Consider the following 72,089-nt stretch of genomic DNA (forward strand, 5'->3'; position numbering starts at 1 on the left):
AAACTAGCTATAACAGAAAAAATAAAAAATCATTTAAAAATTAAAGTTAAAATTAAAAAAAAAGAAATTTATAGCATTCCAAAATCTCTTGAGTCTTATCAATCATCACAGAATAGGACTTGGAGGAAGCTTGAAAGTTTGCACTTGAGGAGCTCTTGTCTTGACTCAGCAGTTAACAAAACTGACTAGCATCCATGAGGATGCAGGTTCAATTCCTGGCCTCGCTCAGTGGGTTAAAGATCCAGCATTGCTGTGAGCTGGGGTGTAGGTCGCAGATGTGGTTCAGATCCTGTGTTGCAGTGGCTGTAGTGTAAGCTGGCAGCTATAGCTCCAATTAGACTCCTAGACTAGGAACCTCCATATGCCATGGGTGTGGCCCTAAAAAGCAAATAAGTAAATGCATAAATAAAGTTTGCAATAAATTGGAAAAAAATGAGTTTTTAGTTACCAGCCAGCCAGTTAGCATAGAATGTCTACCTTTTGCCCAAGCAGTCTCAGAATATTTTTCATAGTTTCGGAAAGACACCACCACTAACCTGGAACTTAGTGAGAAGGAACTCAGTGGTACCTTATTTTTTAAAATATTATTAAGAAGAAATTGATACACAATACAATTTCTTCTTATCATGAAAGACATGTATCCTGGGCAGACAGCCATCATTTACAGGCCACGTTAGCCGTCAGCAGACTTGATAAACCCCTTTCCAGTGATGTCCTCCATTAGGAACTTTGGATGGAGCCAGTATTTACGCCATGGTGCCACCTAAGTCAGTTGACAGGGTCTCTTCCACTTCGCAGTGTCATTCTCTGATTCAACTTACCTGTATTTCATAATAGTTAACACACGACTTTTTTAAAGAGCCAGAATGTTTTCCATTTTAAGAACCAGAATGTTTGAGTAGTCACAGAAGGACAGCTACAATTTGCATAGACCTGTCCATTAATATTATATGTAGGAAGAGTATTAGTTTTCTTTCCCTTTGATCTGAATCTTGTGTTAATTGTGCTGTAGCAAAGTATCCACCTTTTTATCCAGTACAAATACTGGCCAGACTATATGTCAGGTAATAATATCTTCGGTTTTCCACTAGTACCTGCCTGGAGATTCCAGGTGTATGTCAGGCATGTTGTCTGTTTTACTCAAAATAAATAATCAAATCTCTTAGCAGTTCTTTTGCTCTAGTCCATCCTTATAGAGAGATAAGTTTCTAACCTCAGAAAGTAAACTTACTACTAATTATTCTCAAGTAGGAGGTGCACATTTTTTCCCCATGAATTTTTGCGTTATAGCTTTTTCCTTTTTTACATTCAACCTACTTATATTGCTATAATTGAAATGAACTTCTTTTGGATGTTAAACAGTGGGTCATTACTTTATCCACCCAGCAGTTTAATCACAGATCTTCCTTGACTTTGGATGGGGTTATGTTCTGACAAGTGCATAATAAATTGAAAATATTGTACATCAAAAATGTATTTAAAACATCTAACTTATTGAACATCATAGCTTAGCCTAGCCTACCTTAAACGTGCTCAGAACACTCAGATTACCCTACAGTTGGGCAAAATCATCTAACACCCAGTCTATGTTATAACAAAAGTTGAATATCTTTTGTAATATATTGAGCACTATAATGAAAGTGGAAAACAGAATGACTGTATGGTATAGAATGGATGTAAATGTTTGTTTACCCTCATGTTTGGGTGGTTGATTGGGAGCTGGAGCTCACTGCCACTGCCCAGCATCTTAAAAGAGTATCACATTGCATATTGCTAACCCAGAAAAAGATCAAAATTCAATGTATGGTTTCTAGGAATGTTAGTCACTTTCACACCATTGTAAAGTCAAAAAATCATAAGTTGAACCATAGTAAGTCAAAAACCATCTCTCATGTGTTAGACATTTGTACTTTTTTTTTCTTTTTTTTTTTTGGTCTTTTTGCCTTTTCTTGAGCAGCTCCCATGGCATATGGAGGTTCCCAGACTAGGGGTCGAATCAGAGCTGTAGCCACCGGCCTACACCAGAGCCACAGCAACTTGGGATCCGAGCTGCGTCTGCGACCTACACCACAGCTCACAGCAACACCGGATCCTTAACCCACTGAGCAAGGCCAGGGATTGAACCCGCAACCTCATGGTTCCTAGTCGGATTCGTTAACCACTGCGCCACGACGGGAACTCTGACATTTGTACTTAATGTAATTATTATTGTGTTAAGGTTTAAATCTGCCATTTTATTTTTTTCTGTTTTTTCCTTCTATATTTTGTATGTTTTTTTCTTTTTTCTGCCTCCTATAAATTACTTACATTTTTTTAGAATTAGCATTTGATTTATTTATAGTGCTTTTGAGGGTCTCTCTTTGTGTAATTTTTTTAATTGTCTGCTCTAGGCATTGTTTTACATTCATTACTTATTACAGTCTACTAATGTCAGCATACTACCAATTTTACTGAAGAAAATTTATTTATTTATTTATTTTTATTGGCCTCACCCACAGCACATGGAAATTCCCGGGCCAAGGGTCAAACCCGTGCCACAGCAGCAACCCACCCAAGCCACTGCAGTGACAATACCAGATCCTTAACCTGCTTTGTCACAAGGGAACTTTTTTTTTTAATTCATCTCCCTTTATGTCCCTTTACCTTCCCATATTTATAATATAGTTTTCTTAAATATATACCTTGTAAACTTTGAGAATCAGATCAATGTTTTGATTTTTGCAACTGTCACACACAACTTATAAAACTCAAGAAAAGAAAGAACATCTTTTTTATTTTTTTTCCCACTGTACAGCATGGGGACCAAGTTACACATACATGTGTACATAATTTTTCCTCCCATTGTTGTGTTGTGATGTAAGAATCTAGACATAGTTCTCAATGCTACACAGCAGGATCTCACTGTAAATCCATTCCAAGAGCAAGAGTTTGCAGCCATTAACCCCAAGCTCCCAATCCCTCCTACTCCCTCCCTCTCCCCACCAGGCAGCAAGTCTATTCTCCAAGTCCATGATTTTCTTTTCTGAGGAGATGTTCATTTGTGCTGGATATTACATTCCAGTTATAAGTGATATCATAAGGTATTTGTCTTTCTCTTTCTGACTTATTTCACCCAGTATGAGAGTATCTAGTTCCATCCATGTTGCTGCAAATGGCATTATGTCATTCTTTTTGATGGCTGAGTAGTATTCCATTGTGTATATATACCAAATCTTCCTGATCCAATCATCTGTTGATGGACATTTGGGTTGTTTCCAGCTCTTGACTATTGTGAACAGAGCTGCAATGAACATGCGGGTGCATGTGCCTTTTTTAAGGAAAGTTTTGTCTGGATATATGCCCAAGAATGGGACCATTGGGTCATATGGTAGTTCTATGTATAGCTATCTAAGGTATCTCCATACTGTTCTTCATAGTGGCTGTACCAGCTTACATTCCCACCAAAAGTGCAGGAAGTTTCCCTTTTTTCTCCACACCCCCTCTAGCACTTATTTGTGGACTTATTAATGATGGCCATTTTTACTGGTGTGAGGTGGTATCTCATGGTAGTTTTGAATTACATTTCTCTTATAATCAGGGATGTTGAGCATTTTTTCATGTGCTTGTTGGCCATCTGTATATCTTCCTTGGAGAATGGTCTATTCAGGTCTTTTGCCCATTTTTCCATTGGGTGGTTGCCTTTTTTGCTACTGAGTTGTATAAATTGCTTGTATATTCCAGAGATTAAGCCCTTGTCCGTTGCATCATTTGAAACTATTTTCTCCCATTCTGTAAGTTGTCTTTTTGTTTTCTTTTTGGTTTCCTTTGCTGTGAAAAAGTTTGTCAGTTTGATTAGGTCCCATTGGTTTATTTTTGCTCTTATTTCTGTTGCCTTGGGAGACTGACCTGAGAAAATATTCATGAGGTTGATGACAGGCCTTCCTCAACATAGAAGAAAAATCTCAAATTTACAACTTAACCCACCACCTAAATGAATTAGAAAAAGAAGAACAAAAAGAAACCTAAAGTCAGCAGAAGGAAGGAAATCATAAAGATCAAAGAGGAAATCAATAAAATAGAGATTCAAAAAACAATAGAGAAAATTAATAAAACCAAGAGCTGGTTCTTTGAAAAGGTAAATAAAATTGGCAAACCTCCAGCTAGACTCACTAAGAAGAGGAGAGAAAGAACCCAATAAACAAAATTAGAAATGAAAAAGGAGAAATCACAACAGATAGTGCCGAAATACAAAAAACTGTAAGAGAATACTATGAACAATTACACGCCAATAAATTTGACAATCTGAAAGAAATGGACAACTTTATAGAATCTTACAGCCTGCCAAAACTGAATCAAGAAGAAATAGACCAACTGAGCAGACTGATCACTAGAAATGAAAAACATCTTTTTTATATTTATGCGAGTTTTTCTCTGTTTATTGTTTTTTTCTTTTTTTCCTGAGATATTTAAGATTCTTTCTTTTATCATTTCCTTACCATTTTAAGATAATTCTTTAGTTGTTCTTGAGGGGTAGGTGTGCTATCGACAAATTATCCTAGTTTTCCTTCATCTGAAAATGTGTGGCTTTTCCCCTTCACTTCTGAACAATAGTTTCTCTGGATGTTGAGTTCTGGTTTGACAGGTTTGTTTCATTTTTTTGTTTTGTTTTGTTTGCACTTGAAAAATATTCTGCTTCCTTCTAGACTCCATGGTTTCTGATGAGAAATATGTTGTCATTTGAGCTGTTTTTCCTTTAAGTAAGGTGTCATTTCCCTTTGGCTGCTTTCAAGATTTTTTTTCCTGTAGTTATCAGAGTTTGATTATGACACATCTTTGTGTGTGTTGTTTGGTTTTTCTCAACTTCTTGAATCTACAGTTTTATGTCATTTGACAAATTTGGGATATTTTCAGCCAACATTTCACTGAATACATTTACCAGTTCCATCATTGTTTTCTCTTGGAACTCCAATAACACAAATGTTAAATTTTTGTTACTGACCTCTATTTAATTTTTTTTTCAGTATATGGCCATACCACTCTGAATGCACCCAATCTTGTCTTTTTTTTTTTTTCCCGTTTTTCCAAGAGTTTAGCTATTTTCCATTTGTTAATTCCCCACAGAAGGTTGAGATCTCCTAGCCGGTGTTAGATTTCAAGTGTATTTTCCAACTAAACATGAACCCAGGGGCTGAATGTTAGATGAATTGGCTAAGATTTTTGCAAAGTCCCATTGCATTAGTTAAAGGACAGGACATGGAAATGGCAAACGGTGCCCAAGTGTGTTCTACCAGATAAAGGAGCCAGAACATGCCCTTAGAAGGAGGACATAAAGATTCTCCTTATCTGGTTTCTTTCTTGTGGATGGCACCAGACTTCCAAAACCTAACCAGCATGACTGGGGAGAAATGGCTCTTCACAAAGTCAAGTGGGTCCTGGGCCTGGCACCTCATACCTCTGTCAATACACACTTTTCTGGTACTGCACCTCAACCTCTGACCATATGGGATTTCTTGGGCTCTACCCTTGGCATGTGGTGGCGCAAGATCTAATAGCCTGATATAAATTATCTGAGCACCTGGTCCTAATGAAAACTAAAACATCTGAGGAACCTAGGAAGTACCTCACTAAATGCAAATTCCCATAGAAGTGGCCGGCTTACTACTCAGCACCTTGGTGTACCAACATGCCAATGTGCTGATTCTACAGCATAAGGATATGGCAAAGGAATTAAAATTATTACTATCTTAACATGACAAGAAAAATAACAGATAAACTCACAGATTAATAACTAACTTTAACAATTAACCTTAACAATATTTCTGGATACATAAAATCAATTATATTCTGCTTTACTAGAAACAAATTAAAATCAAAGTCAAAATAATGACACCATTCACAGTAGCATCCAAAAGTAGCCAGTATCTAGGAATAAATTTAACAAAACATAAACAAGACTTCTATATTGAAAACTAGGATACATTATTGAGAAAAATCAAAGGACTTGCATAAGTGATTAGACTTGCATAAGTGATTAGAATACGCAGTTGGAAATGGTAAAAGTAAATATTTTAAACCCTAGACAATCACGGATCTGACTTCCATAATTTTTTCTAGATATTTTATATAAGTGGAATCATATGACCTGTAGATTTTTGTGTCTTATTTCTTTCACTTAGTGCAATATTTTTGAAGTTTATCCATTTTGTAGTAGGTATCATCATTTCCTTTAAATGTTTTCATTTCACATAATTTATTCTATTTTATGGCTAAATTATTCCATTGCATGAATATAACACAATTTGTCTATCCTTTCACTAACTGATGGATAGTTGGACAGTTTATAGTTTTGACTATTTTGAATAATATTGCTATGAACTTTTACATATATCTGTCAGGACATATATATTTTATTTCTCTTGGCGAGAATCCGAGGACAGGAAATGCTTATCATATGGCAAAGGTAAGTTTAACTTTTTAAGAAACTACCCAAGTGTCTTTCAAAGTAGCTGTAAGATTATACATTCCCAGCAGCTAGGCATCAAGGATTATAAAGACTTTGTATTCTTAAACAAAATTACAATCATGATGATAGTAATGGAAACGATAATAACTTATTTTATTAATTTTTATTCTTATTAAGTTTCAAATTTTATTCATCAGGGATCCATTGTGTTGAAAGAAATGAGATGAATGAGCTTGGGACACACATTACCAAAACTTGAAACTCCCTGTTCTAAACTAAACCTCAGCTGGTCAGGGATGTCATTCTGGACTCTGTATTACTGGTATACATAACCAATAATGAAACAATGCAAAAGAAAGTATGTCTTAAAATAGATGTATGGCAAGTTTTAGCATCTCATAAAGCTAAAGCCACTCATTTCTCATTGTGCCTTTTTTCAAAAATTTCTCTAGAAAAATTTTTTTCCTCATAAAGATAGGAATCAGCACCTTAAGTTCTAAAACCAACAAATAATCTTCTTGCTTTTGGGGATGGGGATATGGCTAGAATTTAATACTCAATATTAAAAAATAGGAGTTCCCGTCGTGGCTCAGTGGTTAAGAATTTAATACTCAATATTAAAAAATAGGAGTTCCCGTCGTGGCTCAGTGGTTAACAAATCTGACTAGGAACCATGAGGTTGCGGGTTCGATCCCTGGCCTTGCTCAGTGGGTTAAAGATCCAGTGTTGCCGTGAGCTGTGGTGTAGGTTGCAGATGCGGCTCAGATCCTGTGTTGCTGTGGCTCTGGCGTAGGCCGGTGGCTACGGCTCCGATTAGACCCCTAGCCTGGGAATCTCCATATGCCGTGGGAGCGGCCCTAAAAAAGGCAAAAAGACAAAAATAAAATAAAATAAAATAAAATAAAATAAAATAAAATAAAATAAAATAAAATAAAATAAAATAAAATAATAAAATAAAATAAAATAATAAAATAAAATAAAATAAACAAAAAAAAAAACCTTTGAATTGATGCTGCCCATCAAGAATTTGTTGGCAATGTGTGTCCCAAGCTCATTTCTACTGTCTGTTCTAAGCAAACTAGATATGTCTCTAAAAGAGGATTAAAGAGCTTTACCTGTTGGCTGAAGTCCAGACTGACCTGGAAAGAGAAGGGAAGATATATACTTAAAATAAATGAAGGTAAATCCCCAGGCCCCCTGGCCCAGACCATCCTTCCAGGATTTCTCTAATACTGCAACCCACACAGCATCATAGCAGGTAGACATAAGAGCAGATTTTGAGAGCATGTGACCCATGAAATTTCTGTGACACAAATCCAGCCTAATTTCATCAGCCTTAGTGTCCATTTATCTCAGGACCTCCAGCCCAAATCCCCACGCATGTAAACCTTTTCCTTATCTGTAAAATCCATCACCTCTCATGTTACAGACATAAGTTTCCAAGTTTCCAAAGACTCTTAAGTCTTAGATTTTCAGGAAATTGAGGTCAATCGGGGAAAGAAACAGCTTTAGATGGGGCCATGGATATTCAGAGAACTGTATTTCTTCCTCCAAAAAGTCTGTGGGGCATCTCTGCCGCCAACAGGTCCCTCACCTTTCTGACTCCTGAAGTAGAAGAACAGCCCCACCGCCAGGAAGAGGATTCCCAGGACAAAGCCCCCAAGTCCACTCAGCATCTTGTTCTGTGCATTTTCAGACCATACCCCTGAGAAAACAGGCTAGTTTTAGTGGTTTTTTTAACCCAAATCTAATTTCCCTAATTGAGATTCTGAGATTGAGAGCTTTGAGAATGAGGGAAGAAAATGCCCTGAGAATGCCCTGAAAGAACTGGAAAAATTGGTGACTTGGTAGAAAAAAGAGATTCAAGAACCACATTGAGAAGCTACAAGGTTAAGGCATTGAACTCATTTAAATATCACAACCCTGACATAAGGCCTCAACTTCAACATCTGATGGATGAGAAGCTAGGGTCTCAGTGATGTAAGTAGCTGGTCTAGGGTGACAGAGTCAATCAAAGGCAGAGCTGAGGTTGGACTCCCGTCATGGCTGGAAGGTCCCTACATTGTGGAGGATGTGCCTCTTCTCAGGTCACAATGAACTCAGAGCCACAATGTCAGAAGTACAAGCCCAGCCCAACAAAGGGACATGGAGCCCAGGGCCATGTGGTGAACTGTGACCTCCATGAACTGTGATCCCATGGAGGTCAAAGCAGGGACACCTCTGCCCACCAGACAGAATTGTCTCACCAGCAGGTATAGGTATTTATAGAAATTATCAAAGCGTATTTATAAACTACTAGAGGACTAGAGAGAAGATATAGAATATCACCTCAGGAACTTGTGCTGAAAAAAAAGAAAAACATGGAGCAAATAAAAATATGGTGTGGGAAGAAGTGACACCTGATACTCAGGGGCAAGCACGTCCCCTCCTTGGTGCCTGAGGGACTAGAGAGTCAGAAAGCCTCTCACTCCATTCCACTGTGACAGGGCTCGTCAGGCTGGGGTGCTCCACTCGGCAGCTGTAGACCTCTCCACTCTGAGGAACCGTTTCAAGCATCACCATGGTCTGGAAGGTCCAGTCTCCATTAGGGATCAGGCCTGTGGAGACCACCCCCGCCGCCTCTTCCTGGCCATTCCGGAACCACCTGACCTCCACGTGGCCTGGGTAGAACCCGGTCACAGAGCAGACCAGGAGGTTGTGGTGCTGCAGGGGCTGGGTCTTTGCAGGATACACCGTCACTGTGGGCTCAGCTAGGAGACAAACAACAGACAGGAGTAGTGAGGAGGACAGAGCACGTCTCCTTGGTTGGCTGCCTCTCTGAATCCAGTCTCCTGGGCCAGCCTGAGGTCCCAGGCCGGCCTCCCTCACAGCGGGCCATGTGGCCCCAGGGAGTTAGTGCCATGAGCCTTGCATTTCCTCCTTACAGAATTCACCTCCTAGATTTCAGAGCTCTTGGGAAATGGTGCATGTGTTTCCCTTTTCATGGTATGAAACAGATACTTACTGTTGAATTGAAGTGTTTACAAATCTTTGCAAGGCACATAATGTATTCATTACAAGCATCATTTGTAAAGCCAGGCTGCCTGGGGTCAAATCTAACTACTGCCTCTTACTGATTGATCCTGAGAAGATACTCACATTCCTCTGTGCCTCAGTTTTCTCACCCATAAGAGGGGATAAAATGTGATTTATCTCCTAGTCTTATGTGAGGAATGAAGGACAGAAAGTTTATAAATTATAAGAGGCAATTAGACTTCAACATATGTCAGCTATTTATTATCCTCATTTGACTGGAGAGGAAATAGGACTCAAAGCTGTGTGTACAGATGGGGGAAGGGCAGTGGGGAGCTGTGGGGACAGAGGATGAAGTCCTGGGAATGCTGTCTCCACACACTCAGAACACCTGAGAAATGGTTCTACCCTGGAAAGGAAAGAGACACTGGTGCTTCTGAAACTCCCTGAGTTGAATCCCAAGAAAAGCATGGGCGCTGCCCTGAAGGAGAGGGAAATGAAGAAGGAACGTAATTGTTAAAAGTTCGTATAATTATGCTCCTTTGATCAATCTGTCTCTTTTGTAAAACGAGCATATCTCCTATTGGAATTAGTATCATTTTATATTTGTTTTTATGCTAACCTTTGAGTTCAAGGCAGAATTTAGGACTCACTAATATGTGCTTAATACTTGAGATAATTCTTGACACTAGCAGCCACAATAAATACATATTTTTAAAGGAGAAACCTGGAAAAAGTTTAATTTTCTAAATTCCAAAATAATGAACTGAATCAAAATATGAACCACAAACTGATAAATTGCTGAATCAGATGTCAGCAAATTGTTGATTTTATTGTACAGAGAGCTCATAAATTCATGAGAAAAACACCAGAACCCCAGAGGAATAGGCAACAGTTTTGAGCCCAGCAACAACAATTAGCCAATACATATGTGAAAAAAAAAAAAAAATGTTCATGAACCTTAGAAATCAAAGAAATATAAATTAAAATTAAAAAAAACATAAATTTTAAACTTAGTATTTGGCCATATTTGTTACACACAAAAAAAAGATCTAACCAAAGGGAAAGTGAGGCAAATGGTTACACTATAAAAAGAAACAATATGTCACTCCTCTAATATGATTAGCATTATAAAAATAGCACCATCAGCATTTTCAAGGACAAAATTATAATTCAAAAAGTTGGTCTCACAATCATTTCAAATCTGTAAAAATATATACACTCAATAAACAGAAAAACAAGCAATTTAGACCTCAAAGGAGCCTCTGAGAGGTCACAGGTGCCTCAGGGGGTCCCCTCCCCCACCTCTCAAAAATCAGCCTGACACCTTTTCTTTACTACAAACTCCTGCACCCAGATTTCAGGGGGTTCAGGAGAAGAGGGCGTGGCCAAGAGCAGGTGGTGGCTCTTGTCCTCCCAGGCTCCCAAGCCTCTCACATTCCTCCCCTCTCCTCCCCTAGACCCGCCCCCAACCACAGAGGCTAGAAGCCCCTTCCCTCATCTCTGCCCTCCCTCTCCCTCAGCAGTCCTCCCTCTCCCCCCCTCCACCTCGCCTCCCACAGGGACACCAAGGATGCCTGCAGCTACCCCCACCCCGTCCCCTCCCTCCTGGTCCTCTCAGACCCCAGGGCGCCCACCACCACCACCACCACCCACCCACCCACCCACCCACACACACACACACACACACACACACTCCCCTCTCAGGCACACACTGACAGAATCACACAGGGTCTCCCAGACAACACCCTCTCGCAGGAACCCTCCTACCCGGTCCTCACTCCTGGTCTGCACACGCACTAACGCAAGACTGAGTCCAATATGTCTGTGTCTCTGTCTTGCACACGCTCTGCCCTCCACCCCCCAGCCGCGCACTCCCCGCGCTCACTTTGCCTCGGCACCAGGAATGTATCCAAGACCCCATAGTTGAGTCTACACACCCTGTCCACCTCCACCCGCTTCTGCTCCAGGAAATCCTTCTGGTCGTTCAAGCCTCACAGACTCAGTCACCGCCCGGTACTCACCCAAGTCGCTGTCGAAGCGCACGAACTCCTCTCCGTTGTAGAAGAATCTGTCCAGCAACAGCACCCGCTGCGTCCAGTTGAACTAGTGATACTCGAGCTTCCCCAGAAACAAGAAATGCGCTGCGTGGACAGCAATGATCCATTCACCAGGCGGGCTCCTGAAAAGGCTGAAGGCACCGCCCCCCAGCAGAGGGGCACCTGGCCCCGGGGGAGGCCGCAGGCCCCCCTCACAGGCTCCACAGGCACCTCCCCACCCCCGGCACCCACGGGCTCTCCTTCATCTGCCTGCTGCAGAGGGAGGCTGCGGAGGGGAGGGCAGGATGGAGGACAAAGGACACTCCGCTGGTCCAGAGCCTTTGGGGACCCACTGCTTCCATGCTTGGCCAGTGACCTCCAGGCTAAGGCCTCATCACGGCCTCCTTCTAGAAGCCTCCACCAGAAAGGCAGGCTCTCCTCTCCCACAGCTCTTAACTCTTCCTTAACCGTGTTCACCTCAGTCCCTGAACACCTGGTCGGGGCTGACCTTGTGCCTGACCCACCTGGGCCCCTTCGAACCTAAAAAGGAGAAAACAGACTACCCTCCACTCTTGGAGCTTGAACTTTAAGGAAAGTGACAGGAACTGAGGGGAAAAGTAGGGTGTGTGTGTATTTATGTTTGGGGGAAAAGAGAGGCACATTTCAGGTAAAGGGACTGCCTTGGACAAAGCCTGAAAAGAGCTGATGAGCTTCTTCAAGAAACCAGAGAAAAGAGTTCACTCAAGCACAGAGAGTGAGAGGGAGGAGGGGGAAAGCCCAGACTAGTGAAATCAAGTGAAGCCAGGTCCTGAGAGATGAGGTTAGGATTTTGACTTTATACTTAGCTTAAAGAGAACTATTACAGAGTTTTAAGGAGATGAAAACCATAATCTCAACACAGGGACACAATTCCTTTTCTGTATTTCCAAGTCAAGAAAGCTCAGAAAACCAAAGGGAACTCACTGGCTTGTATGGTCAACACTGTTACTCTGGCTCATACACACAATTTAAAGTTGCCAATTTAGTAAGTGAAAAGATAGCCTTTCCAGCTAAATTTAGATTTCAGGTAAGTTATTGTTGTTCAGCTGAAATTCAAATTTAACTGGATCCTATGTTTTATTCGGCAACTCTAGCCCAGCTTGCTGATACAGTTTGAGAAGAAGGAATGCATTTCATACTTCTGTTTGTTCTTCCTCACATGACCATGACAGCCTGGGCACAGCGTGAACCCATATGGAACCTGACAGATAAGTGCAAAATGATGAAACGTTCTCTTAGTTGTTGACTCCAGCACTCTTCCTAGTGTGGATCACATAATAAGTACTCAATACGCATATTTTTAATTTTCATAACTCCTAGGAATGCAAGATCACAGAATCTTTCTATTCCTTAACTTTCCAAAGCACATAATAACTTCATCATCATTTGGCGAGAGTCATCAACGACTTTTATCACCAGTTACCCTTTTGAACACGTAAGAGTAGAACCACTGCTTTCTATGTAAGAAGGCAGCATATTTGAATCCAGTACAACAGGGGTATGCTGACATAGGAGAAGGGGAATTTCCATCAACTCAGATTTACATGACATCATCTGTGTCTTTGTTCCTGGATTGAGTGAGTGCCTTATGGAGAACCAATCGGCATCAGAGATGAATGACATCATCAGTTGCTGGTCAGAAATTCAGTACGAAGATCCTCTTCTGAAACCTCGAATTTCCTCCTTTAAAAGAATTGTTTTAATTTTGTACTTTAAAGGAAGGATACAGTCGCATCTGAAATATTTTATGTGGGTCCCTATTGTGAGCCAGCTCTGTGCTGATCAGAGACAAGTCACATATTTGAACCTAAAAAGGATTCACTTCTCTCACTTGAAGACAGGGCTATTTTGACAAATGTATGTGTGAGTGTGTTTAGGAGTTGAGATGGTGGAAGAAAATGATTGCAAGTTAGGAGATCTTTAACCTGGTCCTTATTGCACTATAACTTAATGTGGTAGATTTGGGGAAATTACTTAACCTGTACACTTAAATGAAGTACTGTGATCTTTCAAGTATTTCAATACTGTGATTCTGTGGACACCTCAGGGAACAACCTCCCCTGGTAACTGATGATGTGACAGAATTGTAGCTCTTGATTGGGCAATAGTCTGTACCCCCTGATAGGGTGCAATGTCTCTGAGAAACTGAAGAAAATTTGATGTTAACAATAATTTAACCCGAGTGAAAATTCTTTTCAGGTCTGTCTTCTGATGCTGTCCCTGACTTTAGTGGCATCTCCAAAACACATATAGAGAGAAAGGAGCTTAGAGGCTATGCTTTATGTGGAATGGAGCTTCTCAAAGGTACTTTTGTAGAGCGCTTAGAACAATGTGGGAATGCCAGCTGTCCAAATAACAATATATACGAGGCTGAGGAGTTGATAAAGAACTGAAAGTCAACCTTTAACACAATACTTCTCCTTTAAAATAATTAACATGTTATGTGAAAAATGAGTTCAGTCTGATTTCCTCATTTTACTGGAGCTATGTCCCCTTCTCTTGTTTTATTCTAAGGGAAGATAGAAAATATTTTGGTGAAGAATACATTATAGAGGGAGTTCCCATCGTGGCGCAGTGGAAACAACTCCGACTAGGAACCAAGAGGTTTTGGGTTTGACATCCCTGGCTTCATTCAGTGGGTTAAGGATCCGGCGTGGCTGTGAGTTGTGGCGTAGGTCACAGACGGGGCTCGGATTTGGCATTGCTATGGCTGTAGCATAGGCCGGGGGCTACAGCTCCAATTCGACCCCTACCCTGGGAACCTCCATATGCCGAGGATGTGGCCCTAAAAAGTGAAAAAAGACAAAACAAAAAAAAGAATACGTTATAGAGAGTGGAAGAAGTAGAACATGATGGAAAATACTATGAGTTACATCCTTTGACAGGGTCATATAATTTTAAACACATAATTCTTCTCTTAGATTGTTAACACCTTATATCAATACAAAAATAATATTTCATATTCAGAGTGAATTTTTTTTTCTTTTTAGGGCCACACCTGAGGCACATGGAAGTTCCCAGGCTAGGGGTATAATTGGAGCTATACCTGACAGCCTATACCATAGCCATAGCAATGCAGGATCCAAGCCCATCTGTGACCTATACCACAGTTCCACAGCAATGCCAGATCCTTAACCCACTGAGCAAGACCAGGGATCGAACCTGCAACCTCAGTTCCCAGTCAGATTCGTCTCCACTGCCCCACGAAGGGAACTCCCCAGAATGAACTTTAAAGTACAGCTATCTATCTAAGGTTCTGGTAAGCAATCCTTCTTTATGTGCCTTAACATGTCTAGTGACAGAGTACTCTCCATGCTGCAATTAAAAGGACTAACGTTTAGGAGTTCCCGACGTGGCTCAGTGGTTAACGAATCCGACTAGGAACCATGAGCTTGCAGGTTTGATCCCTGGCCTTCCTCAGTGGGTTAAGGATCCGGCATTGCCATGAGCTGTGGTTTAGGTTGCAGACCCGGCTCGGATCCCGCGTTGCTGTGGCTCTGGCGTTGGTCGGTGGCTACAGCTCCGATTTGACCCCTAGCCTGGGAACCTCCATATGCCGTGGGAGCGGCCCTAGAAATGGCAAAAAGACAATAAAAAATTTTTTTAAAGTAACGTTTATTGAGCAATTTTTGAGAATTTTATTTTGTATGCAGAATTATACAAGGACATTTTATACATTTTTAAAATTAATTCTCACATTGCCTCAGTGCACTTTGCAGTCCTATAGATGAGAAGAATAACATAACGGATGGAGGTTAAAGAGCTTTACAAGGGAATTCCCATCGCGTGGTTCAGCAGAAACGAATCTGACTAGGAACCATGAGGTTGGGGGTTCGATCCCTGACCTCGCTCAGTGGGTTAAGGATCCAGTGTTGCTAATATTGTCCAAATAACAATATGTACGAGGCTGAGGAGTTGATAAAGAACTGAAAGTCAACCTTTAACACAATACTTCTCCTTTAAAATAATTAACATGTTATGTGAAAAATGAGTTCAGCCTGATTTCCTCATTTTATTGGGGATATGTCCCCTTCTCTTGTTTTATTCTAAGGGAAGATAGAAAATATTTCGGTGAAGAATACATTATAGAGGGTATTGCCAGGCTGTGGTGTAGGCTGGCAGGGGTAGCTCCGATTGGACCCTTAGCCTGGGAACCTCCATATGCTGCGGGTGCGGCCCTAAAAAGGAAAAAAAAAAAAAAAAAGCTTTAAAAGGATACAAAGCTAGTAAATGGTACACCACAGATTGAGCCAAGCTATAGTGATCCCAGGCCCCACAAGCTCAGCCTTTACATCATACCACCCCACAGTGAATTTCTGAGGAAAATAGTGTCCCATGGATTGAAACTATTCTTGTCACTTTAATTCATGAATCCATGTATCAATCAGACTACTCTTTTTAATAAATACAATATTTTCTATACATTGGGAAAGCTCATTGGTAGCAATTCTAATTTCCTCAAAAAGATTCCCATGATCAGCGTTGTTACTCTTCTCTGGAAATGGCCAAAATTTGCTTTCTCTTAGGTGATCCCATCCTTAACTCTCCAGGAGTCTCCTTATTGAAGATAAGATGGCACTTCAAATTCCTATATCTAATCTTATTCTCAAATATTATTTAAGATTTACCAGCACACTGTAGTGCAACTATGAACACTTAGGAATAGAATAGAAATAGCATCTCATTTACTTTGGAACAATATATTTCTGCTAATGTGGAAAGATCACAATTTCTTGGAGAGGTGGGGTAAAAGTCACTAAGGGCCTGAATTTGAGAAAAATCTAAGACCCTTGACCCAGCAATAGTTCAGTACTATTGGAAGTTGTACCATTGCAATCAGGAGAATATCACATTTGACAAAGAGAAAAACCATAATTTACTCAGAATTAACTAGTTGTGACAAGTGTTAATCTGGGAGAGCTAAAATAAGGTTCACCGTAGATTATAGGATAACAGGAATGACAAAGTAATTCTATATCAAGACCATACTGAAACAGAGGTAAAGAGAACAGTATCAAAACCTGTTCATCTAAATCTGATAGATAATTTGCTAACAGTGCGATGTATTTTTAAAGAGAATGAACCAATTATGACCTAAATGCTGTATGGTCTATACATTTATGAATAACTAAAATGTGCTGCTCTAAATATTGTCTGTTTCAAATGTTCTGCAATATTAATTCCACAGAAGGAAAGCTCAGGTTCAACAATGTAGCAACTGTCACCAAACCCTCAATCCTGCAGGTAATCCCAAGCCTGAACTTCTTCACTGAAAGCAGGAGAAACAATCCTGCTCAACTCCTGCTGTGTCAGGGAAGCGTCAAGAAGGGATTCTATCCCAAGGAAAAGGTGGTTAATTTTGTTCCTGGAAGAAAGTAGTTATCACTACTGAAGTTCTAGTCTTTGCTCTTGATGCATGAGACACAAGTTTGTTTTTATGGAAAAATCATCACGTTCTCGAGAACAAACAAGCGACATCCGATGCACAGACTTTTGTTGAACAGCAAGTAGGTTGAAGTTTGTAGCACTAGAAGGTGTCTGAAGTCCTTTCAATCCTCACAGACTACGACTCACTTCTACGAAGGCTGAAAGGTCACATCTGTAAAAAAGAGCTCTTAGTTATCAGCAAGCCACAGTTATCACAGATTGTCCCTCTCTTCTCCAACTAGTCTCAGAATATTCTCTGCAGTTTTCAGAAGCTACCACCACTAATCTAGAACCTAAAGTGAAAAACAGACCAGTGGTCCCTTTATCTAAGAAAAAAAATATTAATACTAAGAAATGGATGAACATGTCCAATTTCTTCTTACGGGGAAATACATGTACCCTCAACAAAAGACTGTGCCATTCAAAGGCCATGTTCACCCTCAGCAAACCCGTTAGGACCCTTTTCAGGGAGAACTCAGGGATGTTCCATTTTTGAGGATGGAGCCAGTGTTTACACCACGGCACTGAGTCAGCTGACAGGACTTCTTCAGCTTCCAAATGCCATTCTTTGATTCCAGTTACCTGGGTTTTATAATGCTGAACACACTACCTTTTTTTAGAACTAGAAAGTCTGCCATTGAGGAGTCGTGGAAAGACACCTACACATGGGCCTGACCACTAATATGTTGTAGGAAGACTATTCATTTTCTTTCCCTTTGCTTCGAATCCTGTGTTAATAGTGCCGTGGCAAAGTGTCTACCACTTTACACAACACAGATACTAGCCAGATTATTTTTCTTTTTTTCTTTTATAGCCATCCAGTGTCGTATGGAGTTCCTGGGTTGAGGATCTGATCCAAGCTACAGTCGCAACCTACACCACAGCTCTGGGTCCTTTAATCCACTGTGCCAGGCGGGAAGCCAAACCTTCATCCTGGTGCTGCAGAGACGCTGCCGATCCCCTTGCCCAACAAAGGGAATTCCCAGATTCTTTTTCAAAATTCTTAGATTTTCCACTAGCCACTACCTAGTGATTCCAGGCATGTGTCTGGAATGTTGTCTATTTCATTCAAAATAAAGAATAATATCTTTTAGGAATAATATTTTTTATCAGGAGTTCCTGTCATGGCTCAGCAGTTAACAAATCTGACTAGCATCCATGAGGACTCAGGTTCCATCCCCTGGCCTCGCTCAGTGGGTTAAGGACCTGGAGTTGCCATGAGCTGTGGTATAGGTCACAGACACAGCTCAGATCTGGCGTTGCTGTGGCTGTGGTGTAGGCCAGCAGCTGTAGCTCCAATTAAACCCCTAGCCTGGGAACCTCCATATGCCGCGGGAGCAGCCCTAAAAAGCAAAATAATAATATCTTTTATTTCCTTTCTATAAATGTATATAAATAAGGAATTATATATATATATGTACACACACACTCATATATATATACTAATATATACACATATATGTATGTATATACATACATATACACAAGTTTCTACCTTCAGAAAATAAACTTACTAGTAATCATTTTCCCCAAGTGGGAGAAGGAGCTCCTCCCTTTGTCATGACATCGCTTCCTACATGATGTGCCTGTCAAACGAATCGTCTTTCAATGTTGTAGTGCCGTTCTGAGAATGTTGGAGCATACAGCCCTCACTACTCATTGCTAGCATCCATAATTTGGTCACATGTTTATTCCATAGGTTGCACAAGCGATATAAATGTGTGAAACCAAAATGTTTTAAACATCCATCTAGAGACGCTAAAGATCACCTGTGTGAAAAATACACCCGTCAGACTCTAGAGTTCAGAATTTGGAAACTGATTTTAAAGAAAAAACCTTTCAGAGGAATCTAGTCAGTCGCTAAAATAAGAATGAAGAGGCCACTCAATAAGAAGTTATCTAAACCATGGCTACATTATTTTTCTTTCTTTTTAGGGCCACACCTGCAGCATACAGAAGTTCCCAGGCTCGAGGTTGAATCAGAGCTGCAGCAGCCGGCCTACAGCACAGCCACAGCAATGTGAGACCCGAGCCCCACCTGTGACCTACGCCTTTACTGCTGAGCCATGACGGGAACTCCCCAAAATAGTTTTAATATTGTACATTCCCATCACTAATCCATCAGGGATTAGAAAGGCTTTTTATTCTCAAACATAATTCTCAAACATAATTCTCAAACATAATCAGTGATGATGACAGTAATGAAAATCATAATAAACCTGATTAATTAATTTGCACATTCTTTTAATGTTTAAATGTTTATTTACCAGTGATTCATTTTGTTAAAAGGAATGAGTTTGGGCAAAAACTAACAACTTGAAACTCTACATTAAACTAATCCTTAATTTTTCAGAAATCTGGACTCTGTTTTACTGGTGTTTATGAACTATGATGAATCAATGAACACCCAAAAAAGTACTTATTAAAATAGATGTATAACAGTTTTTACATGGTATAAGGCTAGTCATTCCTCATTATATATCTTTCTTTTCAAATATTTCCCTGAAAATTACATTTTTCCTCATAAAATTATGAATCAATATTTTAAGTTCTAAAAACAAAAAACTAAACCTCCTGCTTCTTTGCATGTTTGTCTGTTTTAGGGAGGGGGTGGTGATGGCTGGCACTGAATACTCAGTGTTAAAAAAAAAACTAAACATTGAATGGATGCTTCTCATCAAGAATCTATCATAATTTATGAGGCAATTATTCAAAATGCAAACAATCTAATAGTACCAGATACTATGATTTCCTTATCTTGAAATTGTTCTCTCCCATACTAACAATTCTTTCTAAAGAAAAAAAAATGATTTTGCTCCTTTTCTTCCCATGTACATCAGAGGAGGCAGGTTCACCTCACAAAGAGTGAAATCATGGTCTGTCTGAGCTACTGATGTAGTAACAGGGTCCTCCTAACTTGGGAAGGAAATGAGTCCAACAGGAACTTTCTGGGAAAGTCGAGTTGCTCTTCTGACAGCACAAGAAAAGAGAGAGTTCTCTCTCCCTGCCTTTATGATCACTGGTGATGCCGCTGGCCTGATCAACTAACCAACTCTGGAGGTTCGCTACCTTGGGTGGATCTGTTATGTGAGATAATAAGTTAAAAAAAAAAGTAAAGCAAATTAGGTTGGATTTTTCTGCTGCTATAACAGGAAGCACCTAAATTGAAATATGCATGCCCTTCATTTCATTCTACTTTATAATGTCAGACCACAGGTCGCAAATAAAAGGAGACAGCTCTTTTCTTCATCTCAGAGAACAAAGTGAGAGTAAAGTTACAAACTGGCATCAAACAGGGTTTATCCAAACTGTATGCCCATTAGAGATATGGCAATCAGCTTATCAAATTGCTATAAGAAGATAACTTGTTTCACATAAACAATGCATATTATAATTAACATATGCATGGCATCAGCTTTGAATTTGGTTGAAAAGAAAATAATAGTTGTTTTGGATTCTGGGGAAATTATGTTCAAATTACTATTACTTTGAAATAAACTTTTTAGATTTAATTTGCATTTAAAGCTGACTCTTCAGATGGAATCCAGTAGCAGGACCCACCACCTCCTTAACTAATTTAGTGACCTTTCTTTGAACTTACCCAACTCCTTTACCTTACTGAAGTCTATGGAATTTAGAACTAAACACTGATTTACAATGTTCCACAAAGTTTAATGCAAGGCTAAGAAAAGTTCCATTTACTTTTCTAGCTTGTTTCCCATCCTATAATTCTGTCAAGTTTGTTTCAATAATTAGAGTTGGTTTTTCGTTTTTGTGTCTCACCTTTGAAACTTTACATGTTTAATTGAGTTACATGTTTTGGTACGTGAATATGCCTCTAGCTAAAATTATTAAATAAGATATATTTGGAAAAGTCCTGCTTTTATTTCTGTCCTCTATAACCTATTTATAAAAAAAAAAATCCTTCATTGTTTCTATTTACAAATGCAAGGAAATGATACATAAATAGATTAAATTAGTAAGGAAAAATGCCATTTGCAGCAACATGGAGGGACTAGAGACTCTCATACTGAGTGAAGTCAGAAAGAGAAAGACAAATACCATATGATATCATTTATATCTGGAATCTAATACAAGGCACAAATGAACCTTTCCACAGAAAAGAAAATCATGGACTTGGAGAAGAGACTTGTGGTTGCCAAGGGGGAGAGGGAGGGAGGGGGTGGTTGGGGAACTTGGGGTTAATAGATACAAACTATTGCCTTTGGAATGGATTAGCAATGAGATCCTGCTGTGCAGCACTGGGAACTATGTCTGGTCACTTTTGATGGAGCACGATAATGTGAGAAAATAGAATGTGTACAGGTATGTACAGTAGAAAACAAATTGTATTAGGGAAATAACTATTAAAAAATAATCATAAAAAATAAATAAATGAGGCATTTAATAGCAAAAAAAATAATAAAATAATAAATTAGTAAGGATAGTTATATGTTCCTATTCTCCTCCTCTGCCTTATTAAACTAAATGTTGTGTACCGAATACACTCTCCTGTACCTACTAAAAGTGAATTTTAGAGATTTTTTTTCATAACTAGATATTCTCATTTTTTTTGCAGTGCAGAGTATCTCATTGTTTGGTTGTATATCACTGGATTCATATAATCTCTTTTGTTTCCAAGCATTGCTGCTGATTTCTGCTAAACCCACACAGGCTATTCCTGGGGCAGTAAGATTGTGGCAAAATAGAAGGCCTCAGAAATACATTTTATCAGCCTGAGTTATGGCTTTGTCTTGATGGCCTTCTGCGATGTATTTATGAGAAAAAAATTCATCTCAAGCCAAACAGTCAGCATGTCTGTTATGTTTATCTAAGGAACAGAAAAAGATTGAAGTGTTAGGGCCCACTGTCAGTCTAACAAAAAAAAAGAGATACCAAAGACAATGGTTACAAAAATTTTGAGGGCATCGCATCCTTTCAAGTTACCTGCGTTTCTTACATCTGTTGCCCCAATTCTCTGTCCCATGGGGGAAAGGATTGTCTTTGAAAATGCAAAGATGTAGGGAACCATCAGGAAATGGATTCACTGAGGGCTCTCTCCTACCTCAGGAAAACATGCCTAAGGACACAACGCAGAAAACCCGAGACAAAAACTGGAAAGGAAGAAAGGAAACTTTCTAGATCCTCATGTGACCAAAATTCAGGAAGATAAATAAAATCATCATTGTTTTCTGATGCAATCCTCCCTTTCTCTTTTCTTTTGACCTCTTTCTTTGAAGGTGTATGAGGCAGACCATTGTCACTCCATATTTATTGGAGAAAAACATAATAAGGTAATATGGGCAGTGGATGAGTTCAGATGCACAGGAGGCAGTAACGTCGAAAACAACAGGGACCAACCAGGAAAAAAACAACAGAGACCAACCAGGTACAGCCCTCAACACAAGGAACTTCCAGGTCAAAGGGGGGAGGCTGAGAAAGCCATCAAAAGACCTTTTCTGCAGGGTCCCTGAACCAGGAGCAAAGGAGAGTCTGAGGAAGAGCTCTCCTGGGGGAGGACGCAGAGCATAGCAGGAGCCTTCTCATGCTGTGAAGACGCTGGCACAGAGGATGCTTGCTTGGAGTGTCACCACCTGCACTTCAGCTCAGGAGGCCTGCAGGGCACAAAGGAGGGGACTGTTTCCAGAGGTAACCCTAAAAGTGGCTCCTTTTCACCCTCTCTCAGGACCTCATGCGAAAGCACTGAGGCAAGAAGGGGAAAAATTCTTAAGACTAATTTAGCCCACAGGCCTTTTGCTTAGTGGTGAGAAAAACTGTAGTGTAAATGCCTGGTCAGAAGGCTGGTCCAAGTCTTTCCTTATTTCTGTCTCTGTCTCGTCACTCCACCAGCTGTTCCAGGGAAACAAAATAACCCCAAAAGAGAGGTAAAGAGCATTACCTGTTGGCTGAAGGGCAGGGCGTCCTGGGAAAGAACAGAGAAGACATACACTTAGAAGCTAAGGAGGTAAATCTGTCCCCAAAACACAATGTCCCCAGCCCCTGACACGCCACTGAGATTTCTCTAAACCACAACCCACAGCACCTGATGTCAGGATAGACCGGACAGCAGACACTAAGAGCATGGGACCTATGAAGGTTTTCTCACACAAACCCAGGGTAATTTCATCAGCCCAACTCCCTCCTCCTGCATTTCCCCAGAATCTCCGCCCAAAATCGCCACTCAGGTTAACACGTGTCTTATCTCTACAGGCCGGCATCCCCTCTGTGCTTCACCCACAAGTCACCATGACCATCGATTTCTGGATTTCCAAGAAACCGAAGTAAACTGGGGAAATAAAGGCCTTACGCCAGAAGAGTGACAGAGAGAGAACGAATCGAGCAAAGCCGTATTTCTTCCTCCAAAAAGGCCGTGGGGCATCTCGGCTGACAACAGGCTCCTCACCTTTCTGATTCTTGAAGTAGATGAACAGCCCCACAGCAACAAAGAGCAGACCCAGGACGAAGCCCCCAACCCCACTCATCATCTTGCCCTGAGCAGATTCAGACCGTGCCCCTGACAAAAGAAGCCAGTTTTAGTCATTTTTACCCCAAAGCCAAATACACGATTTGAGACTGACAGCTTTGTGACATGGGGAAGAAAGCTGCCCTGAAAAAAAGCAGCATAATTGTCCATTTCTGCAAAATGGATTGACATGCAAACTCAGGGGGTTCCCGTCCTAGCTCAGTGGTTACCTAACCCGACTAGCATCCATGAGGATGTGGGTTCAATCCCTGGCCTTGCTTAGTGGGGTAAGCATCTGGCATTGCCAGGACCTGTGGTATAGGTAGCAGACATGGCTCTGAACCCGTGTCGCTGTGTCTGTGGTATAGGGCAGAAGCTACAGCCTTGATTCCACCCCTAGACTGGGACCTCCCAGATACCACCAGTGGGGCTCTAAAATGACAAAGTAAATTAATTGATTTTTCAATTAAATGCACACTCAGTAGCTACAAGGCTAAGGCATTCAACTCAATTGAACACCACAGCCCTGACATAAAGCCACATGATTTCAACATCCGAGGGATGAGAGGCCAGGACCTCAGCGGTGTTGAGTAGCTGGTCTAGGGTGACAGAGCTCATCAGACGCAGAGCTGGGTTGGATTCTCCTCGTGTCAGACTCGTGTCAGACAGGTCCCCACATGGTAGAGGATGTGCCTCTTCTCAGATCACAGGGACCAACCCAGAGCAGCAGTGTCAGAAGCACGAGCCCAGTCAGACACAGGGGACCGCTGCCAGGGGCCACAGGGTGACCATGACTTGAGACACGGCTGAAAACAGGGACATCCTCCATGCTGCCTGTCAGGTAGAATTACCTCCCCGGGGGGCATTGGTGTTTGGAGAAACTATCACAGGGTGTCTGTAACCCATCAGAGCATTTCTAGCACAGGGCGTCACAGGGCTCCCCCGTCACCTCAGCTGAAGGACAGGAGAACAGGCAGCAAGTGGACACAAGCTGAGAGGAGAGGAGACACCTGACACTCAGGGGCAAGCACGTCCCCTCCTTGTGCCTGAGGGACTAGAGAGTCAGAAAGCCTCTCACTCCATTCCACTGTGACAGGGCTCGTCAGGCTGGGGTGCTCCACTCGGCAGCTGTAGACCTCTCCACTCTGAGGAACCGTTTCAAGCATCACCATGGTCTGGAAGGTCCAGTCTCCATTAGGGATCAGGCCTGTGGAGACCACCCCCGCCGCCTCTTCCTGGCCATTCCGGAACCACCTGACCTCCACGTGGCCTGGGTAGAACCCGGTCACAGAGCAGACCAGGAGGTTGTGGTGCTGCAGGGGCTGGGTCTTTGCAGGATACACCGTCACTGTGGGCTCAGCTAGGAGACAAACAACAGACAGGAGTAGTGAGGAGGACAGAGCACGTCTCCTTGGTTGGCTGCCTCTCTGAATCCAGTCTCCTGGGCCAGCCTGAGGTCCCAGGCCGGCCTCCCTCACAGCGGGCCATGTGGCCCCAGGGAGTTAGTGCCATGAGCCTTGCATTTCCTCCTTACAGAATTCACCTCTTAGATTTGAGAGCTCTTGGGAAAAGGTGCATGTGTTTCCCTTTTCATGGTATGAAACAGATACTTACTGTTGAATTGAAGTGTTTACAAATCTTTGCATGGCACATAATGTATTCATTACAAGCATCATTTCTAAAGCCAGGCTGCCTGGGGTCAAATCTAACTACTGCCTCTTACTGATTGATCCTGGGAAGATACTCACATTCCTCTGTGCCTCAGTTTTCTCACCCATAAGAGGGGATAAAATGTGATTTATCTCCTAGTCTTATGTGAGGAATGAAGGGCAGAAAGTTTATAAATAATAAGAGGCAATTAGCCTTCAACATATGTCGGCTATATTACCCTCATTTGACTGGAGAGGAAATAGGACTCAAAGCTGTGTGTGCAGATGGGGGAAGGGCAGTGGGGACAGAGGATGAAGTCCTGGGAATGCTGTCTCCACACACTCAGAACACCTGAGAAATGGTCCTGCCCTGGAAAGGAAAGGAGACACTGGTGATTCTGAAACTCCCTGAGTTGAATCCCAAGAAAAGCATGAGCCCTGCCCTGAAGGACAGGGAAATGAGGAAAGAAAGTGATTGTTAATAAATTCTTATGCTCTGTTGATCAACTTGTCTCTGTTGTAAAACAAGTGTATCTACCACTGGAATTAGCATCATTTTCTATTTGTCTGCTTTTAAGCTTACCTTGAGTTCAAGGTGAAACTTAGGACTCACTGACATGTGCTGAGTGCCTGAGATAGTTCTTGCCACTGGCAGCCTCAAAATACACATTTTTGAAGAGAGAAACTAGGAAAAGAACAGTTTTACACTATCACCAAATGATAGAATTGAGATTAATGCAAATATTCCTAACAATGTTGCAATGTATTTCGTTAAACAAAAATGTTGACACTTCTGTGTTTCTTCCCAGAGTGGTTATGAGGATTAACTGAGTTAAGTCTTGTACAACCCACTGAAGAGTCCCTGCCACATGTTAAGTTCTATATAAGTATTCAAGTAAAAATAATATTTTGGAGTTACAAGCAGTAAAATATGAAGTTTAAATTTACAAACTGAAAAAGAATGACCTGAATCAAATATAAACACAGTCAGGACAATGGATGAATATGTATTGACAACAGTTAGCCAATACATATGTGAACAATGTTCAAGAATCATAGACATCAAAGAAATGTAAATTAAAAATTAAAAAACTGTAAATTTACCAGGTAGTATTAGACCATATTTGTTACACTAAAAAGCTCTAACCACAGGGAAACTGAAGTAAATGGTTACACTATGGAAAGAAACAATATGTCACTCCTCTAATATGATTAGCATTATAAAAACAGCACCATCAGCATTTTCAAGGACAAAATTATAATTCAGAAAGCTGGTCTCACAATCATGTCAACTCTGTAAAAATATATACGCTCAATAAACAGAAAACCAAGCAATTTAGACCTCAAAGGAGCTTCTGAGAGGTCACAGGAGCCTCAGGGGGTCCCCTCCCCCACCTCTCAAAAATCAGCCTGACACCTTTTCTCCACCACAAACTCCTGCACCCAGATTTCTGGGGGTTCAGGAGAAGAGGGCGTGGCCAAGAGCAGGTGGTGGCTCTTGTCCTCCCAGGCTCCCAAGCCTCTCACATTCCTCCCCTCTCCTCCCCTAGACCCGCCCCCAACCACAGAGGCTGGAAGCCCCTTCCCTCATCTCTGCCCTCCCTCCCCCCTCAGCGGTCCTCCCTCCCCCCCCCCACCTCGCCTCCCACAGGGACACCAAGGATGCCTGCAGCTGCCCCCACCCCGTCCCCTCCCTCCTGGTCCTCTCAGACCCCAGGGCGCCCACCACAACCACACACACACACACACACACACACACACACACACACTCCCCTCCCCTCTCAGGCACACACTGACAAAAACACACAGGGTCTCCCAGACAACACCCTCTCACAGGAACCCTCCTAACTAGTCCTCACTCCTAGTCTGCACACACACCAACTCAAGACTGAGTCCAGTATGTCTGTTTCTCTGTCTCACACACGCTCTGCCACCACCCACGACCTCCCACTCCCCGAGCTCACCTCGCCGCAGCACAAGGAAGGTCGCATAGACCTTGTAGCTGCATCTGCAGAACCAGTCCACTGCGGTCCGAAAGTGCTCCAGGATGTCCTTCTGGCTGTTCCAGTACTTGGCTGAAGGCCGCCCAGCTAGGTCACCACCCGGAACTCGCCCACGTCGCTGTCGAAGCGCACGTACTCCTTTCCATTATAGAAGTATCTGTCCAGAAACCTCACCCGCTCCGTCCCAGTGAAGAAATGACACTCGTGTTTCACCAGAAGCAAGAAATGCGCTGCGTGGACAGCAATGATCCAGTCACCAGGCGGGCTCCTGAAAAGACTGAAGGCACCGCCCCCCAGCAGAGGGGCACCTGGCCCCGGGGGAGGCCCCAGGACCCCCTCACAGGCTCCACGGGCACCTCCCCACCCCCGGCACCCACAGGCTCTCCTTCATCTGCCTGCTGCAGAGGGAAGCTGCGGAGGGGAGGGCAGGACGGAGGACAGAGGACACTCCGCTGGTCCAGAGCCTTTGGGGACCCACTGCTTCCATGCGTGGCCGGAAACCTCCAAGCTAAGGCTCCCCAAGGATTCGCCCCATCACCGCCTCCTTCTAGACGCCTCCACCAGAAAGGCAGGCGCTCCTCTCCCACAGCTATTAACTCTTCCTTAACCGTGTTCACTTCAGTCCCTGAACACCTGGTCCCCTTCGAATCTAAAAAGGAGAAAACAGGAAGGAGTTCCTGTCGTGGCGCAGTGGTTAACGAATCCGACTAGGAACCATGAGGTTGCGGGGTCGATCCCTGCCCTTGCTCAGTGGGGTAACGATCCGGCGTTGCCCTGAGCTGTGGTGTAGATTGCAGACGCGGCACGGATCCCGCGTTGCTGTGGCTCTGGAGTGGGCCGGTGGCTGCGGTTCCAATTCGACCCCTAGCCTGGGAACCTCCATAAGCCGCGGGAGCGGCCCAAGAAATGGCATAAATAAATAAGTACATACATAAATAAATACATAAATAAATAAATAAATAAAAGGAGAAAACAGATTTCCCTTCACTCTTGAAGCTTGAACTTTACGGAAAGTGACTGGAACTGAGGGGAAAAGAGGGCGTGTGTGTGTGTATATGTTTGAGGGGAAAGAGGCACATTTCAGGTAAAGGGACTGCCTTGGACAAAGCCTGAAAAGAGCTGATGAGCTTCTTCAAGAAACCAGAGAAAAGAGTGCACTCAAGCACAGAGAGTGAGAGGGAGGAGGGGGAAAGCCCAGACTAGGGAAATCAAGTGAAGCCAGGTCCTGAGAAGCCTGAGAGATAATATTAGGGTTTTGACTTTATATTTAACTTAAAGAGAACTATTACAGAGTTTTAAGGAGATGAAAACCATAATCTCAATACAGGGACACAATTCCTTTTCTGCATTTCCAAATCAAGAAAGCTCAGAAAACCAAAAAAATAAGAAAAGAAAAACTATTTTCTTTTTACAGCCACACTGAAAGCACATGGAAGTTACCAACCTAGGAGGTGAATCCAAGCTGCCAGCCTACACCACAGCCATGGCAACACCAGATCCTTAACCCACTGAGTGAGGCCAGGGATCAAACCCATATCCCCACAGAGACAATGTCAGGTCCTTAACCGACTGAGCCACAACAGGAACCCCAGAAATCCTGATTTTTTTAAGACGTGGGTGCCAGAACTCTCTTGGCATATCAGACCTCATGAGGTCAGAGGTCATTATGGCTCTCAGGGTGAGGGCATCTGATCTGCACATTGTAGGCTGTCCGCCAGCATCCCTGGCCTCTACCCCTAGATGTCAGAGGAAAACCTTCCGTGTGACAACTAAATGGCTCCAGATATTTCCAAATATGAAGACATCAAAGATTGGGTAAAGAAGGATGGTGATCATTCACTGGGGGAGCTCCTCTGGTGTAAACCACTGATCATGGGGTGCAAAAGCCATTGTTTGTTATGGAGCAGCTGAGAATTACATTGAAAGTTTTGTCAAGGTCCTAACTGTTGGAAATCTTTGTCCTACATGAATTTTAAGTCCTTTAAGAATCCAGCCTCAGATTTCCCATCGTGGCTCAGAGGAAACAAACCTGACTGGCATCCATGAGGACTCGGGGTCAATCCCTGGCCTTGTCCAGTGGCTTAAAGATCCAATGTTGCCAAGATCTGTGGTATAGGTCCAAGACTGGGCTCGGATGTGGCGTTGCTGTGGCTGCGGTATGGACCCTTAGCCTGGGAACCCCCACATGCCGCGGGTGTGGCCCTAAAAAGATGAAATTTTTAAAAAATTAAAAAGAAGAATCCAGCCTCAGTAGAGAGCTATTTTCCCAGCAAAATTACTTTGTTCGGGACCAAACTGACCTAATTCTTTGCTTTGCTAACCCATTACAAAGACATGTAACTTATCGACAGACACATTGCCGCCTTTCTTAATTTCTCGGCCACTCATCCATATTAGTGAACCAGAGCCATGGATTTTTTATTCCTCTTCAATGATCCAACAAATTCATTTCTTCTGCTCCCAATAATAGCACTAGGCATTAAATTACCAGACTTGGCCCGATGTAGAACTCTTATTTCTCGAGTCACTTCCCTCAGAAGAAATGAAAGTAAGAAAAAGATGACATTCTCATAGAGACAGTTTACAACAAAAGAACAGGTCCCCAGACTTTGCCTCTTAGAAATGACGACAGAGAGGAGGGTACTCTGGATCAATCCACATCCATCTTACTATTCAGAAATTCTCTAATACTGTTTTCACACATGTCAAAGTTAAAAAAAATTAAAATATGTGAAGTTATTTTTCACCGTAGTGTGTATGGTATTGTTTTGTTTTGTTTTGTTTCTTATTAGGACCGCATTTGCGGCATATGGAGGTTCCCAGGCTAGGGGTCACGTCAGAGCTATAGCTGCAGGCCTGCACCACAGCCACAGCAACACAGGATCCAGACTGCATCTTCGACCTACACCACAGCTCATGGCAATGCCAGATCCTTACAGATCCTCAACCCACTGAGCGAGCCCAGGGATAGAACCCGAAACCTCATGGTTCCTAGTCAGATTTGTTTCCACTGAGCCACAAAGGGAACTCCCTGCCTTGTATGGTCAACACTGTTCCTCTGGCTCATACACAATTTAAGGTCGCCAATTTAGTAAGTGAAAAGATAGCCTTCCCAGCTAAATTTAGATTTCAGGTAAGTTATTGTTGTTCAGCTGAAATTCAAATTTAACCGGATCCTATGTTTTATTCGGCAACTCTAGCCCAGCTTGCTAATACAATTTGAGAAGAAGGAATGCATTTCATACTTCTGTTTGTTCTTCCTCACATGCCCATGACAGCCTGGGCACAGCGTGAACCCACATGGAACCTGACAGATAAGTGCAAAATGATGAAACTTTCTCTTAGCTGTTGACTCCAGCACTCTTCCTACTGCAGATCACATAATAAATACTCAATAAGCATATTTTTATTTTAATTTTCATAACTCCTAGGAATGCAAGATCACAGAATCTTTCTATTCCTTAACTTTCCAAAGCACATGATAACTTCATCATCATTTGGCGAGAGTCATCGACTTTTATCACCAGTTACCCTTTTGAACACATAAGAGTAGAACCACTGCTTACTATGTAATAAGGCAGCATATTTGAATCCAGTACAACAGGGGTATGCTGACATAGGAGAAAGGGAATTTCTGTCAACTCAGATTTATGCGATATCATCTGGGTTCTAGCACCAACTGTGTGACACAAAGTCACTGAAATCTTTTGAATTTTGACCCCATGGATATATATGTTTTTAATTGTTGTAGATATGAGAGGGTGGTTTTGAGATTTACAGGATAAAATGTATAGGCCTGGTAGAGGGGAACTGCAAAATGTCTGGATGCTCCATGCTCATGGAAACCAAATTGTTCCCCACTCCATCTTCATCAACTAGGTCTCGAGTAAATATTGGCTGTATGAATGAATGGCTTTTGCACAGCCCGTCACCACCCCACACAAGGGCACCCTAGTGCTTCCTTGCTGATGAATGAACGTCTCTGGGTCTCAAGATCTCCCAGCCTGTCTTCTCTCTCTTGGATTCTTACACTTCCGGTCCAGCTGACTCTCTGATTCCAGGGCACAGGCTTCCCCTGATTCCAGCTACCCACATGTGGCATCTGTACTCCACTTCCTCAGCTCCCTTTCTCTCTTCAAACAAGCCAATCCAGTCCCTGTCTTGGAAACTTCACTTACTGTACATGTCAAGTCCACCAAACCCAGTGCTCTCTTCTCCCTCATCTTCTCACCTTGCGAGCCTCTTAGGGATGCACACAACTGGTCACCGCCTCCCTCCTTGACAAACCTGCTTTCCTTCACGTCCATGCATCACATGCTCTTGATTTTCCTCCTCTCACTGGTACCCTTTCCCAGTCCCCTTTGCTGGCTCATTGGCCCTTGGTCCTCTGGGCTTGGCCCTGGCCCCATTTTTGTTGTCTACACACACTCTCTCTCCCTGTGCAACCTCCTCTACTTTCCTGGATGTTAACACAGGACATGTGCCAATCACCCCACCATATACACCTCCAGCCCTGGCCTCTCCCTGAATTCCAGTTTCACATATTCAACTGACTGCTTGACAGCTCCCCATACATGCAAATACATGACTTCAAACTAAATATGAATAAAACCATTACTCCTAAACACCCACTTCAAATTATTTCCTTCCACAGCTTTTCCTGTCTCAATAAACAGCACCACCAAGTTTATAGGCATTACTCGAGACGAAGCCCTGAGGAATAAGCTTGATTTTTCTCCCTCTTCCCCTTATGCTTCGTTAACAAGTTACTCAACAATCTTGCCCAAATCTGTTCTCTTTATCACGACTGCTGTCTTTGTCACCACCACACCAACTGAAACCACAAGCATGTCTTCCATGGAGAATTCTGCCATGACCCTAAATGATCTCCCTGACCACTGGCGAATCCTTCAATCCAGTTTCTGCATGGTAGCTATAATTATTTTTTATAAAATTATTTTTTGGAAACCCTCAGTAGCTTCACATAGCTGGTTAAATAAAACTATCATTTTTTACCAAGATCTCAGGGCCTGACATCACTTGTTGCCTGACTTCATCGTCAACCTCATCTTGTTCCATGTGCCAACTTGCCTGCTATGCTTCAGCCACTCTCTAGCCTCCGTTCTGTCCCTTAGGAAAATCAGTATCTTCCCCACCTCATGCTTGCCCTGTTCCCTTACAGCCTTCCTATGACTGGCTTCCCATCATTTGTATTTCAACTAAATGTGGCTTTCACTAGCCACCTGAAGTGAAGCAGGGGAATACAATTCTCACTGTTTCATATCCCTGATTGATCTCTTTCGGGGTACTTATCGATCTCTAAAATGTTTTTATTCGTTATGTGTTTACTGGGTTGTTGTCTTCCTCTCCTGTTGTTAGCTCCTTGAAAGGACGAGGCTTTTCTACTTTATTCAAATAAAATTCTCAGAGCCTAGAACAGAATCCAATATGTAAAAAAAAAAAAAAAAAAAAAAAAAAAAAGTAGTAAGCAAATAAACCCACGGTTCCAGAAATTGATTTCTGTGGGGATGATGCTGGACAGCAAGAAGTGGCTCCAGCTCCAACTTCCTTTGATCCTGGTGATGCATTAAATCTCTTCTATTGCTGTGACCCTTCAGACAAACTTCCTCTCACTCCTCCTACTAGTTGTAAGCAATACCCACAGTCAAGAAAAAAGGTGATTTTAAGAAAGACGAAAGTTTTCATTAAGTTTCATCTCTTCCGATGGATTGTTATAGTGCTGGAGGTCTATGTAAACCTCGGGGATGTCCAGCAATAGTACTGACATACTTGGAGAAGGACTAAGGAGCACCTGGAAAGAGAGGTGGCCAAACATGGCTAATTTAGGAACCAAGAAGGCATGATGAGTGACCTTATGAAATTTGGGACCAAGGCTCAAAGAGCCCAATGAGATTCCTTGATTTGCTTATTGACTTTCACCCTATGGGATGGAACCAACTTTCACTCTCTCTGTACCCTGCTCAGGGTTTTGGTTGAAACCATATGAAATTACTGATATTTGACTATTTTGACTTATAAAAGCAGAATGTTATATAGTTTATCCTCTACTAGTTGAATCCCTTCTCATGGGCTGAAGCCAGAGAATAGGGAGATGTGACAGAAACTGTGCAGAAAGAATTAAAATAGATTCATAATGAACACTAACTTATGTCAGGTTTCAGAAATGCCTTCAGTTCGTTAGAGCACCCAAGAGCACCCCATGGATGCTCCTTATCTACAGGGTCATGCCAAGTACGAAGGATCTCTGCTTAAGCTTTAGGGTGCTTCCCACAGGACAAATAAATAGAAAACTCACCCCAACTTCCGTCAGAACTTCCAGTACAGAGACATATTCCTTGTAAACACGGGGGTTCAGGAGAAAGGTTAAGACTTTTTTTATTACTGAAGCTCCTTCTTTTTATTTAGATTTTCACTGGGGGTTGTGTGTGTGTGTGTGTGTGTGTGTGTGTGTGTGTGTGTGTGTGTGTGTGTGTTTTGTTTGTTTCAAAAGATTTTACGGGCAGTGGGAAGTGATATATTCTTAGATATTAGGGAGAGACACCAACATCATAGATCCTGTTAAGGACATAATACAGGATCTTCTAGGTGAGAACTTTCTACTTCCTTTTCATTCCTCAGAAAATTTGGGCTGAAACTTTCCCTTTTGGGCATAACTCAACACAATAAAGGAAACTGCTAGATGAGAAGTTATTTTGACATCCTTATTTATAAATCTACTTAAGACCCCAAGGGAATGAGATGCAAGGCTGGAAAGATTTCATTGGAGGAGAGTTGAGAAGAAACGGTTCATGTACATGGAGGCAACTCATACACCTCTCATAAAGAAGGCAAGCACCCAGCCTTCTTTACTGTGGAGAAACTGAGGATCCTAATGATAAACATAGGTGGTCACTGAAGAAAATGGCACAAATTTTTTTCAGCCCCACATGGGCTGCACACAGTGACAAAGCCAACTCCCCTGCTTCCCCCACCCCATGATATCTCAACCCCCAAGAGAGGCACTTACGTGCAATATCCCTGGCCAAAGCTAGGGGAGGGCTCAGCACCCCCAGTATCATTGTCAGAGCTGCCAACCAGGAGCCTCCAGAGAAACACAGACACACCATGCTGGAGAACAGCAGAGGACAGGCCAGGGTGTGAGGGGAGCAGCCAAGTCCCACTCAGAGAAGAGCTGAACCCTCCTTCACCCACATCCCAAGTGACACCAACCAAGGGCTCATGTCTCTGTTCCTGGATTGGGTGATCTCAGTAGGGAGAACCAATGAGCATCAGAGAGGAATGACATCAGCAGTTACTGGTCAGAGGTCCAGTATGAAGGTTCTCTTCTGAACCTGAAATTTTCCTCCATTAAAAGAATTGTTCTGGAGTTCCCGACGTGGTGCAGAGGACATGAATCAGACTAGGAGCCATGAGGTTGCCGGTCCCATCTCTGGCCTCGCTCAGTGGGTTTAAGGGTCTGACGTTGCTGTAAGCTGTGGTGTAGGTCGCAGATGTGCCTCGGATCCTGCATTGCTGTGGCTGTAGTGTAGGCGGGCAGCTGTAGCTCCAATGAGACCCCTAGCCTGGGAACCACCATATGCCACAGGTGCAGCCCTAAAAAAGCAAAAGTAATAATAAGAATTGTTTTAATTTTGTACTTTAAAGAATGGGTACAGTTGCATCGGAAATACTGGGATATTTAAGCATGGCTGTGTGAGCATAAACTGCTGGTTGCTATTGTGAGCCAGCTCTGGGCTGGTCAGTGACCAGTCACATGTTTGAACCTAAAGAGCATTCACTTCTCTCACTTGAAGACAGAGCTATTTTGACAAATGTGTGAGTGTTTTTAGGAGTTGAGATGGTGCAAGAAAATGCTTGCAAGTTAGGAGACCTTTAACCTGGTCCTTAGTTCATGATAACTCAATGTGGTAGATTTGGGGAAATTACTCAACCGGTGCAGTTGACATGAAGGCACTGTGATCCTTCAAGTAGTTCAATACTGAAAAATACTGTGATTCTGTGGACACCTCATGGAACAACCTCCCCTGGTAACTGATGATGTGACAAAATTGTAGCTGTTGATTGGATAGTAGTCGATACCCCCCCCCCCCCCGCCCCGGCACCGCCGCCGCCCCCGACAGGTGGCAATGTCTCTGAGAAACTAACAAAAATGCACAGTCAATAATTTAACTTGAGTGAAAAGATTGTTCAGATATGTCTCCTGATGCTGTCCCTGACTTTCATAGCACCTCCAGAAAACACAGAGAGAAAGGGACTTAGACGATACGATTTGTGTGGCACGGAGGATCTTGAATTTAACAATGTGGGAAGGCCAGCTATTCAAATCAAAATACACTTCAGGCTGAGACCCGAGCCACTGCAGTCGGGTTCTTCACCCTCTGCACCACAGTGGGAACTCCTGACTTATTATTCAATAAACCATGGATCGTTTGGAATCGTATTGCTACACGTCTGAAAACTTGACCATTTTCTCAATCCTACATGTTTATAATTTCATAAGATTATTGCCAGAGAATATATTCAGTGTGATTTCAATCCTGTGAAATTTGTTGAGACCTATTCATGGACACAGCATATGGTCCATTTAGTGGATATGCTTTGTGAAACTTAACGAAATACAGATCCTGTAGTTATTGGATGTAGTCGATTTATACACCACAATTATAGTCCGTTGTAGCCACTTACAATTGTCAGTTAGGTGACGATGGTCAGAGTGTGATTCCTAACTTTGATTTCCTGATTGATCTTTGTGTCCATGAAACCGTAGACATGTTTCTCTGCGTTCTATCTATACCCCAAGGGCTCACAACTGAACCATGAACCCAACCAAAGTTCTGGAAGGAGAATCAGGTGGCATGTCAAAGTACTTATATCCTATGTATTTGGATCTATATTGAGTTTGATCCACCACACAAGCCCACAGAGTTTTTGGAAGGCAGAGGTCCCCTTCACCCCATCACAATCCCTCTTTTAGTGCCAGAACCCGTCTCCCATACATGTGGACATTCAGCAGGTGACACGGGGAGGAGAGTGGACACTTAGCCGTGCTCACCTAAGCAGCACGTGTCTATCTACAGGATTTGGCACTGTATGAAAGCTTTGCATCTGTAGCTCTTCAAAATCTATAAAAATGAGATTTTTTTTCCAGTTCATCCAATTAGTTTAGCTTATACTTTTTTTTCTTTTCCATATAGTGGCAAGGATGGTTGTTGGAAATTTCACCATCCTAACTGGCACTATGATTTCTTTTTTTTTTTTTTTTTTTTTTTTTTTTTTTTCCCTAGCCTGTTTATTCAGATCTCTGTATATTATTCTCTTGTATGGCTGTACCATAATTTATATGTTCTCAATCTGAAATATCAAAAGGGTGCTTTTCTCCTCTATTTGTTACTTTGGGCATGGAAGAGATTATTTATCTAGAGGGTAAACACCTGGGATGGAGGCCTTGGATTATACAAGCTGCCCAGAAGTATACCAGTTTATGCTCACATCAGCACGCATAAATACCCAAACATCACCTTGCAGCATGCTGCCATTTTACATATTTTATCCTCTTTGGATGTAGAATCTTTACAATCAAGACAAACTTATCGGATTATCTTACAGAATTTAGAAATGGTTTTTGTACTCCAAACAATGGTAGAACAAATATTCAGCTTGGGGGGTTCCTGTTCTGACTCAGCAGGTTACGAACCTGACTAGTATCCACAAGGATATAAGTTCAATCCCTGGCCTTGCTCAGTAGGTTAAGGATCTGGCCTTGCCACAGGCTGCAGCATAGGTGGCAGATGCAATTCAGATGCCATGTTACTGTGGCTGTGGCATAGTCCAGCAGCTGCAGCTCTGATTTGACCTCTAGCCTGGAAACTTCCATATGCTCCAGGTGAGGCCCAAAAATGCCCCCCCCCAAAAATATACATATATATATATATGTATAGATATATGTTCAATTTTATGTCTCCTTGGGTTCATATATGGGTACCTAACAGGTGTTGCAAATTTTCCCCTTGGCTTTATATATATTTTTTTAACTTTCTCATTTTCTCTGTGCAAAAAATATTTAATTTTTATTCAACTGTATTTTTTTCCTTTATATCTTCTGGATTTTGTCTTGCTTGGAGAGGTTTTTTTTGAGGCTATTTTGAACATATTTATTGATGAAGTTCATACAATTTACATACAATCTCTCTGTATGCAGGTAAAATTCAATGATTTTTGCTATAGGTGTAGGCAACTATCGCCACAACCCAGTTTTAGAAGTCTACATCACTTCAAAAAGCTCCCTGTTTACAATTCCTTATCACATCCACTCCAAGGCCCAGACACATTGATCTGCTTTCTCTCTACAAAACTGCCTTTTCTTGATAGTTCATGTAGATGGAAGCCCATGACAGGACCTGTTGTCTTTTCGGTCTGGCTGCTTTCGCTTAGTATTAGAGTTGTGAAATTCATCCATTTAAGCATGTTTCATCCTTTCCTTTAAATGTGTTTCAGTTGTTCTGCTTTTTAGGTGCATGATATTCCATTGCATAGATACAATTAGTACACTTTGTTTATTCATTAATGGAGAGGTATTTGGAGAGGATTTTCAATTTTTGACTCTTATGACTAATACTGCTCTGAACATTTGCACACATATATTTGTGAGGACTTAGTTATTTCTCTAGGGTAGATTCCAAGGGAAAAAAAAACTGGTGGATCATTTGTCAAATGAATGTTTTTTAACTTTTTAAGAAATGGCCAAGGTGTTTCTATCATAGTTCAGCAGAGATGACCCCGACTTGTATCCATGACGATGTGGGTTTGATCCCTGGCCTCAAGGATCCCATGTTGCCATGAGCTGTGGTGTAGGTCACAGATGTGGCTTGGATCTGGCATTGCTACGGCTGTGGCATAGGTCAGCAGCTGTAGCTCCAATTCAACCCCTAGCCAGGAAACTTCCATATACTGCACCTGCAGCCCTAAAAATATTTTTTTTTAATTTAAAGAAATTGCTCAAGGGTTTTCCAAAATTTTTTTAACATTATACACTCCCATTAGTAACACATCAGGGATTAGAAAGGTTTTTTCCTTAAATATAATTATAACAATGAAGATGATAGTAACGGAAATCATAATAAACATAGTTAATTTTTACATTCTTTTCATATTGTTTTGGTCTTTTTAGGGCCACACCTGCAGCATGTGGAAGTTCCAGGCTAGGGGTCGAATGGGGGCTGCAGCCGCTGTCCTGTACCTCAGCCACAGCAACGCAGCATCAGAGCTGCATCGGCAGCTCACAGCAAAGCCAGATCCTTAACCCACTGAGCAAGGGCAGGGATCAAACCCACATCCTCATGGATAGTACTCTGGTGCGTTCACCGCCACGGGAACTCCGTTAATGTCTACATTTTTATTTATCAGGGATCCATTTTGTTACAAGGAATGAGTATGGGAGAGAACTTACTAACAGCTTGAAACTCTGTATATAACGAAACCTCAAAAGTTTTCAGAACCCTGGACTCTGTTTTGCTGGTGTGTATAAACAATGAGGAATCAATCCACATCCAAAAAACTGCTTATTAAAATAGATGTATAACAAGTTTTATATCTTATAAAGCTAGTCATTCCTCATCATGTGTCTTTTTTCAAATATTTCCCTGGAAATTATATTCTTCCTCGTAAAGTTAAGAATCAGCATTTAAGTTCTAAAAACAAAAAACTAAACCTCGTGTTGTTTGCCTTTGATGTTTGTTTGTTTCTTTTAGGGAAGGGGTGGTTATGGCTGGCATTGAATCCTCAATGTTACATAAAATTGAAAGCAATTTTTTTAAAAACTTGATTGGTTGCTTCCCATCAAGAATCTATTATCTTTTATGAGGCAACGAAAATGCAAACAGTCTCACAGTACCAAATACTATAGTTTCCTTACCTGAAAATCATGCTCCTCTCCCCCACCCACCATTTTTTTTAAAAAAAAAGAAAAAATTATGTGCTCCTTTTCTTCCCATGTGCATCACAGGAGGCACGTTCACCTCACAGGGGTGAATCGTGGTTTGTCTGAGCTGCAACGTGGACCTCCTAACTTGCAGGGAAGGAAGGGAGTCTACCTGGAACATTCTGGGAAAGCTGAGTTGCTCTTAGGAAAGCATAGTGGAAGAAACAGTTCTTTTCCTGCCTTCATGATCACTGGTGATGCCACCGGCCTCGATTAACCAACTCTGGAGGTTCCCTACCTTGGGTGGATCCATTATGGGAGATGATAAGTTAAAGGACAATAAGCCAATTAGGGTGGAGTTTTGCTACTAGAACAGGAGGCACCTGAATTGAAATATTCATGCCCTTCACTTCATTCTACATTATAATGTCAGACCACGGGTCCCAAATAAAAGGAGACAACCCTGCATCTCAGAGGACACAGTGAGAGTAAAGTGGCACCCCTAGCATCAAAGGGAATTTATCCAAACTGCATGCCCATCACATACATGATAATCAGCTTATCAAATCCCTCTAAGATGACAACTTCTTTCACACAAATGAAACATAGTGTCATTAACATACGCATGACATAAGCTTTGAGTTGGGTTGAACAGAAAATAATAGTTGTTTCTGACTCTGGAGAAATTGTCTTCAAATGACTATTACTTTGAAATACACTGAATCGATGATCTACCTTTCAGATTCAGTTTACATTTAAAGCTGACTCTTCACTGAGAATATTATAGCAGCACCCACCACCCACCATCTTAACTGACTAATTACTTTTCCTTGAACCTGTCCAGCTCCTTTATATGATTGAGGTCTAAGGAATTTAGACCTAAATACTGATCTACAATTCTAGCTCCACAATGTTTTATGCAAGGGTAAGAACAGTTTCCTTTACTTTTCTAGCATGATTCCCATCATATAATTCTGTCAGGTTGATTTCAGTCATTATACTTTGTTTTTAGTTTTTGTGTATCATCTTTGAAATTTTCCATTTACATTTTTTAGTACATGAATATGCCTCAAGTTTAACTACTAAGTAAGATATATTTGGAAAAGTCCAGCTTTCATCTCTGTCCCCTTCAAACTATTCTCTTTCTGACCTAAACACAACATTTAAAAAAATGAAAAAGGTCTTCACTGATTCTATTTACAAATGTAAGTACATGATACATAGATTAAATTAATGGGAAGAGTCATATATTCCTAGTCTCCTCCCCTATCTTATTAAACTAAAGTTGCATAATGTATACATTCTCCTGTACCTACTAAAAATGAATTTTAGCAGGTTGTTCTCATTTTTTTTTTCAGCTGCACAGTATTTCATTGTTTGAATGGACATCACTGTGTTCATAGAACCCGTCTTGTTTCCAAGCAGTGTTGCTGATTTCTGCTAAACCCATACAGGATATTCCTGGGACAGAGAGTAAATGTGTCACAAATTGGAGGGCCTCAGAAATGCATCTTAACAACTTGAGCTGTAGTTTTGTCCTATGGCCTTCTGAGACCTACTTACGAGAAAAAAATGCATCTCGGGGACAATGGTCAGCGTGTCATTGATATAAATCTAAGAGACAGAATCTTTTTAGATTGAAGACTTATAGCCCACTATCAATCTAATTTTTTAAAAGTAGTTCAAGAAGTACATATGTTTAGGAGTTCCCGTCATGGCGCAGTGGTTAATGAATCTGACTAGGAACCATGAGGTTGCGGGTTCCATATCTGGACTTGCTAGGTGGGTTAAGGATGTGCATTGCTGTGAGCTGTGGTGTAGGTTGCAGACGTAGCTCAGATCCCGCATTGCTGTGGCTCTGGCGTAGGCCGGCAGCTACAACTCCAATTAGACCCCTTGCCTGGGAACCTCCATATGTCGCGGGAACGGCCCAAGAAAAGGCAAAAAGAAACAAAAGAAAAAAAAAGAAGTACATTTGTTTAGATTTTTTCTGATTAAAAAAAAGGAAAAAAGATATAAAAGAGGATGGTTACAAAAATTTTGAGGGCATCACATCCTTTCAAGTTACCTGCGTTTCTTACATCTGTTGCCCCAATTCTCTCTCCCATGGGGGGAAGGAATTGTCTTTGAAAATGCAAAGATGTAGGGAACCATCAGGAAATGGATTCACTGAGGGCTCTCTCCTACCTCAGGAAAACATGCCTAAGGACACAACGCAGAAAACCCGAGACAAAAACTGGAAAGGAAAAAAGGAAACTTTCTAGATCCTCATGTGACCAAATTCAGGAAGATAAATAAAATCATTATTGTTTTCTGATGCAATCCTCCCTTTCTCTTTTCTTTTGACCTCTTTCTTTGAAGGTGTATGAAACAGACCATTGTCACTCCATATTTATTGGAGAAAAACATAATAAGGTAATATGGGCAGTGGATGAGTTCAGATGCACAGGAGGCAGTAACGTCGAAAACAACAGGGACCAACCAGGAAAAAAAAAGGAAAGAAAAATGAACATAGGCACAGCAATCAATGCCAGGAACTTCCAAGTCAAAGGGGGGAGGCTGAGAAAGCCATCAAAAGACCTTTTCTGCAGGGTCCCTGAACCAGGAGCAAAGGAGAGTCTGAGGAAGAGCTCTCCTGGGGGAGGACGCAGAGCATAGCAGGAGCCTTCTCATGCTGTGAAGACGCTGGCACAGAGGATGCTTGCTTGGAGTGTCACCACCTGCACTTCAGCTCAGGAGGCCTGCAGGGCACAAAGGAGGGGACTGTTTCCAGAGGTAACCCTAAAAGTGGCTCCTTTTCACCCTCTCTCAGGACCTCATGCGAAAGCACTGAGGCAAGAAGGGGAAAAATTCTTAAGACTAATTTAGCCCACAGGCCTTTTGCTTAGTGGTGAGAAAAACTGTAGTGTAAATGCCTGGTCAGAAGGCTGGTCCAAGTCTTTCCTTATTTCTGTCTCTGTCTCGTCACTCCACCAGCTGTTCCAGGGAAACAAAATAACCCCAAAAGAGAGGTAAAGAGCATTACCTGTTGGCTGAAGGGCAGGGCGTCCTGGGAAAGAACAGAGAAGACATACACTTAGAAGCTAAGGAGGTAAATCTGTCCCCAAAACACAATGTCCCCAGCCCCTGACACGCCACTGAGATTTCTCTAAACCACAACCCACAGCACCTGATGTCAGGATAGACCGGACAGCAGACACTAAGAGCATGGGACCTATGAAGGTTTTCTCACACAAACCCAGGGTAATTTCATCAGCCCAACTCCCTCCTCCTGCATTTCCCCAGAATCTCCGCCCAAAATCGCCACTCAGGTTAACACGTGTCTTATCTCTACAGGCCGGCATCCCCTCTGTGCTTCACCCACAAGTCACCATGACCATCGATTTCTGGATTTCTAAGAAACCGAAGTAAACTGGGGAAATAAAGGCCTTACGCCAGAAGAGTGACAGAGAGAGAACGAATCGAGCAAAGCCGTATTTCTTCCTCCAAAAAGGCCGTGGGGCATCTCGGCTGACAACAGGCTCCTCACCTTTCTGATTCTTGAAGTAGATGAACAGCCCCACAGCAACAAAGAGCAGACCCAGGACGAAGCCCCCGATCCCACTCATCATCTTGCCCTGAGCAGATTCAGACCGTGCCCCTGACAAAAGAAGCCAGTTTTAGTCATTTTTACCCCAAAGCCAAATACACAATTTGAGACTGACAGCTTTGTGACATGGGGAAGAAAGCTGCCCTGAAAAAAAGCAGCATAATTGTCCATTTCTGCAAAATGGACTGACATGCAAACTCAGGGGGTTCCTGTCCTAGCTCAGTGGTTACCTGACCCGACTAGCATCCATGAGGATGTGGGTTCAATCCCTGGCCTTGCTTAGTGGGGTAAGCATCTGGCATTGCCTGGACCTGTGGTATAGGTAGCACACGTGACTCTGAACCCGTGTTGCTATGTCTGTTATGTAGGCTGGCAGCTACAGCCCTGATTCCACCCCTAGTCTGGGACCTCCCATATGCCACCAGTGCGCCTCTAAAACGACAAAATAAATCAATTAAGTAAATTAAATGCACACTCAGTAGCTACAAGGCTAAGGCATTCAACTCAGTTGAACACCACAGCCCTGACATAAAGCCACATGATTTCAACATCCGAGGGATGAGAGGCCAGGACCTCAGTGGCATTAAGTAGCTGGTCTAGGGTGACAGAGAGACACAGAGCTGGGTTGGATTCTCCTCATGTCAGACAGGTCCCCACATGGTAGAGGATGTGCCTCTTCTCAGATCACAGGGACCAACCCAGAGCAGCAGTGTCAGAAGCACGAGCCCAGTCAGACACAGGGGACCGCTGCCAGGGGCCACAGGGTGACCATGACTTGAGACACGGCTGAAAACAGGGACATCCTCCATGCTGCCTGTCAGGTAGAATTACCTCCCCAGGGGGCATCGGTGTTTGGAGAAACTATCACAGGGTGTCTGTAACCCATCAGAGCATTTCTAGCACAGGGCGTCACAGGGCTCCCCCGTCACCTCAGCTGAAGGACAGGAGAACAGGCAGCAAGTGGACACAAGCTGAGAGGAGAGGAGACACCTGACACTCAGGGGCAAGCACGTCCCCTCCTTGTGCCTGAGGGACTAGAGAGTCAGAAAGCCTCTCACTCCATTCCACTGTGACGGGGCTCGTCAGGCTGGGGTGCTCCACTCGGCAGCTGTAGACCTCTCCACTCTGAGGAACCGTTTCAAGCATCACCATGGTCTGGAAGGTCCAGTCTCCATTAGGGATCAGGCCTGTGGAGACCACCCCCGCCGCCTCTTCCTGGCCATTCCGGAACCACCTGACCTCCACGTGGCCTGGGTAGAACCCGGTCACAGAGCAGACCAGGAGGTTGTGGTGCTGCAGGGGCTGGGTCTTTGCAGGATACACCGTCACTGTGGGCTCAGCTAGGAGACAAACAACAGACAGGAGTAGTGAGGAGGACAGAGCACGTCTCCTTGGTTGGCTGCCTCTCTGAATCCAGTCTCCTGGGCCAGCCTGAGGTCCCAGGCCGGCCTCCCTCACAGCGGGCCATGTGGCCCCAGGGAGTTAGTGCCATGAGCCTTGCATGTCCTCCTTACACAATTCACCTCTTAGATTTCAGAGCTCTTGGGAAAAGGTGCATGTGTTTCCCTTTTCATGGTATGAAACAGATACTTACTGTTGAATTGAAGTGTTTACAAATCTTTGCAAGGCACATAATGTATTCATTACAAGCATCATTTCTAAAGCCAGGCTGCCTGGGGTCAAATCTAACTACTGCCTCTTACTGATTGATCCTGGGAAGATACTCACATTCCTCTGTGCCTCGGTTTTCTCACCCATAAGAGGAGATAAAATGTGATTTATCTCCTAGTCTTATGTGAGGAATGAAGGACAGAAAGTTTATAAATAATAAGAGGCAATTAGCCTTCAACATATGTCAGCTATTTATTATCCTCATTTAACTGAGAGGAAATAGGACTCAAAGCTGTGTGTGCAGATGGGGGAAGGGCAGTGGGGACAGAGGATGAAGTCCTGGGAATGCTGTCTCCACACACTCAGAACACCTGAGAAATGGTCCTACCCTGGAAAGGAAAGGAGACACTGGTGATTCTGAAACTCCCTGAGTTGAATCCCAAGAAAAGTATGAGCCCTGCCCTGAAGGGGAGGGAAATGAGGAAGGAGAGTGATTGTTAATAAATTCTTATGCTCTGTTGATCAACTTGTCTCTGTTGTAAAACAAGTGTATCTACCACTGGAATTCGCATCATATTCTATTTGTCTGCTTTTAAGCCTACCTTGAGTTCCAGGTGAAACTTAGGACTCACTGACATGTGTGTGCTGAGTGCCTGAGATAGTTCTTGCCACTGGCAGCCTCAAAATACACATTTTTGAAGAGAGAAACTAGGAAAAGAACAGTTTTACATTATCACCAAATGATAGAATTAAGATTAATGTAAATTTTCCTAACAATTTTGCAGTGTGTTTCATTAAATAAAAATGTTTATACTTCTGTGTTTCTTCTCAGAGAGGTTATGAAGATTAACTGAGTTAAGTCTTGTACAACCCACTGAAGAGAACCTGCCATATGTTAAGTTCTATATAAGCATTTCAAGTAAAAATAATATTTTGGAGTTACAAGGAGTAAAATATGAAGTTTAAATTTACAAACTGGAAAATAATGAACTGAATCAAATATAAACCACAGTCAGGAAAATGGATGAATCAAATATCAGCAAAGTGTTCATTTTATAGGGCACAGAACTCATAAATTCACAGAGAAAAACACCGGGACACCAGAGGTAACCGACAGTAGCAACTGTTTTGAGGGCAGTGACAACAGTTAGCCGATACATATATGAACAATGTTCAAGAATTGTAGACATCAAAGAAATGTAAATTATAAATTAAAAACTGTAAATTTTCAAGTTAGTATTTGACCATATTTGTTACACTAGAAAGGTCTAACCACAGGGAAACTCAGGTAAATGTTTACACTGTGGAAAGAAACAATACGTCACTCCTCTAATATGATTAGCATTATAAAAATAGCACCATCAGCATTTTCAAGGACCAAATTATAATTCAGAAAGCTGGTCTCACAATCAGGTCAACGATGTAAAAATATATACACTCAATAAACAGAAAAACAAGCAATTTAGACCTTAAAGGAGCCTCTGAGAGGTCACAGGTGCCTCAAGGGGTCCCCTCCCCCACCTCTCAAAAATCAGCCTGACACCTTTTCTCCACTACAAACTCCTGCATCCAGATTTCTGGGGGTTCAGGAGAGGAGGGCGTGGCCAAGAGCAGGTGGTGGCTCTTGTCCTCCCAGGCTCCCAAGCCTCTCACATTCCTCCCCTCTCCTCCCCTAGACCCGCCCCCAACCACAGAGGCTGGAAGCCCCTTCCCTCATCTCTGCCCTCCCTCCCCCCTCAGCGGTCCTCCCTCCCCCCCCCCCCACCTCGCCTCCCACAGGGACACCAAGGATGCCTGCAGCTGCCCCCACCCCGTCCCCTCCCGCCTGGTCCTCTCAGACCTCAGGGCGCCCACCACCACCACCACCACCAACACACACACACAGACACACACACAGACACACACACACACACACACACACACTCCCCTCTCAGGCACACACTGACAAAACCACACAGGGTCTCCCAGACAACACCCTCTCACAGGAACCCTCCTACCCGGTCCTCACTCCTGGTCTGCACACGCACTAACTCAAGACTGAGTCCAGTATGTCTGTGTCTCTGTCTCACACACACTCTGCCCCCCGCCCCCCGGCCGCGCACTCCCCGCGCTCACCTCGCCGCGGCACCAGGAATGTATCCAAGATCCGGTAGTTGTGTCTGCAGTACGTGTCCACCTCCGCCCGCCTCTGCTCCAGGAGGTCCTTCTGGCTGTTCCAGTCCTTGGCGTCTGGCCGCCCCAGCTCGGTCACCGCCCGGTACTCGCCCACGTCGCTGTCGAAGCGCAGGAACTCCTCTCCGTTATAGTATTGCCTCTCCAATAACCTCACCCGCTCGGTCCCATTGAAGAAATGACACTCGAATTTCAACAGGTGCAAGAAATGCGCTGCGTGGACAGCAATGATCCAGTCACCAGGCGGGCTCCTGAAAAGACTGAAGGCACCGCCCCCCAGCAGAGGGGCACCTGGCCCCGGGGGAGGCCCCAGGACCCCCTCACAGGCTCCACGGGCACCTCCCCACCCCCGGCACCCACGGGCTCTCCTTCATCTGCCTGCTGCAGAGGGAGGCTGCGGAGGGGAGGGCAGGACGGAGGACAGAGGACACTCCGCTGGTCCAGAGCCTTTGGGGACACACTGCTTCCATGCCTGGCCGGAAACCTCCAAGCTAAGGCTCCCCAAGGATTCGCCCCATCACCACCTCCTTCTAGACGCCTCCACCAGAAAGGCAGGCGCTCCTCTCCCACAGCTCTTAACTCTTCCTTAACCGTGTTCACCTCAGTCCCTGAACATCTGGTCGGGGCTGACCTTGTGCCTGACCCACCTGGGCCCCTTCGAATCTAAAAAGGAGAAAACAGATTACCCTCCACTCTTGGAGCTTGAACTGTATGGAAAGTGACTGGAACTGAGGGGAAAAGTAGGGGTGTGTGTGTATATGTTTGAGGGGAAAGAGGCACATTTCAGGTAAAGGGACTGCCATGAACAAAGCCTGAAAAGAGTTGATGACCTTCTTCAAGAAACCAGAGAAAAGAGTTCACTCAAGCACAGAGAGTGAGAGGGAGGAGGGGGAAAGCCCAGACTAGGGAAATCAAGTGAAGCCAGGTCCTGAGAAGCCTGAGAGATGATGTTAGGATTTTGACTTTATACTTAGCTTAAAGAGAACTATTACAGAGTTTTAAGGAGATGAAAACCATAATCTCAATGCAGGGACACAATTCCTTTTCTGCATTTCCAAATCAAGAAAGCTCAGAAAAAAAAAAAAAAAATTATTTTCTTTTACAGCCACACCTGAAGCATGTGGAAGTCTTCAGTCTGAGCATCAACTCCAAGCTACAGCTGCCAGCCTACACCACAGCCATGGCAACACCAGATCCTTAACCCACTGAGTGAGGCCAGGGATCAAACCCATATCCCCACAGAGACAATGTCAGGTCCTTAACCCACTGAGCCACAACAGGAACGCCAGAAATCCTGATTTTTTAAGATTTGGGTGCCAAAACTCTCTTGGAATATCAGACCTCATGAGGTCAGAGGTCATTATGGCTTTCAGGGTGAGGGCGTCTGTTCTGCACATTGTAGGCTGTCCGCCAGCCTCCCTGGCCTCTACCCCTAGATGTCAGAGGAAAACCTTCTGTGTGACAACTAAAAATGGCTCCAGATATTTCCAAGTATGACGACATCAAAGATTGGGTAAAGAAGGATGGTGATCATTCACTGGGGGGGCTCCTCTGGTGTAAACCACTGATCATGGGGTGCAAAAGCCATTGTTGGGAGTTCCCGTCGTGGCACAGTGGTTAACGAATCCGACTAGGAACCATGAGGTTGCGGGTTCGGTCCCTGCCCTTGCTCAGTGGGGTAACGATCCGGCGTTGCCCTGAGCTGTGGTGTAGGTTGCAGACGCGGCTCGGATCCCGAGTTGCTGTGGCTCTGGCGTAGGCCGGTGGCTACAGCTCCAATTCGACCCCTAGCCTGGGAACCTCCATATGCCGTGGGAGCGGCCCAAAAAATAGCAACAATAACAACAACAACAACAACAACAACAACAAAAAGACAAAAGACAAAAAAAAAAAAAAGCCATTGTTAATTATGGAACATCTGAGAATTACACTGAAAGTTTTGTCAGCATACTAACTGTTGGAAATCTTTGTCCTACACGAAATTTAAGTCCTTTAAGAATCCAGCCTCACAGTTCCCATCGTGGCTCAGCAGAAACAAATCTGACTAGCATCCAAGAGGACGCAGGGTCAATCCCTGGCCTCCTCCAGTGGCTTAAAGATCCAGTGTTGCCATGAGCTGTGGTATAGGTCCAAGACTGGGCTCGAATACGGCGTTGCTGTGGCTGCGGTATGGACCCTTAGCCTGGGAACACCCACGTGCGCTGTGTGTGGCCCTAAAAAGATGAAATTTAAAAAATAAAATAAAAAGAATCCAGCCTCAGTAGAGAGCTATTTCCCCAGCAAAATTACTTTGTTCGGGCCCAAACTGACCTAATTCTTTGCTTTGCTAACCCATTACAAAGACATGTAACTTATCGACAGACACATTGCCGCCTTTCTTAAGTTCTCAGCCACTTATCCATATTAGTGAACCAGAGCCATGGATTTTTTATTCCTCTTCAATGATCCAACAAATTCATTTCTTCTGCTCCCAATAATTGCACTAGGCATTAAATTACCAGACTTGGCCCGATGTAGAACTCTTATTCCTCGAGTCACTTCCCTCAGAAGAAATGAAAGTAAGAAAAAGATGACATTCTCATAGAGACAGTTTACAACAAAAGAACAGGTCCCCAGACTTTGCCTCTTAGAAATGACGACAGAGAGGAGGGTACTCTGGATCAATCCACATCCATCTTACTATTCATAAATTCTCTAATGCTGTTTTCACACACGTCAAAGTTAAAAAAATTAAAATATGTGAAGTTATTTTTCACCGTAGTGTGTATGGTATTGTTTTGTTTTGTTTTGTTTCTTATTAGGACCGCATTTGCGGCATATGGAGGTTCCCAGGCTAGGGGTCACGTCAGAGCTATAGCTGCAGGCCTGCACCACAGCCACAGCAACACAGGATCCAGACTGCATCTTCGACCTACACCACAGCTCATGGCAATGCCAGATCCTTACAGATCCTTAACCCACTGAGCGAGCCCAGGGATAGAACCCGAAACCTCATGGTTCAGTCAGGTTTGTTTCCACTGAGCCACAAAGGGAACTCCCTGCCTTGTATGGTCAATACTGTTCCTCTGGCTCATACACAATTTAAGGTCGCCAATTTAGTAAGTGAAAAGATAGCCTTCCCAGCTAAATTTAGATTTCAGGTAAGTTATTGTTGTTCAGCTGAAATTCAAATTTAACCGGATCCTATGTTTTATTCGGCAACTCTAGCCCAGCTTGCTAATACAATTTGAGAAGAAGGAATGCATTTCATACTTCTGTTTGTTCTTCCTCACATGCCCATGACAGCCTGGGCACAGCGTGAACCCATATGGAACCTGACAGATAAGTGCAAAATGATGAAACGTTCTCTTAGCTGTTGACTCCAGCACTCTTCCGACTGCAGATCACATAATAAGTACTCAATAAGCATATTTTTATTTTAATTTTCATAACCCCTAGGAATGCAAGATCACAGAATCTTTCTATTCCTTAACTTTCCAAAGCACATGATAACTTCATCATCATTTGGCGAGAGTCATCGACTTTTATCACCAGTTACCCTTTTGAACACATAAGAGTAGAACCACTGCTTACTATGTAATAAGGCAGCATATTTGAATCCAGTACAAAAGGGGTATGCTGACATAGGAGAAGGGGAATTTCTATCAACTCAGATTTATGTGACATCATCTGGGTTCTGGCACCAACTGTGTGACACAAAGTCACTGAAATCTTTTGAATTTTGACCCCATGGATATATATGTTTTTAATTGTTGTAGATATGAGAGGGTGGTTTTGAGATTTACAGGATAAAATGTATAGGCCTGGTAGAGGGGAACTGCAAAATGTCTGGATGCTCCATGCTCATGGAAACCAAATTGTTCCCCACTCCATCTTCATCAACTAGGTCTCGAGTAAATATTGGCTGTATGAATGAATGGCTTTTGCACAGCCCGTCACCACCCCACACAAGGGCACCCTAGTGCTTCCTTGCTGATGAATGAACATCTCTGGGTCTCAAGATCTCCCAGCCTGTCTTCTCTCTCTTGGATTCTTACACTTCCGGTCCAGCTGACTCTCTGATTCCAGGGCACAGGCTTCCCCTGATTCCAGCTACCCACATGTGGCATCTGTACTCCACTTCCTCAGCTCCCTTTCTCTCTTCAAACAAGCCAATCCAGTCCCTGTCTTGGAAACTTCACTTACTGTTCGTGTCAAGTCCACCAAACCCAGTGCTCTCTTCTTCCTCGTCTTCTCACCTCGCGAGCCTCTTAGGGATGCACACAACTGGTCACCGCCTCCCTCCTTGACAAACCTGCTTTCCTTCACGTTCATGCATCACATGCTCTTGATTTTTCTCCTCATCACTGGACCCCTTTCCCAGTCCCCTTTGCTGGTTCATTGGTCCTTGGTCCTCTGGGCTTGGCCCTGGCCCGCTTTTTGTTGTCTACACACACTCTCTCTCCCTGTGCAACCTCCTCTACTTTCCTGGATGTTAACACAGGACATGTGCCAATCACCCCACCATATACACCTCCAGCCCTGGCCTCTCCCTGAATTCCAGTTTCACATATTCAGCTGACTGCTTGACAGCTCCCCATACATGTAAATACATGACTTCAAACTAAATATGAATAAAACTATTACTCCTAAACGCCCACTTCAAATTATTTCCTTCCACAGCTTTTCCTGTCTCAATAAACAGCACCACCAAGTTTATAGGCATTACTCGAGACGAAGCCCTGAGGAATAAGCTTGATTTTTCTCCCTCTTCCCCTTATGCTTCGTTAACAAGTTACTCAACAATCTTGCCCAAGTCTGTTCTCTTTATCATGACTGCTGTCTTTGTCACCACCACACCAACTGAAACCACAAGCATGTCCTCCATGGAGAATTCTGCCATGACCCTAAATGATCTCCCTGACCACCGGCGAATCCTTCAATCCAGTTTCTGCATGGTAGCTAGAATTATTTTTTAATAAACATAAGTGACTCTCCTTGTAAACCCTCAGTAGCTTCACATATCTTTTTAAATAAAATACAATTTTTTTAAGAGTTCCTGTTGCGGCTCAGCAGAAAATGAGCCCAACTAGTATCATGAGGATGCGTGTTCAAACCCTGGCCTTGCTAAATGGATTAAGGATGCAGTGTTGCTGGAAGCTGTGATGTAGATCACAGACATGGCTCAGACCCTGGGATCCTGCACTTCTGTGACTATGGTGTAGACCAGCAGCTAGAGCTCTGATTAGACCCCTCACCTGAGAACTTCCATGTAAGACAGGTGCTGCCCTAAAAAGCAAAAAAAAAAAAAAAAAAAAAAAAAAAAAAAAAAATTTACCACGGCTATTAGGGCCTAGTATCACTTGTTGCCTGACTTCATCTTCAACCTCATCTTGTTCCATGTACCAACTTGCTTGCTATGCTTCAGCCGCTCTCTAGTCTCCTTTCTGTCCCTTAAGAAAATCAAATATCTTCCCCACTTCATCCTTGCCCTGTTCCCTTACATCCTTCCCGTGACTGGCTTCCCATCATTTGTTATTTCAACTAAATGTTGCTTTTACTAGCCACCTGAAGTGAAGCAGGGGAATACAGTTCTCATTGTTCTGTAACTCTGATTTATTATTTTCAGAGCTCTTCTTGGTCTCTGAAATGTTTTTCTTTGTTAAATGTTTATTGGTTTATTGTCTTTCTCTCCTATTAGTTCCTTGACAGTTGGAGACTTTTCTATTTTTTTCAAATAGAATTCTCTGAGCCTAGAACAGAGTCCAACATTTAACAGCCATTCAAAAAAAAAAAATTGGTGTAAGCAAAAAAACCCATGTTTCCATAAATTGATTTCTGTAGGGATCCTGGAAAGCAAGAAGGGGCTCCAGCTCCAACATTCTTTAATTCTTGTAATGCATCAAATCCCTTTTACTTGCTGTGACAACATCAGACAAACTTCCTTTTTCTCCTCCTACTAGTTGCAAGAAATATTCATAGTTAAGAAAAAGGTGATTTGGGGAGTTCCCATTGTGGTGCAGTGGAAAGGAATCCAACTAGTACCATGAAGATTCGGATTCAATCTCTGGCCTCACTCAGTGGGTTGGGGATCTGCTGTGGCCATGAGCTGTGGTGTAGGTCACAGACATGGCTCAGATCCCGCATTGCTGTGTGTGTGGCTATGACTGGCAGCTATAGCTCCAATTTAACCCCTAGCCTGGGAACTTCCATTTGCCCCACAGGTGTGGCCTTAAAAAGCAAAAGAAAGAAGAGAAGGAAGGGAGGGGTGATTTTAAGAAAGGGGAAATTTTTCACTAAGTTCCATCTCATCTAACAGATTGTACTAGTGGTGGGATTTTCAGCAATAGTGATGATGTACTTGGAGATAGACTAGGGAAGAACTAGAAAGAGAGGTAACCAAACATGGCTAACTTAGGAACACAGAAGGCCTGATGAATGAACTTATGAATTGGGGCCAAGAATCAAAGAGGCTAATGAGATTCCTTCATTTGCCTATTGACTTTCAGCCCCATGGGATGGAAACAACCTTTACATTCTGTGTACCCTTCTCAGAGTTTGTGGCTTGAACCATATGAGATTATTGATATTTGACTACCCTTGACTTACAGAATTTTATATAATTTTTCCTATACTAGTTGAATCCCTTCTCATGGGCTCAAGGCAGAGAATGGGGAGATGCAGGAGAAACTGTGTAGAAAGATTTAAAATAGATTCATAGTGAACATTAACCTGGGTCTGGTTTTCAGAAGATGCCTTCAGTTCTTTAAAGCATCAAAGAACACCCCATGGATGGTCCTTATCTACAGGGTCATACCAAGTACTAAGGATCTCTGCTTAAGCTTTAGGGTGCTTCCCACAGGAGAAATAGAGAGAAAACTAACTGCAACTCCTGTCAGAACTTCCAGTACAGGGCTATGATTCTTGCAAACACAGGAGTTCAGGTAAAAGGAAAAGATTTAATGGGGAGCGGCCCTGTGATACATTCTCAGATACTTGGGAGAGACACCAACATCATAAATCTGTTGGGGCATAACACAGGATCTTCTAGGCAAGATCTTTCTAATTCCTTTTGATTCCCCAGAAAATTTTGGCTGAAATCTTCCCTTTTTGGCGTAACTCAACATAATAAAGGAAATTGCTAGACAAGAAGTTAATTTGACATCCTTATTTATAAATCTACTTAAGACCCCAAGGGAATGAGATGCAAGGCTGGAAAGATTTTATTGGAGGAGAGTTGAAAAAATGGTTAACATATATGGAGGCAACTTATACAACTCTCATAAAGAAGGCAAGCACTGAGCCTTCTGAATTGTGGAAAGAATTGAGGATCCATATGAATAAAGATCAGTGGTCACTGAAGAATATGTCACAATTTTTTTCAGCGACATGGCCTACACAGAGTGAAATGGCAACTCCCCTCCTTCCCCACCCCGTGATAGATCAACTCCCAAGAGAGGTACTTACGTGGGGTGTCCCTGGCCAAAGCCAAGGGAGGGCTCAGCACCACCAGCATCACAGTCAGAGCCGCCATCCAGAAGCCTCTGGAGAAACACAGATGCAACATGCTGGAGAACAGGAGAGGACAGTGTGTGAAGGGAGCAGGCAAGTCCCACTCAAATGGGTACTGTGGCCCTCCTCCACCCACATACCGAATAATACCACCCAAGGACCTCTGTATTTGCTCCTGGATTGGGTGAAACCAGCATTAGCCAACCAATCAACATCAGTGGTAAATAGCATCATTTGTTGCTGGTCAGAGATTCACTATGAAGGTCCTCTTCTGAAACCTAGAATTTCCTCCAGTGAAGAGATTTTTTTAATTAAATATTTCAAAGGTTTGACCCAGTTGCTTCCAAAATATTTTAATTGGGCCCCTATTGTGAGTCATCTTTTTGCCGATTAGTGATGTGTATACAAACTTAGCTCTTTTACAAGCATGCTTTTCTCTCACTTTGAGACAGAGCTGTTTGACAAACATATGTGAGTGTGTTAGGAGACGGGGGAATGGAAAGAAAATGATTGCAAGTTACAAGATCTTTAATCTGGTCCTACTTGCACCATAACACAGTGTTTGGGAAATTTGGTGGGGGGGGATGACTTAATCTGTACAGTTGAAATGAAGACACTGCGATCTTTCAAGTATTTCCATACTGAGAAGTGCTGTGGTTCTATGGACACCTCAAAAAACAGCATCCTCTGGTAACTGATGATGTGGCAGAGGCATAGCTGTTGATTGGAGAGTATAGTCTGTACCTCCCAACAGATAGGGGTGTCTCTGATAAACAAAGGGAATTTCTGAGTGAAAGATTTTTCCTGAGTAAAAAGAGTTTTCAGGTTTGTTCCTAATGCAGTCAGTAATATTAGTGGCACTTCCAGACTACCCATAGATAAAGGGGCTTGGCTTACTGGAAGTGATCTATGTGGAGTGGAGAGTCTCGAGGGTACCTTGTAGAGCATGTAATCTAACAATGTGATGAGCCAACTGTCCAAATCAAAGTATGCAGGGGGCTGAGAGTTCAATAAAGGATTCAAAATCAACCTTTGGCACAGCAGCTCTGCTTTAGAATAAGCAATATTTGGAGTTCCCATCGTGGTGCAGTGGTTAACGAATCCGACTAGGAACCATGAGGTTGCAGGTTAAATCCCTGGCCTTTCTGAGTGGGTTAAGGATCTGGCGTCGCTGTGAGCTGTGGTGTAGGTTGCAGATGTGGCTCAGATCCTGCATTGCTGTGGCTCTGGTGTAGGCAGGTGGCTACAGCTCCAATTAGACCCCGAGTCTGGGAACCTCGAAATGCCACAGGAAGCAGCCCTAGAAAAGGCAAAAAGACAAAAAAAAATAGAATAAGCAATATTTTATATGAAAAAGTGTTCAATCCCTTACTCCTGGTTTCCATTTGACTTCCGTATTTTACTGGGACTGTGTGTCCTTATTAGTCACCTTCTTTTGCTTTACCGTAGTAGAAGATATGAGAAGACTTTGCTAATAAATGCATTACAGGATGTTCATGAAACAAAATACTATGGGAAAACTATGTAAATCCTTTGATATAATAATATATTTTAAAATATGTAATTCTATTTCTATTTAATTATTACACATTAATTTAACATCAGTGTAATATCTCAAATTTAGAATGGACTTTAAAAGTCAACTCTCAGAGGTGGGATTAAAATGGTGGAATAGAAGGACTGGAGCTCAACTTCTCTCCTAAAAACAACAAAATTTACAATCAAATGCTGAGCAATCTTCAACCAAATGGACCAGAACTTTCAAAAAGTTATCCTACTCCAGAAGACAAAGAGGAGGCCACATCAAGAGGTAGGAGAGGTGATTACATGATATAAGCAACCACATACCTCCTGGGTGGGAAGCCCCACAGACTGGAAAGTAACTGTATCACAGAGACTCACCTACAGGAGTGACAGTTCTGAGCCCCACATCAAACCACCAGGAGTGGGTATCTGGCACTGGGAGAAAGAGCCCCTGGAGCATCTGGCATTGAAGGCCAGTGGGGCTTGTGTGCAGGAGCTCCACAGGATGAGGGGAAGCAGAGACCCCATTCTTGGAAGGTGCACACAGACTTTCACATACACTGGGTCCCAGGGCAAGCCAGGGTCTCCATGGGAATCTTGGTCAGACCTGACTGCAGTTCTTGGAGGACCTCCTGGGAAAGCAGGAGTGAATGTGGCTTCTTTTGGGGAAAGGACATTGGAAGCAAAGCTCTTGGGAATATTCAGCAGTAAGCATTTCTCTGGAGGTGGCCATTTTGGGGAAATCTGGCCCCACCCATCAGCTCTGCAAAGCCCTGGTCCAAACAACAATCCAGGTGGGATCACAGCCCTACCCATTAGTAAACAGGCTGCCTAAAGACGCCCCAGGCACAAGCCACCTCTAATCTCACCCAGAGACAAAGCCCTACCCAACAGAAGGATAGGAATCAGCTCCACCTACCAGTGGGCAGTCATCAGTCCCTCCCATTAGGAAGCCTACAGCAAGCCCCCATATCAACTTCAGCCACAAGGGGGGCAGCCACCAGAAGTAAGAGAGGCTACAACTCTATTATCTGTAAAAAGGTCACCACACCAAAAACCTATAAAAATGAAAAGACAGAGAACTATAACTCAGATAAGGGAGAAAGAAAAAACATCAAAAAACAGCTAACTGATCAGGAGATTCTCAGCCTCCAGGAAAAAGACTTTAGATTGTTGATGCTAAAGATGATGCAAGAAATTGGAAATAAACTGGAGGTAAAGATGGATAATTTACAGGAAACACTGAGCAAAGAGATACGAGATATAAAAATTAAACAAGAAGAGATGTAAAATACAATAACTGAAATAAAAAATTCATTAGAAGCAACCAACAGCAGAATACAGGAGGCAGAAGAACAAATAAGCTCAGTGGAGGACAGATTAGTTGAAATTATGGATGCAGAACAGAAAAGAGAAAAAAGATTGAAAACAAAAGAAGAGAGTCTCAGAGAACTCTGGGACAACGTGAAACACACAAACATCTGTATTACAGGGGTGCCAGAATGAGAAGAGAGAGAGAAAGGACAGAGAAAATATTCAAAGCGATAATAGCCAAAAATTTCTCTAACATGGGAAAGGAACCACTCACTCAAGTCCATATAAAATACACCCAAGGAAGAATACACCAAGACACATATTAATCAAACTGACCAAAATTAAAAACAAAAAGGAAATACTGAAAGCAGCTAGGGGAAAGAAACACATAACATACAAGGGAGCCCCAATAAGGTTATTGGCAGATTTTTCAGCTGAAACTCTGCAGGCCAGAAGGGAGTGGCATAATATACTTAACGTGATGAAAGGAAAAAACCTCCAACCAAATTACTTTACCCAGCAAGACTCTCATTCAGATTTGAAGGAGAAATCAAAAGTTTCACAGATCAACAAAAGCTGAGAGAATTCAGCAACACTAAACCAGCTTTACAACAAATACTAATGGAACTTCTCTAGACAGAAAAGAAAAGGCCACAACCAGAAACAAAAATACCACAAATGACAAGGCTCACCAGTAAAGGTATACATACAGTAAAGATACAAAATCATCCATGCATAATTATGCCACCAAAATCAGAAATAGTGAGGAGGGTACAAATGCAGGACACTGCAGATGCACTTGCAATTAAGAAACCAATAACTTAAAACAATCTTGTATATATGTATATAGACTCTTATACCAAAACTTCAGAGTAACTGCAAACCAAAAATCTACAATTCATACACAAACAAATAAGAAAAATCAATGCAAATACAACACTAAAGATAGTCATCAAACCAGAAGAGGAAAGAACAAGGGAAGAAGGGAAGAAAAAAGAGCAACAAAAACAAATCCAAAGCAATCAAGAAAATAGCAATTAGAACTTACATATCAATAATTACCTTAAATGTAAATGGACTAAACACCCAACCAAAAGACATAGACTGGCTGAATGGATACAAAAACAAGACCCATATATATGCTGTCTTCAAGAGACCCATTTCACTTCTAGGGACACAAACAAATCGAAAGTGAGAGGATGGAAGAAAATATTTCATGCAAACGGGGATCAAAAGAAAGCTGGAGTAGCAATACTCATATCAGACAAAATAGACCTTAAAATGAAGAATATTTTAAGAGACAAGGAAGGTCACTACCTAATGATCAAAGGATCAATCCAAGAAGAAGATATAACAATTTTAAATATCTATGCACCTAACATAGGTTCACCACAATATATAAGGCAACTGCTAACAACCTTAAAAGGACAAATCAATAATAACACAATAATAGTGGGGGACTTTAACACCCCACTTACAGCATGTACAGATCATCCAGACAGAAAATCAATAAGGAAAAACAGGCCCTGAATGAAGCATTAGACCAGATGGACTTAATAGATATTTATAGGACATTCCATCTAAAAGCAACAGAATACGCATACTTCTCAAGTGCACATGGAACATTCTCTAAAATTGATCACATCCTGGGCTACAAATCCAACCTTGGTAACTTTAAGAAAATTGAAATCATATCAAGCATCTTCTCCAACCACAACACTATATGACTGGAAATCAACAACAAGAAAAAAACTGCAAAAAACACAAACACGTGGAGACTAAACAACATGCTACTAAACAACCAATGGATCACAGAAGAAATCAAAGAGGAAATTAAAAAATACCTAGAAGCAAATGACAACAAAGATACAACACTCCAAAACCTATGGGATGCAGCAAAAGCCGTTCTAAGAGGAAAGTTTATAGCAATACAGGCCCACCTCAGGAAACAAGAAAAAGCTCAAATAAACAAGCTAACGTTACATCTAAAGCAGATCAAGAGAGAACCAACAAGACCTAAAGTTAGTAGAAGGAAAGAAATCATAAAAATCAGAGCAGAAATCAATGAAATAGAAACAAAGAAAACCATAGAAAAGATCAATGAAACAAAAAGCTGGTTCTTTGAAAAGATCAACAAAATCAATAAACTCTTAGCCAGACATCAATAAAAAAAGAGAGAGGACTCAAATCAATAAAATTAGAAATGAAAAAGGAGAAGTAACAACAGACATCACAGAAATACAAAGGATCATAAGAGACTACTATATGCAACTATACACCCATAAAATGGAAAACCTAGAAGAAATGGACAAATTCTTAGAAAGATACAATCTTCCAAGAATAAACCAAGATGAAATAGAAAAGATGAATGAACCAACCACAAGAACTGAAATTGAAACTGTGATTAAAAAACTTCCAACAAACAAAAGTCCAGGACCAAATGGCATCACAGGCGAATTCTACCAAACATTTAGAGAAGAGTTAACACCCATTCTTCTGAAACCATTCCCAAAAAAATGCAGAGGAAGGAACATACCCAAACTCATTTTATGAGGCCACCATCACCCTGATACCAAAACCAGACAAAAATACCACAAAAAAAGAAAACCACAGGCCAACTTCACTGATGAACATAGATGCAAAAATCCTCAACAAAATACTAGAATACCAAATCCAACAATACATTAAAAGGATTGTATGTCATGATCAAGTGGGATTTATCCCAGGGATGCAAGGATTCTTCAATATCTGCAAATCGATCAGTGTGATACACCACATTAACAACCTGAAGAATAAAAACCATATGATCCTCTCAATAGATGCAGAAAAAGCCTTTGACAAAATCCAACACCCATTTCTGATAAAAACCCTTCAGAAAGTGGGCATAATGGGAACCTACCTCAACATAATAAAGGCCATATATGACAAACCCACAGCTAACATCATTTGCAATCGTGAAAAGCTGAAAGAATTCCCGCTGAGATCAGGAACAAGACAAAGATGTCCGTTCTCGCCACTACTATTCAACAGTTTTGGAAGTCCTAGCCACAGCAATCACAAAAAAAAAGAGATACAAGGAATCCAAATTGGAAAGGAAGAAGTAAAACTATCACTATTTGCAGATGACATGGTACTATACCTAGAGAATCCTAAAGACTCTACCAGAAAACAGAGCTCATCAATGAATTTGGCAAAGTCGCAGGATACAAAATCAATACACAGAAATCAACGGCATTTCTATACACTAACAATGAAAGAGCAGAAAGAGAAATTAGGGAAGCTATCCCTTTTACCATCACATCCAAAAGAATAAAAAGCCTAGGAGTAAATCTACCTAAAGATACAAAAGTATGAAAACTGAGATGCTGATGAAAGAAATCAAAGATGACACAAATAGATGGAAAGATATACCATGCTTTTGGATTGGAAGAGTTAATATTATCAAAATGGCAATCTACAGATTCAATGCAATCCCTATCAAATTACCAAGGACATTTTTCACAGAACTCAATAAAAATATTTTAAAGTTTGTTTGGAAGCACAAAAGACCCAGAATAGCCAAAGACATCCTGAAAAAGACAAATGGAGCTGGAGGCATCAGGCTCCCTGACTTCAGGCTATACTACAAAGCAACAATCATCAAAACCGTATGGTACTGGCACAAAGACAGAAATATAGATTGGTGGAACAGGATAGAAAGCCCAGAATTCAACCCATGCACCTACAGCCAAATAATCTATGACAAAGGAGCCAAGAATATACAATGGAGAAAGGACAGCTTGTTCAATAAGTGGTGCTGGGAAAACTGGACAACCACATGGAAAAGAATGAAATTAGAACACTCCCTAACACCACACACAAAAATAAACTCAAAATGGATTAAAGACCTAGATATAAGACAGACACTATAAAAACTCTTAGAGGAAAACATAGGCCAAACATTCTCTGACATAAACGACAGCAGCATCTTCTCAGATCTACCTCTTAGAGTAATGATAGTAAAAACAAAAATAAACAAATGGGACTTAATTAAACTTAAAAGTTTCTGCACAGCAAAGGAAACCCTAAACAAAATGAAAAGACAACCCACAGAATGGGAGAACATATTTGCAAATGAATCCAATGACAAGGGGTTAACCTGCAAAATTTATAAACACTTCCTACGGCTCAATACCAAAAAAACAAACAACCCCATCAAAAAATGGGCAGAAGATTGGAGTTCCCGTCGTGGCGCAGTGGTTAACGAATCCGACTAGGAACCATGAGGTTGCGGGTTCGGTCCCTGCCCTTGCTCAGTGGGTTAACGATCCGGCGTTGCCGTGAGCTGTGGTGTAGGTTGCAGACGCGGCTCGGATCGCGCGTTGCCGTGGCTCTGGCGTAGGCTGGGTGGCTACAGCTCCGATTGGACCCCTAGCCTGGGAACCTCCATATGCTGTGGGAGCGGCCCAAAGAAATAGCAAAAAGACAAAAAAAAAAAAAGCTGGTAAATCTGAGTGATGGGTATGTGAGAATTCTAACAGCTTATCTTTACATTTAACGATTATTTCCAAATAAAGTTGTTGTTAAAAAAAAATGGGCAGAAGATCTAAACAGATGATTCTCCAAAGAACACACATGGATGGCCAAAAAACACATGAAAAGATGTTCAACATCACTCATTATTAGAGAAATGCAGATCAAAACCACTATGAGGTACTAACTTATACCAGCCAGAATGGCCATGATCAAAAAGTCTACAAACAATAAGTCCTGGAGAGGGTGTGGTGAAAAGGAACCCTATTCCACTGCTGGTGGGATTGTAAATTGGTGCAACCACTGTGGAAAACAGTATGGAGATTCCTCAGAAAACTAAAAATTGAACTACCATTTGACCCAGCAATCCCACTCCTGGGCATCTATCCAGAGAAAACTGTGACTCGCAAAGACTCATGTACTCTGATGTTCACTGCAGCACTATTTTCAATAGCCAAGACATGGAAACAACCTAAACGTCCATCAACAGAGGAGTGGATCAAGAAGAGGTGGTACATATACACAATGGAATATTACTCAGCCATTAAAAGGAACTAAATACTGTTATTTTCAGCTACATGGATGGACCTAGAAATTATCATGTTAAGGGAAGTCAGTCAGACAGTGAAACACCAACATCAAATGTTTTCACTGACATATGGAATCTGAAAAAAGGACAGAATGAACTTCTTTGCCGAACAGATACTGACTCACAGACTTTGAAAAACTTATGGTTTCCAAAGGAAACAGTTCGGGGGGTGGAGGGGATGTGCTAGGAGTGTAGGATGGAAATCCTATAAAATTGGATTGTGATGATCATTGTACAACTATAAATGTAATAAATTCATTGAGTAATAAAAAAATAAAATAATAAAATAAAAGTCAACTCTCATTCTAAACACCTGCGTTAGTTCACATTCAACCCCAGTTCAGATAAGCAGTCATTCTTTAGGTGCCTTAATACTTGTAGTGACAGTTCTGACCATAATACTATAAAAATAATTTAAATGGATTGATTGATTTTTAAGAATTTTACTTTGTACTCAGAATTCATTTTAAAAGCGCTTTTTATACATCATTTTAAAACTATGGTTCTTGGAGTTCCCATTGTGGCTCAGCAGGTTAAGAACCCTACTAGTATCCATGAGGATGCAGGTTCAATCCCTGGCCATGCTCAGTGGGAAAAGGATACCATGTTGCCACAAGCTGCAGCTCTTCGCTGTGCGGTTGCAGCTCTGATTTGACCCCTAGCCTGGGAACATCCATGTGCCATAGATGTGGCTATAAAAAGAAAAAAATATGTGATTCTCACATCATCTCAGTGATCAAAGTACTCTTTCCATTCCTACAGATGGAGATAACAAAATGATGGATGGAGGATAAACAATGATTGCAAAGACTCAAATCCGGTAAATGATACACTCCAGATTGAGCCAAGTTGTATGTGACTCCAAATCTCACGAGCTCAGCCATCATACCACTTCACATTCAGTTTTCTGAAGAGAATAGTGTCCCTTATATTGAAACTATTTTGATCATTTTAATGCATGGATATGCCCATCAATAAGACTACTCCTTTTAATTAGTGACATTTTATATAAATTGAGACGGCTACGTGTATCAGTTCTAGTTCCTTCAAAAGACCCCCTTCATCAGCTTTGTAACTGTCCTCTGGAAATGACAAAATTTGGATTGATTTTAGTAATGACACCCACACCTCCTCACAAGTGTCCTTCTTATTAAAGATAACAATGCCCTTCAAATTCCTAAACCTAATATATTGTTCTCAATCATTATTTCAGATTTCTCAGCATAAAAGAGTGCAAGTTTGAACATTTTGGAATAGACTAGGTGCAGTATCTCATTTACTTTGAAAAAAATGTATTTCTGTTAATGTGGAAAGTTCAACATTTCTTGAAATGGTTGGTTAAAAGTGACTATTGTTTCTGTATTTAAAAAGAATCTATATCCCTAGATACCAACAATAACTAGTACCACTGGAAGTTGTTCAGTTACAACCACGAGAAAATCATGTTTAATTTGACAATGAGAAAAATCACAATTTATTCATTATTAACTAGTTGTGACATAGTAATCTGCAAAAGCCAAGCTAAGGTTCACCATAGATTATAGAGTAAAATGAACGGCAAAAAAAGTAGTAATACTATATCCAGAACACGCTGAACTGTTTAAAAAGAACATTATCAAAACATGTACATCTAAATATGACATACAATTTACAAGTCATACAAATTTCTTTTTAAGAAGAATTAACAACTGTCTATGACCTAAATTCTGTATGTTGTATACATTTATTAGTATCAACAATGTGCCTTTTAAAATAATAGAGTTCCCATTGTGGCTCAGTGGAAATGAACCCAACTAGTACCCATGAGGATGTGGGTTTGATCCCTGGCCTTGCTCAATGGGTTAAGGATAGGACATTGCTGTGAGCTACAGCATAGTCTGAAGATGCAGCTTGGATCCTGCATTGCTATGACTGTGGCATAGGCTGGTGGCTGCAGCTCCAATTTGACCCCTAGCCTGGGAACTTCCATATGCTGCAGGTGCAGCCCTAAAAAGCAAAATAAAATAAAATACGACTTACACTCTCAATCCAACATCTCAACAGCAACTGAAGCCACCACAGAGACAATGCTGGATCTTTAACCTGCTGCACCACAGCGGGAACTCCCAGAATTCAGTTTCGCTGACTTTTTGTGGATATATTGAGAAATGAGGGAAAGTAGAATAAAGGACATCCAAAAGACCAAACATCCAGCATCCAAAAAATCTTTTGTGATTAAGAGTAAATTATGAACTAAGGAGCACGGATATCAACTGGGACATAGTCCTAGGACTGGTTAACATTTGGTCACTAGTAGGTTAATCCTCTCTTTTTCTAGGAAGAAATAGTTATTCGTTTCTACATAGGAGAAATTGTTGGAGCCACACAGGTTGGCAGTAGTGAGCAGTAATCTGGTGATAAGACAATTTTGTGGGATTGTCCCTCTTTCACATATTTCCAAAGCTAATATCCTCAAAGTCAGAAAAATATTCTTGATGCCTAGCCCTCATATCCTTTTACTACCATGAAGTTGACCATTCACCAGTATTCAGCAAATTTTAACTGAGAACCCACATACAGTCTAGTTGGGGCAACAACTCACAATAAATTTATCAAGTGCTTCCTATATGCGTAGAATTCTTCTGATGCTAGAGATTAAAAGATACACATGACTTAGGAGTTCCCGTCATGGCTCAGCTGTTAGTGAACCCAACTAGCATCCATGAGGACATGGGTTCAATCCCTGCTCCATGGGTTAAGGATCTGTCGTTGCCATGAGCTGTGGTGTAAGTTGAAGATGTGGCTCAGATCCCACTGTGGCTCGTGTATAGGCCTGCGGCTGTGGTTCCAATCGGACCCCTAGCCTGGGTACTTCCATATGCCGCAGGTAAGGCTCTAAAAAGACAAAAAAATAATAATAATAAAAATAAATAAATAAAGATATTCATGACTTAGATCCTACTTTTAAGAAAACTAGAACCCACAATAAATATAGATATATAAAATTAATCTAAAATAATGTGACAAGACCCACATTAGTCACACTTATTAAAAAACATTCCAGGAGTTCCCGTCGTGGCGCAGTGGTTAACGAATCCGACTAGGAACCATGAGGTCGCGGGTTCGGTCCCTGCCCTTGCTCAGTGGGTTAACGATCTGGCGTTGCCGTGAGCTGTGGTGTAGGTCGCAGACGTGGCTCGGATCCCGCGTTGCTGTGGCTCTGGCGTAGGCCGGTGGCTACAGCTCCAATTCAACCCCTAGCCTGGGAACCTCCATATGCCGCGGGAGCGGCCCAAGAAATAGCAACAACAGCAACAACAACAACAACAGACAAAAAGCGACAAAAAGACAAAAAAAAAAAAAAAAAAAAACATTCCAGACACAAATTGGTAACATTAATTTTCAAGATAAAATAATTAAAACTAAGTAAAAACAATTTACGAGAACGAGGAAGAATTTGTGTAGGTGAGAGTTATGGAGGAAGTGAGACAGAGAACATAGAGGAAGGGGTAATGCTTCAGGTTATTTAGAAACATCTGGGGAGCAGGCACAACAGTGAGTGGGTCCTTTTTGACAGACCTGAAATTCCTTCCCAAATAATGTCAGGTTCTCAGAGTGGATATGCAGAATTAAACTATGCTAGGTAAATTATTCAAAAAAATGTAAAGAAATTACATCTATTAGAAAGATAGGGATGATATTAGAAAAAGTATTAACTAGGAAAACTCTTAGTAATCCAAGGTAAGTTATGAAGGGCTGGGTGTAGAGATTAGTACGATGACAGGAGGAATAAACCATAGGAATATTATGCATTTTTGGATTCCCAGACAGATATTAAAAACTTGTATTTGATGGAAAATGGAGGGACATAAGATTTTTTTAGAAGAAATATCTTTTCTATCCTTTTGGACATAGCAACCAAAAGATCAATCCTCATATTAGTCTGGGTATTGGTTCTTTCCTTCTGGGTGAGATACTTCGGAGAAATAAGAAAGAGAAAGAGGAAGATTTTTAGAAAAACCACAACATCCTTTCTCAGATAACTTTTTTTCTCCCCCATAACCAATGAGTATAAAAAGTGAAGAAACATCACTTATCTCCAGCAGATGCACCTGACTAGAAGGTCTTATGAAGTCTTGGGTGAAAATCAGGAGAGGACAGGCTAAGTTAGATGTTGATAATAAAGGCTAAAAACACCCTTTAGTGGGATGAATTAGGACATGGCTGAGTGGTTATCAAAGAAAGAGTATTTGCAAAGTGAAAGCAAACGTAGAATGAAGTCTGGAGGAGACAGGCATTTAGAATGACAGAGACATGATGCCTGATTTTTCCTGCCTACATGGCTTATGATTAAAGAGCACAGATAAAAATCTATGATGCTGCTATCTCCCTGTGATTCCTGACCTAGAAGAGATGGGCATTGTGAATAAGATTACTCTCTTAATTTTGGTTGCACAGACAAATAAAAAAAAAATCAGAGAATGAATTATTGTTTATTTTTTCCAGGGCACTGAGTTAAGTGCTTCCAGACACTTTAGTTCATTTAGTTCTCATCATAGCCTTGAAATGGCTGTGTTGTATCACACTATATTTTCAGTTAACTCTTCCATCCCCAGCACATTGAAAAATGCCGATCACTTAGTAGTCCTCAATAATATTGACGACTAGGATCTGGTCAGGAAACTAAACAGTTTACATTTTTAATGCTTTAGAGTGAAGTAGAACACATATAGAAAAATATATACATGTACAACTTCATTATCACAACGCCACTTTTCATGGAACCACTGCCCAGATCAAGAAATAGAACATTGGGGGAGCTCCCACCGTGGCTCAGTGGTAATGAACCCGACTAGTATCCATGAGGACATGGGTTCAATCCCTGGCCTCAATCAGTGGATTGAGCTTCCAATGTTGTGGAGAGCTATAGTGTAGGTCGAAGACTTGGCTCATTGCTGCAGCCGTGGTGTAGGCCAGCAGCTACAGCTCCGATTCAACCCCTAGCCTGGGAACTTCCAAATGCTATAGGTGAGGGCCTAAAAAGACAAGAAAGACAGAAAGACAGACAGACAGACAGAAAGAAAGGAAGGGAGAGAGAAAGAAAGAAAGGAAAAGAAAAAGAAAGAAAGAAAGAAAGAAAGAAAGAAAGAAAGAAAGAAAGAAAGAAAGAAAGAAAGAGAAAGAAAGAAAGAAAGAAAGAAAGAAAGAAAGAAAGAAAGAAAGAAAGAAAGAAAGAAAGAAAGAAAGAAAGAAAGAAAGAAAGAAAGAAAGAAAGAGAAAGAGAAAGGGAGAGAGAAAGAAAGAAGGAGGGAGGGAGAGAAGGAAGGAAAGAAAAAGAAAGAAAGAAAAACAGGAAAGAAATAGAACATTGGGAACACAGGGCCAACACCCTGTAAGTGCATAATATGCCTCTTTCCACCCACACTCCTCCCTCTCTAGCAGGAGAATTCATTATCCAGACATCTCTAGCCATCACTCCCTTGATCTTCAGTGCACCTTTCTAACCTGACATTTATCTCTAAACATGCTTAGTAACATTGAATCATATAGTACGTTCTCTTTCGTGCCTCTTTTGTGACCCGATTGTTTTCATTTAAGCGGCCTGGAAAGGAAAGTCTTGTCAATAAATCTGTTTGGTCAGTTGGATACCCTTCTGGGGAAAAAAAAATGAATGAAATTCAACACCTATCTCACACTATACATAACATTAATTCCAGCTGAGTTGTATATCTATGTCTTTATGACCTTGAAGTGTAAAAAGATTTTAAAAATAAGGCATAAATTTCACAAGTCATAAAGAAAAAGATTACCTGGCAGTCACAAGTATAACATTTAGGAGTTCCTGTTGTGGCGCAGAGGAAACGAATCTGACTAGTATCCATGAAGATGCGAGTTCGACCCCTGTCCTCGCTCACAGGGCACAGTGGGTTGGAGATCCAGCGTTGCCTTGAGCTGTAGTTTGCAAACTCAGCTCAGATCCCGAATTGCTGTGGCTATGGCATAGGCCAGCAGCTGTAGCTCCAATTCAACCCCCCAGCCTGGGAAATTCCATATGTCACCAGTGCAGCCCTAAAAAGAAAGGGGAAAAAGATGTACCATTTAAACAGGGATAGTAATAAATCATTGGGCACAACTAGTAGGTGTCATGGGAGGTACTAGGAAAACTGATGACCTTCAACAAGCATATCATGCTGTTTCTAGAAGCTGCTCATTAGCTGGGCTCCGTTATTTGCTTAGGAAAAAAGAAATAAGAATAAAGGGAGGAACACATCCTCAAATACTTTGGAAATCACCAAAGGAAAAGTGGCAGTTAAACCTGGGAAACCATGTTAAACTACGGTGTGAAAATGCAAAGAGAGGTGGAAAGGGTGACCTGGCAGTAGTACCTCCCTAATCACCACCTCCAAAGTCAGAAAAAAAAGAAAAAAAAACTCTTCCTTAGTGTCCATCTTAAGCTCTGCTTGATGCAATGATATCAATTAAACAGCAGATTTTACCTGCCACATATGAATGTCTAGCACTATGCTAAGTGCTAGGTGGACGCAGAAGGAGGATGTACAACAGGTGAAATTCAAAGGGCAAACATATATTGGATGCCTCTTACATCCAAAAGAGAGTGCTAGTAGCTAGCAATACCAAGCCAAAGACTCCAGGCAGATCAATATCCACCAGGAAAGAAAGAAACACACATAGAACATTAGCTCCTTGAGTTAGAGACTTTCTCTTTGTACACCACTCTCTCTCAGTTTCTGGAGAAATAACTAGTTCAGGGTAGGTTGTCACTGAATTATTGAATTAATAAACAAATCACTAAGAATAACTTCAAGGAGGAGTTCCTGCTGTGGCACAGTGGGTTAAGAATCCAACTGCAGAGGCACGGGTTCAATCCCCGGCCCGGAACAGTGAGTTGAAGGATTCAGCATTGCTATAGATGGCATAGTTCGCAGCTGCAGCTTGGAGTCAATCCCTGGCCTGGGAACTTCCGTATGCCGTGGGTACAGCCATGAAAAAAAAAAGAATAAATACGGGGAAGGGAGAAAGACAATATAAGGCTAGGGAATTAAGAGGTACAAAGTATTAGATATAAAATAATCTGTAAGGATATATAACACAGAGGATATAGCACCAATGTTTTATAATGATTATAAATGTAGTATAACCTTTAAAATTGTGAAGCGCTATTTTGTACACCTGCAATTTAAATCATAATATATCACAAACATACTTCCATTTTAAAAAGGGAAAAAAAGAATAAATACAAGCATTTATCATTACAATGAAAATACACATGGGTACAATTTTAAAGCAATCAAATTTAAACAGAGTAGAGAAGGGTATCTTCATACAGGTTGGGGTATTTAGAAGACACTTGAAAACGCGGTTCATTTCCAGAAGTGAGCCTTGAATCAGAGAAAGAGGAAGATATGATTCAGAAGAACAGCAGAGAAAGGGGAACAATCATGAATCACATGAGCAAGAACAGTACCGGCTTAGGGTTGGAAGTGGGGGGTCGATGGGGGAGGGGGCGAAGTAATCTAAGGAGAAGCCCTGATTGATGGGAGTGAATGTTCCCATTACAGAGATTAAGAGGGTCGTGGAGGAAGAGCAGATGGGCAGAGAGGACCTGTTGTATGAAAGGCCTTAGAGGCGGAGCTGAGTGGTAACTTCTTTCAGAAGGTGATGAACTGAGATGTACAAATGCAAAACGGCAAAATCAACTGTTGGTAACCCAGGTGGCACATGGGTCATAAGAAAAGCTTCAAGACTATGGAGGTGACTGTGAGACTGGAGGGCTGATCTTACTGAGTGTCTTGGGTCCTCACAGCTGCCTTTGGGTGAGCAGGGAAAGTAAATGCAGAGATCTAGAAGGGTCTCTCTTCTTCTCTCGGGAGTAGTAGCAAAAGATCCAGTCCTTAAAGCTCAGGCAGCTTCTCCAGCCTGGGTCCTAGGCTCTTTCTTGTTCAATGAAGCAGATCAACTGCTGAATAAAGATACTTTTGGAAAATTCTTATTTCTTATCACTTTCCTTCCTATATAACCACTGGGCATAGCAACATCATTTGTCTCCACCAAATAAAGCTGTTGTCATGGTCCTATGGTTCGTCTGGTTTCAAAACTTGGTGAGAAAGTGGAGTAAGGACAGGTTATGCATTATGTGGTGAGAGGAAGTTCTAATACCTGGAATTTGCAAGAAGAAACAAGAAGAAATCGGATATAGCTATGTGGATTGCCAAGTCTTCACTTTTCGTTTTAAGTGTGATTTAGATGGGTATAGAGTGCTGTAATCAGGACATTTATTCCTTTTCAAGCATCTTTGGAAATTCCCTGGACAGGATTAAATGGAAAGGAAACTGCTATGATGCTAGCATCTTATTGCCAGTAAAAATTTAATATCCATGGTGGAGAGAAGACTGAGAGGTATTGAGGGTCATCGCTCCACCTGCTGGTTATCATGAGAAAGTGCAGGGATGATGGTGGAAAAAGAAATCAATAGTTCTAGGTCCTGATGAAGCATTTTTCAATTATCTCATTTAATCTTTATTACAACACTGCAGATAATATTTTATACCATTTTTGGAAGTGAGAATAGAAGTACAGGAATTCTATCCTGACTTCAAAAAGAAAAAACATTTTCTCTGGAGACCATAAATTTAGTAAAAAACATATTACTGCTGAAAATTGTGCAAAGCATTCTTCAAAGTGCTGACATTGCCAGGATGAATGGGATCTGTAGATCTTGTTTCCTTGGAGTTCAGAGCCTACATAATCTTGCTGTAAGACATTGTAACAAGAGCTGCAATAGATTTGTTTATAATGTAGGGTGAGAGCACGACATGGTGGAGCCATGAGCTTTCAAAAGTGGGAAAAATTTATAAAATGTTGTACTATTCTATAAGAACCATAAACATTAAGATTGGCGTTCTCTGTTGTGTGAGATAGTAAGAGTCATGAAAAGAGGAAAGGGGGTATGTTTCAGATTAATTATGGAGAAGGGGCAAATAAAATGGAATGGAATGACATGCAGGGGAAACAAAGGATTAAAAACAGAAAGCAGGGAGAAGTGCCCTGGCTTATGTAAGAGAAAACCCTTCCTTAAGGAAGAGAAAGGGATATACAAAGAGAAAGTACCCCCAAGAAAGTAAAAGTGTATAGCCGAAATAGAAAGGGAAATGAACTGAACCAAGCCATTTCGGTAATCCCAAGGCAGTTACAAGATTATGAAGTAACAGAATGGAAGGAAGGCTTGAATTGACTGCGCACTAATATTCTCATAATGTGTAAGGAAATATCATTTGATGTAGAGGGAAGGATGGGTCCTTTTAGAAGGAATACATCTTCTCCCTTTTCAAAGGCAGCACCTATAGGCTCAGCCATCAAAGTAAGAATCTGCCTCATCCATCAATTCAGATCCAGATTAATTCCTCTTTAGGAAGGCATTCCAGCTTTTCACACTGAGGCATTTTTAAAAAGAAAAGCATTCCTGGAAATCCCCATCCCTTTGACCTTTCTCTTCAACCAATAGGGATAGGAAACGAAGCAGCATCACTCGTCTCCAAGCAGATGTATCTTTTAAGAACGTCTGCTCTGATCCCAGGTCTTGGGGAGAAGGTGGGGAAAGGACAGGGGACTAATATGTGGTGAGAGGACAGCCTAGTTTCATGGAGAAAAATGACATTCCATGTTAGAGAGCCAAGAAACCACACTGTGGTTGTGAAGCAGAGTAGAAGGTATCTAAGTACTTAGCATTGGGTGGAAAAAGAGAGGAAAGCTGATATTTTTCATGCATCTATGGGAAGTCCCTGCTCAGTTTCTGAAAAGAAGGAAATGGCTAAGACGCTGAACTCTCCCTGCTACTGATGCATGAGTACCTATGGTGGAAGTGATGGAAATTGTGAAAAAGTCCATAAGCCCACCTGCTGATTGTCAGTGGACAATTTGAGGGAAAGCTGTGTTATCACATGCTGATGATTTTGCTCTAGAGGGGCAGCACTTCCAGCTACATCCTTTCTCGATTAATCACCATGCATTTTTTGTTAACCACTGATTCTTCAGCACCAAGAATAGTTCTTAGCACTCAATAACCAGCTAGGCAATTAATTAATAAATGAATAGGAGACTAGGAATTAGTGAGTTTAGGAGTTCCCATTGTGGCTCAGTGGTAACGAACCTGGCTAGTATCCATGAGGATGCAGGTTGGCCTCCCTCAGTGGGTTAACGATCTGGCATTGTGGTATAGGTCAAAGACAGGCTCAGATCTGGTGTTGCTGTGGCTGTGGTGTAGGCCTGCAGCTGCAG

At 42.0% G+C, this 72,089-nt stretch overlaps 2 protein-coding genes, 2 long non-coding RNA genes and 1 pseudogene across 5 annotated transcripts; 1 reads left to right on the plus strand and 4 right to left on the minus strand.

Annotated features, from left to right (window-relative positions):
• LOC100153969 lies at positions 8,834-9,334 on the minus strand (annotated as a pseudogene).
• Positions 12,219-28,448, plus strand: LOC110261499. Its single transcript, XR_002345628.1, has 2 exons — positions 12,219-12,298; positions 28,297-28,448. It is a non-coding gene; the product is annotated as an uncharacterized LOC110261499 (long non-coding RNA).
• Positions 16,385-21,017, minus strand: LOC110261498. Its single transcript, XR_002345627.1, has 2 exons — positions 18,474-21,017; positions 16,385-17,131 (listed from the first exon to the last, which is right to left on the minus strand). It is a non-coding gene; the product is annotated as an uncharacterized LOC110261498 (long non-coding RNA).
• On the minus strand, positions 22,215-34,229 carry LOC100153139 (HLA class II histocompatibility antigen, DRB1-4 beta chain-like). The gene is given in 7 exon segments (XM_013977715.2): positions 22,215-22,574; positions 22,859-22,882; positions 23,363-23,473; positions 24,501-24,782; positions 27,036-27,164; positions 27,167-27,304; positions 34,102-34,229. Coding segments are annotated over 7 exon segments (798 nt in total). The 5' UTR covers positions 34,202-34,229; the 3' UTR covers positions 22,215-22,560.
• On the minus strand, positions 41,389-54,019 carry SLA-DRB1 (MHC class II histocompatibility antigen SLA-DRB1). Of its 2 annotated transcripts, NM_001113695.1 has the most exon segments (6): positions 41,391-41,753; positions 42,038-42,061; positions 42,542-42,652; positions 43,660-43,941; positions 46,328-46,597; positions 53,831-54,002. In NM_001113695.1, coding segments are annotated over 6 exon segments (801 nt in total). In that variant the 5' UTR covers positions 53,931-54,002; the 3' UTR covers positions 41,391-41,739.

This window comes from Sus scrofa, chromosome 7, assembly GCF_000003025.6.
Source record: "Sus scrofa isolate TJ Tabasco breed Duroc chromosome 7, Sscrofa11.1, whole genome shotgun sequence".
In the NCBI taxonomy this organism is placed as follows: Eukaryota; Metazoa; Chordata; class Mammalia; order Artiodactyla; family Suidae; genus Sus; species Sus scrofa.